Here is a 72,089-nt window from a genome sequence, read left to right as displayed (position 1 = left end):
GTGCTAGATAAGGCAAGGTGAGACAAGGTCAGATGTTTCGGGTTTTGTATGGGTTCACGTAGTCGGGGCGAGTACGATGTTCCAAGGCATCGAGACGATCAAAGGAGCTCCTCATAAGCTGAGAAAGACTTTGAATACTTCGTTCAAAGTTGAGTATCTTCAAGGACAAAGCTTTAGTCGCCTCCAAAGTTAGTGATTGATTGTTTGCCATAGCTTTTCCATGCATAACCAAAGCACCGCCTTGACTCGTGAGAAAGGTAAGACGATCTCCATGTGAGAACACTTCCCCACGGATGGCCTTCAACTCCCTCTCAAAACCCATTAGCCTCTTATCCACCTCATCCATCCAAGAATAAACCCGAGAAGCATCCAAACCCGACTCCAAAGACCGTGATGGTCCAACTTGTGATAAAACCTTAGCCAAGTTGATGGATTGCTCCTCAAACTTCTCCATCAAAGTAGTCATAAAACTTTCCAATTTTGCCTCCATTGGCCCCAAATTCGAATCACTCGGAATCTTCTCAACATCCTTGACATGTAATAACTCGGGTCCATCAACTACATGACCCATAAGCTTAATCAAGCGATCACACATACAATACTTTGCACTTACACCGTAGCTATCTCGTCCCACCACTCATTTCACTTCTAACAATCGAGACACCCACATCCCATATGGAAGGTCGATTGTTGTACTAAATTTCTCCTGGGTAACCTCGAGACTCGTTTGGACTATACGATGTAAAACAAGACTCGCTAAATTCACCTTTTGTCCTTCCAACCATGAGTAAATAATAATAGCCTCATAACTCGAAACCTTGTCTCGTCCTCCTCTTCTCGGCACAACCGTGTTCCAAAGAAAGTTTAAGAGGAACTTAATTTTCGCCGAGAGAGGACGAACAACAATGTTCCCACCATCCGTCCCAACATCCTCAAAATACTTCTTAACCAACAACTCCTTGTCACTAACAACATTGGACCATTCAAGACTCGGATTAATTTCAATTCCGTCATCGGAAACCGAAAAAGCAGAGCAAAAATCCGAAACAAAAACCGTTACATCAACGCCATTAACCAATGCATGCAAGACCCCTTTCTTAATCAACACACTAGCAAAGAATTGAACAACTTCAACCGGATAAATTGGACCCGAAAATTGACTAATGTGACTCAACCCTTGAAAATCAAGAAAATCAATAAAAAACTTAAGGGCGGGAACATTAACCAACCAAGATTTGGGATAATACCTTCCTCTATGTATAGAATACTTCAAGACACGAGAAACAAGGATGCTTTCGTCATGAGTCAACCGGACTCGATTTAACCCTTCTTTTGTTGCGGTTTTCGAAATATCCCGGAGTAAAGTTCGTGCAACACCATTCCTTACAATAACGTCGGGTTCCTCAATATCGTTACCCTCATCAACAACTACCTTATTCTTCCCTTTAAAAAGGCGGCGTCTTTTTCCCTCGGACACCTTGTCGTCCCGACCGTGAAACAGGGGTGTAGATAAGTGTGGTCGAGGTGAAGGAAGGCTAGAAGAATTAAGATCATGAGTTAGTAGTGGTGATGACGGCTTGTGAAAGTGGCGGTTTTGTTGATGTCGAGTTGATAATCTGGTCTTTCCAGGTTGTGAATTCATGGTGATGTTGATGGTTGAGTGAATAAGGTGATGATGAGATTGTGGTAATTTTTTGAGAAGAGAAAAAGTATGCAAGTGGGGTGTGGTAATGATTTACACGGCAAAGGAGAGGGGGTAATTATAAGGCTAGGACTAGGGTTAGGTGATATAAGGCAAGTGGCATCCTAGTTTATGGTAAATAAGAAATAAGGTAAGTGATTAATTTTGGTAAGTGTCAAATAGTGACAAGTATTAAAGTAGTCATAGGAGTTGTTAGGTGATCAAATTTATATGGTAAAAGATAAAATTTGGAACGTAAGACAAATTTTAGGAATTGAATTGTGTGTAGGAAATGTGAGGCGTGAGATATGGAGAGCAATATAGGAGAGTTTGTATGTGATTTGTGATACCCGTCGTTGTGAGTACCAAAAATAAAATTTATAATTTCCTATTAAAACTAACCTAGGCTAGTGGTAACAGAGTCGAACCACAAGGAGGCGAATGTAATTTCTAATTGTCTAATTTAGTCTAAGGTAACGAAAGTGGGGGTTGATTTGATTTGGTCTATACTAATAGCAATAAAAGACAATAAACTAAATAAACAGATAAAACAGATAAAAGAAGGGGTACTAGGATGGTCGGTTCACTATAGTTTCGGCGGCAGCAAAATAAGTCGGTCTAAATCAAACAAATGAGGCGGGAAAAAAAGAGGTCCTCTCGGTCCACTCTTAACAAGTAACATCTCTCGATCTCGCTACAAGTCCCTAATATCACTAATATTGACTCTCGTCCTGAAAAGTGACTTTTAATCTAAACTTTACCTATCTTTCGATCTCAGTATAGTTTAGTCGTTTTAATTGGTGCTCTAACAACTGTCCCTATCTCTCGATCTAACGGGTCAGTCATATATTAAGCATTCAACTAGTCGCATGCATTCGATTCGTCAAATATAACATTTAAAACAATTAAGACGAAGGTAAACCTCACGTGGTTAGTCGATCGACCGGGCAGGGTGGTCGATCGACTGACACGCGATTCAGTCCGTGTTATTCTACGCCGCCTAATCCTACAGTTCCCCTACATCCTAGCACAAGCAATTTAGCTACTCATAACTACAGTGGAAACAACAATAATACTAAGGATTGAAACTACGGAATTCATGCTTAAAACGATTAGGCAAATAAATAACATAAACGAAAAAATTGGCTTTTGGAACCTAACTAGCAATTTCTATACTATCAATGCGATAAAGATAAACTGAAATAGAACAGAAGGAATACCGAAATTGCAGAGAAATTGTAACGGAATGATTAGAAGTACGAACGAAAATCTGATGCAAACCAATATTCCGAACCCTAATTATTTGATATTCTAAAACTTAATGTAAACTTGACAAATTTCTGAATGAATATCTCTGGAAACTAGGTTACGTTATATAGGAAATATACGTAACACTTATTATCAAAACCTAAACATCATGGGCTTCAAGTTCCTTGATCTTTTAATTCTCGTCTGAAGCAGCGACGTGGTCGATCGACCATGATACCTAGTCGATCGACCGAGATGCAGTGTACAGTAGCTTCTGGAACCCGTGGGTTGGTCGATCGACTGAAGGCAGTGGTCGATCGACTGAAGTAGCTGACACTTGACTTCCAATTTCTCGTGTATTTGTCTTTTGGGCCTTGAAATACGCACCATGCTCATTCCTTAAGTGAATACTTCACGTCATATGCAACGCAGGATACCCGGTGACGGATTTAGCTTGATTTCCGCTGAATTCTTCACATTTCTGCAATAATGTACAAAAATACGGAAGTAGACGGAAATAGGGAGAAATGTAGCATAAACTACATGAATGAGCTCTGAAATGCGTGGAAAATAGGATGTAAAACATTATATAAAAGACACGCATCAAACTTCCCCAAACCAAACCCTTGCTTGTCCCCAAGCAAGAACTAGACTCGATCTAATGACCTAATGGAACGAGTTCAATCTCAGAGCGAATCGCAAACTGTAAAGCCTAAACCATTTTAATGCAATAACTAACAATCAATTAGTAATGTGAATCATGCAAACGAGTTATGTAGTCGTTAAAAACTGCTGAACCGTCAACCATAGAGACTTATCAAATTGGACTCTCACGGGTCGCTCATATCACACATAAGCACAAATGAATATATAAGAGGATAGAAAGAATTCAATTTTGTAATGACTCCCACCTAACTACGACCTATAAGAACATGCCTGCAATATAATATGAAAATGATCTCTACAACCGTACATATGCATTCCAACCAAACAAATGACCATGACACATGCCGAGGTATATATATGGATATGTGAGGTATGGGTAAGAAGAGGCAAAACATTTCATGGAAAAGTGGAGGTACAGGTGATCAAGCTAGTACCAATACGGAACCATGCGGCAACATCCACTTCTAGCTCAAACTTCAGTCGAAACGGTGCTAAAGCAAGCACAAAACTCACAATCTCCAAAATAATAGTAATCAACGAACTCCCCATAAGATACTAATGCAACATGGGAGCAAAAATCGCCATAAGATAAAAGCTTGAATTATGCGAATTGATTTTCTTTTTCGGACCCCAGTCGATCGACCAGAATTGGCAGTCAATCGACTGCTTCGAACAGTACATAACTCTTTTTTTTCTTTTTCGAATCATTTTTTCTCTTATTTTTTCCAACATTTCCAATTCTCTTTCTTTCTTTCCTTTCTTTTCATTCTCCCAAAAAACATCTCAATCGAGCAAAAGGCTACCAAAAACGAAGTGACAATCCCAACAACATAGACTACTAGCTTGACAAGGGCAGGCTAAATGTAGGATGTAGTAATGGGACAAAAAGGCTGTTTTTGTCAGTGTGAAGCTTATGGGTAAAATGAGAAAAGGGAAACCTCTACCACATGTGTCAACAAACCACAAACCGAATGCATACAGGTATTAAGCATATTAAGTTCATATTTATGCACATTTATGTAACATGTCTCATAAGGAGTACTACTCACATCCTAAATGAACTGGTCATGGATGACACCAGTTATACGGCTCTAATTCTCAGAATATATAAGTAGCTTGCCAAAATTCTAAGTCAAGTCTCAAGGTCAGCAAGAATGTAACGAAAACTCGTAGACTATGCACTTATACGATTCTACTAATAACATGTCAATTTAGCAAGGCTTAGGCACAAAACATATGCAAATGCAATGTCATCATTGAAATACTACCGTTCCGACTCGAACTATATGCTAAAATAAACGTGCAATTTTTGAAATTTTTGAAAATTTTCAATTTTTTTGAATTTTCTGTAAATATAGGAAATGAAATAAACGATGCAAAACAAAAATGTAAACGTGAATGCAAGCAAATGAACTGCGACGCAAAACCCTTCCCCAAACCAAATCGTACAATGTCCCCATTGTGCAAAATCATGTAATGAAGAAAAGAGAAACGGGAATTTGCGAGCAAATAAGTAAAAACGACATGAAGTGGAAATCGGGAACTCACAAGACTTTAAGCGCAGCAAAGGAAACCTCCCCAAACCAGCGTGTGCTAGGAGGTTTTAGTAGCCAGCAGTGCTACTAATAAGTACCTGAAAAGACAAACAAAGTACCACCCATAAAATCGATAAAACAATAAAGAAGCGATATTTATGTGCAAAGTTACGAAAATGGAAAAAAATCAGAAATGAGTCGGGAAATAAAATAGAGTAGAAAACTCCCTCAATCCCGCAAAACGACCCAACACAGCAGAGGAAAGGTCGTGAACAGGTACAGCAGTGGCAGTGGTCGATCGACCAATGATGTCAGTCGATCGACCAAAGTGAATAGGAACAGAAACTCCTGAAAACCGCGGACCAGTCGATCGACCATAGTTAACAGTCGATCGACTGGAAATACTGTTGTAACTTCAGATTTCTTCGTATTTGCTCAATAACTTGAGCTAATAAGGTCCATATACCTGCTTACACACATAATAACGCGCCCAAAATTGCGCAAAACCCAAAGTATCCGACTAAAGAACTAAAAATCCTAAGAAACAAAAATAAATGCGAAGTCTCGCGCACACAACAAGCACTAAAAAGAGTGTCTAAAAGCAATAAAATGAAGTTTTTGATAAAGCGCGTGATCAACTAATAGTTGATCAAGAACGGCCATGGTATGGCCCACTTCGTCGGCTTCTGGCTACAATAGGTAGGCTTAACGGTGCTCATCTTCTCAGCTGCACCCTTCTTAATTCCAACATCCGTAGAGCTCAATGAATCAACACTTTCATCATCTTCCCACTCAGTGACCTCCTCCAGCTCGTCAGAATCTAAATCGGACTCTCTCACTTTGACCGGCTCGTCATCAACTTCCTCATCAGTTCCATAGCTAAGGCACCAAAGACCGCCTCGTGAAATGATTGGCTCCTTCGCCGCTGGAGTAACTTGCAGCTCTTCCTTCCCCAAACCAGCTCCTGCGATATCAGAAATAGACAAATCTTCCTCCAATTTGCTCCCAATCTGGGGCGGAGGTGTCACAACAGGAATAGGAATAGAGACAGGCATATCAGGAAGTATAAAATAAGATTTCTTTTCAGAAACTGTATTGCAAGTTACAGGCCACATGGAGTCTTTCTTCTTTGCAGGTTAGGCAAAAACAATGGAATGCTTCCCTACTTTAAAGGTCAAGGTTCCCGAACCTACATCTATGACTGCACCAGCAGTGTGCAGAAATGGCCTACCTAGTATGATAGGTATGTGGGCATCTTCGGGCATATCGAGCACCACGAAGTCAACAGGGAAGAAGAACTTCCCTATTTGCACGGGGATGTCCTCTAAGACTCCTATTGGCTGGACCGCAGAGCGATCAGCCATCTGGACTGTCATGTCGGTCACTGCAAACCTAGTCAATTTTAGCTTCCTAGCAAGACTCAAGGGCATTACGCTAATACTAGCTCCTAAGTCACATAATGCCTTCTCAATAGAGAAGGTACCAATGCTACATGGAACGGAGAAGCTACCTGGATCTTCTAGTTTGTGAGGTGCAGTGTGGGTAAAATAAGAACATGTTTCCTTAGTCAATGCGACAGTATGCACAGTTTCAAGTGACCGCTTTTTAGATAAAAGTTGTTTCATGAATTTAGTATAAGCGGGCACTTGGTTTACTAACTCGAGAAAAGGAACTTGTACATTCAAGCTACGAATAACTTTTTCAAATTTATTGAAAGATACCTGTTCCTTCGTCGGCACTAGTCTCTCTGGATAGGGGCTGTAAGAAGTAACTTAGCCCTCTCCTTTAAATCCCGCATGCCGGCATCCGTGGACTTAGGCTGAAAGTCCACCACCTTTTCCTTGTTGAAGCTTGACCCCTCTTTAGACCGTCTCAAATAGGAACCATTGATCGACATTGGGTCGTATTTCGGAGCCGGGACTGACCCATCAGTAGTTGGGTCTTGCCCCAATATTTTCGGGACTGTCGTACCCCGAAACAAGTGATCCCTCAAGTTATCGGGCATCGGAGGACGAAAAGGCTCACTATCAGCAACGATCTCAGTCGATCGACCAGTGATGTCAGTCGATCGACTGACTTATACAGGAACAGTAGCTTCTGGTTGTCGCACTTCAGTTGATCGACCGGGTATGTCAGTCGATCGACTGATATACCTGGTAGACGCCTTTTTCTTTCCACTTTTCGTTCCAGCTTTGTTTTGACTCGGTTCCGGCTTATCTTTTTCAGGGGCACCTCAATCATAGCAGGCCCCTCCAGGGTAGACCCGCTCCTCAAAGTGATGGAATTAAGGGTCTCCTTTTGGTCAGTTTGAGTCGGTAAGTGTCCCGGAGCTCGAATGGTATTCTTGCTAGCCAATTGAGCAATTTGACTTTCTAGCAATTTTATCCCGGCCTCTCTAGCTTGGGACTCCTTTTGCAGCATATTCTTCAACTCCGCAAACTCAGAATTTTGGGATTGTTGTTGCTGTTGAGGGACATACGGAGGTTTTTGGTACTGTTGTTGCTTATGAGGAGGAACATAAGTCTGTTGCTGCTGCTGCTGTGGAGGTTGAGTTGGATTCAGGACATTCTGGCTACTCCACCTCAAATTTGGGTGGACATTCGGCTCAAAGTACGTGTTTGTCTGCCTATAATGTTGAAAGGCAGCACAAGACTCGAAGGGACTAGGACAATTTTCTGAAACATGTCCCTCAGCTCCACATCTCCTACAGACGAAAGGACCGTCTGAAACAGCATTAACATGGTACATCCCTCCTTTTGAAGATCCTCCCAATTCGTATTTGTCAAACCTTGCCGTGAGAGCTTCTAGTGCAGCTACAGAAGAAGATTCAGCAGCTCTCCTTTGATTGCCTCTGGAATTCCCATATTCAGCTTTATGGGTGGCTAAGTCATCGATGATCTTCCACCCCTTGGTCCCTCCCATGTTCTCAGCAAATCGGCCATTGGCTGCAGCATCCAAAATAGCCCTCTGATCGTCATACAGCCCGTTATAGAACTGATTTCAAAGACTCCATTTTTCGAACCCATGGTGCGGTATGGTTCGCACCAGCTTTTTGAAACGGACCCATGCTTCATGAAAGTTCTAATCAGGTCCCTGTTTAAAGCTCGTGATCTGAGCTCTAATGGCATTCGTCTTCGAGGCAGAGAAGTATTTCTTGTAGAATGCCAAGGCCAAAGAATTCCAGTCGGTGATCCCATGAGCGGCTCGATCCAAATCTCTATACCACTCCCTCGCAGCATCACGAAGTGAGAAAATGAACATGGTCTCCTTTATCTGGTCTTGAGTCACGCCAGTCGGCGGGGGTATAGAGCAGCAATAATCGATAAAAATCTCCATATGCTTGGCTGCATCTTCATTTGCAGCTCCCCCGAACTGGTTTCTCTCAACCAAGTTAATATAGGAAGGCTTCGGCTCGAATTTTCTTGCCTCCCCTGGTAGTTCGAATCCTTTGTAGAGATTTGCAGCTGTCGGCTCTGAGTGACTAGCAATAGTTGCTTCTTCGGCCATGACCAGAAAATCTGGAGATGTAACGGTCTCAGCTGATGAATTGGAAACTGGAGAGGAAGGTGGATCCTCCTTAAACAACTCGTTCTCGTAAAAGCTAGAATGAGAACCAGACTCTTCCTCTAGTTGTTGGTCTTGAAATAATCTCCTCTTTGCGCGCAAGGTTCTCTCAATCTCTGGATTGAATGGTAGTAGTTCACCACCCTGTGACCTGCGCATAAGAAGAAACTACAGGAAGAACGTAAGAAGAGTCTAAGGAACAGAAGTCCCATAAACTAAAGAAAGACTAAAATAAAACAACTAAAAATTAGAACAATTGCCTCCCCGGCAACGGCGCCAAAATTTGATACCCGTCGTTGTGAGTACCAAAAATAAAATTTATAATTTCCTATTAAAACTAACCTAGGCTAGTGGTAACACGGTCGAACCACAAGGAGGCGAATGTAATTTCTAATTGTCTAATTTAGTCTAAGGTAAAGAAAGTGGGGGTTGATTTGATTTGGTTTATACTAATAGCAATAAAAGACAGTAAACTAAATAAACAGATAAAACAGATAAAAGAAGGGGTACTAGGATGGTCGGTTCACTATAGTTTCGGCGGCAGCAAAATAAGTCGGTCTAAATCAAACACATGAGGCGGGAAAAAAAGAGGTCCTCTCGGTCCACTCTTAACAAGTAACATCTCTCGATCTCGCTACAAGTCCCTAATATCACTAATACTGACTCTCGTCCTGAAAAGTGACTTATAATCTAAACTTTACCTATCTTTCGATCTCAGCATAGTTTAGTCGTTTTAATTGGTGCTCTAACAACTGTCCCTATCTCTCGATCTAACGGGTCAGTCATATATTAAGCATTCAACTAGTCGCATGCATTCGATTCATCAAATATAACATTTAAAACAATTAAAACGAAGGTAAACCTCACGTGGTTAGTCGATCGACCGGGTAGGGTGGTCGATCGACTGACACGCGATTCAGTTCGTGTTATTCTACGCCGCCTAATCCTACAGTTCCCCTACATCCTAGCACTAGCAATTTAGCTACTCATAACTATAGTGGAAACAACAATAATACTAAGGATTGAAACTACGGAATTCATGCTTAAAACGATTAGGCAAACAAATAACATAAACGATAAAATTTGCTTTTGGAACCTAACTAGCAATTTCTATACTATCAATGCGATAAAGATAAACTGAAATAGAATAGAAGGAATACCGAAATTGCAGAGAAATTGTAACGGAATGATTAGAAGTACGAACGAAAATCCGATGCAAACCAATATTCCGAACCCCAATTATTTGATATTCTAAAACTGAATGTAAACTTGATAAATTTCTGAATGAATATCTTTGGAAACTAGGTTACGTTATATAGGAAATATACGTAACACTTGTTATCAAAACCTAAACATCATGGGCTTCAAGTTCCTTGATCTTTTAATTCTCGTCTGAAGCAGCGACGTGGTCGATCGACCATGATACCTAGTCGATCGACCGAGATGCAGTGTACAGTAGCTTCTGGAACCCGTGGGTTGGTCGATCGACTGAAGGCAGTGGTCGATCGACTGAAGTAGCTGACACTTGACTTCCAATTTCTCGTGTATTTGTCTTTTGGGCCTTGAAATGCGCATCAAGCTCGTTCCTTAAGTGAATACTTCACGTCATATGCAACGCAGGATACCCGGGGACGGATTTAGCTTGATTTCCGCTGAATTCTTCACATTTCTGCAATAATGTACAAAAATACGGAAGTAGACGGAAATAGTGAGAAATGTAGCATAAAATACATGAATGAGCTCTGAAATGCGTGGAAAATAGGATGTAAAACATCATATAAAAGACACGCATCAATTTGGAAAATGAAAGATATGGTGTATCTTGTCTATTTTGATAAAGGATTAAGTTTGTATAACAACTAAATTCTAAATAAGAAATAGAAATTTATGACAAATATATTCCTATAAACGAAATTATTCATGCAACGCAATATATGGACACAGTCATACAATCTTAACTGAAACTAGTCAGTCATAGGGAAATTAAACATATACAGAAGCTTAGGTACCACCAATTAAACCAATTTCCAACCGTAAAGTCTCAAATCGTTCTCTAGCTAACGATTTTGTCAAAATGTCTGCCCATTGTTTTTCCGTACTACAAAATTCAAGTTTTATATTCCCCGTCTCAACATGGTCTCGAATAAAATGGTGTCGTATTTCAATGTGTTTAGTACGTGAATGTTGTGCGGGATTTTTAGAAATTATTATTTCACTAGTATTATCACATAAAATAGGAATACATCCTACGTCAACACCATAATCACGTAATTGTTACTTCAGCCATAACAATTGAGTACATACCAGTCCTGCAGCGATATCTTTGGCTTCAGCAGTTGAGACAGCGACCGAATTTTGTTTCTTTGAACCCCACGCAATAATACACGGTCCGACAAATGTGGCGACACCCGACGTGCTTTTTCTGTCTAGAGAACATCCTGCATAGTCGGCATCGGAATAACCAACTAGATAGAAGTTACACTCCATCGGGTGCCATAAATACAGCTTGGCCGTTCCAATTAAATATCGTAAAATTCGTTTTACGGCCGTCATATGCGATTCTTTTGGAGATGATTGATATCTCGCACAAACGTATACGCTAAACATAATATCGGGTCTACTTGCGGTCAAATATAACAGTGACCCAATCATCCCACGGTAAGTAGTTTCATCAACTGATTTACCGACTTCAACTAATGTCAATTTCTTGTTCTCGACCATTGGAGTAGGCATAGCATGGGAATTTTCCATTCCAAATTTTCGAATTAATTCCTTGATATTCCTTTGTTGATGAATTGTAATGCCTTAATCGGTTTGTTGTATTTGCAGAGGAAGAATTTCAATTCTCCTATCATACTCATCTCAAACTCGGAAGTCATCAACTCAGAGAAATATTTGCATAGGTTTCGGTTGGTCGATCCAAAGATAATGTCATCGACGTATATTTGAACAACCAAAAGGTCAGAACCCTCGGATTTTAGAAATAGAGTTTTATCAACGGATCCTCTACTGAATCTAATGTCAAGTAGAAACTTAGATAATCTGTCGTACCATGCCCTAGGTGCTTGCTTCAATCCATATAGGGCTTTATCTAACTTGAAGACGTGATCTTCAAATTTGCTATTCTTAAATCCGGGGGGTTGTTCAACGAAGACTTCTTCCTGTAAATACCTATTCAGGAATGCTGTCTTGACGTCCATATGGAAGAGCTTCATTCCTTTAAGTGTTGCGAATGCTATCAGAAGTCTAATAGCTCCAAGACGGGCAACAGGTGCGAAAGTCTCGTCATAATCTATTCCTTCTTGTTGATTATAACCTTGGACGACCAATCTTGCTTTGTTTCAGATAATGACTCCGGCATCATCTAGTTTGTTCCTAAAGACCTACCTTGTTCCAATGACAGATCGATCCTTTGGTCTAGGAACTAAATGCCAAACCTTGTTTCGTTCGAATTGTTGTAGCTCTTCTTGCATAGCTACAATCAAATCTGATTCTGCAAGAGCTTCATTGATATTTGTTGGTTCGATCATGGATATAAACAAGTAGAAAGAGCAAAAGTTATTCAAGGATCGTCTAGTTTGAACACCCTTCTTAATATTCATTAGAATATTGTCCATGGGGTGTGAGCTCTTGTATTTCCACTTTGTTGAAGTACTTGGTTCTTCATCGTTATTTGAGCTTGTCCCAACTTCATTTGGATCGGAATTGGAGGAAGTTCCCCTTGAATCCAATCCGGGTATTGTATTAGAGCCGTTTATAACATCGGACTCTACACCTTGATTTGGATCCAATGTTATAGTAACATCACCTATAACATTAGTTTGGGAGTCCTTATTTTGAGTCAATGTTATAGTATCATCAACTATAACTTTGGTTTTCAGCTTTTTATCTTTTAAGGAACGATTAAGTTCATCACTTGTTCCTTCTATCTCATTGTCCTGCAATTCCAATTCCGGGGGATCGTCTCTTGAAAGACAAAAGTCGGGTTCATCCAAGTCTTCTTCCTCATCCTGTAAAGGCTTATCAAACATGTTATCTTCATCAAAAATAACGTGGACACTTTATTCAATACAGAGAGTTCTCTTATTGAAGACTTTGTAAGCCTTGCTATGATCTGAGTATCCTATGAAAATCGCCTCATCACTTCTAGGGTCGAACTTACTTAACCGGTTTTACCGTTATTATGAACAAAACATTTACTCCCAAAGCAACGAAGATGGGAGATATTAGGTTTTCGGCCTTTAAGGAGTTCATAAGGGGTTTTCTTAAGAATAGGTCAGATCATAGCACGATTATGGATGTAGCAAGAAGTACTAATAGCTTCAGCCCAAAAGTTACGAGGTAAACCACTACACAAAAGCATTGTACGAGCCATATCTTCCAAAGTTCTATTCATACGTTCAACGACACCGTTTTGTTGAGGAGTTCTTGGTGCAGAGAAGTTATGCCCTACACCATTAACTCTACAATATTCGATGAAAGCTTGATTGTCAAACTCGATGCCATGATCCGTACGAATAGATACAAGATTTATATTATATTTGTTTTGAACACGTTTCATAAGACAATCAAATTCATCAAACGTTTCATCTTTTGAATGAAGAAAGATAGGCCATACATACCTTGAGTAATCGTCTACAAGAACGAAGACGTACCTTGATCCTCCTCTAATCCTTACCTTCATAGGTCCACATAAATCCATGTGTACTAATTCCAAGACTTGATTTGTGCTTACTACTCTTTTAGGTTTGAATGATGATCTTACTTGTTTGCACCTGGTACATGTATCACACATCTTTTCTTGGTCGAACTTGATTTTAGGTAACCCTTTAACCAAGTCCTACTTCTTGAGTTTGTTCAAGGTTAGTGAGCTAATGTGACCAAACCTTTTATGCCATAGACAAGGATCATCAAGTATAACTTTCATGCATGAGAAGGAGTTAGTGGGCACAGCATTTAAATCTACCATATAGACATTTCTCTTCCTGTGGCCTTCTAGAATAACATTGTTAGTTCCTTCGATTATAATGCGACAACTATTAGTATGGAAAACGACTTTGTTACCTTTGTCACATAGTTGAGATATGCTTAGCAAATTATGTTTTAGACCGTCCACGAGATAAACATCACTGATCGCGTGAGACTTAGAGATTCCGATTTTGCCAATGCCGATTACTTTTCCCTTCTTGTTGTCCCCGAACGTCACTTTTCCTCCGTTGAAGGGCTTGAGTGAAAGAAATAGATTCTTGTCTCCGGTTATGTGTCTTGAACATCTACTGTCAAGATACCATTGATTATTTTCTTTCACTACTTCCTACAGAAGGGATTAGATACAGTTTTTAGGTACCCAAGCTAAGTTGGGTCCCTTATGATTAGTTACTCTATAGACCAAATCTTTTCGAACCCAGACTTGTCTAATAACCGTTTTTCTAATCCTTGGATTATTTTGTTTGGGAGGAGTTCTAGGCTTAGGGTTTTCTCTCGGTCTATGGATATCTCTGGGTCTATCATGACTGTTTCCCTTGTGAACACGTTTACTAGGTTTAGGTCCACAAGGGTTTTATGAAGTGCTTGGTTTCTTGGTGTAGTCGAAGGCCATGTCATAGAACCAACGAAATTTATTGTTCCTTTCTTCGTTAGGTTCATTTATAGGGGCTTCATCATCCTCGACAACTGTGTCAATAGTTTTAGCATGGTCGGCATTTTTTCATATATCATGAGCCTTTTTGACACAATTGTTTTGGATGTGACCCGTATGACCACAGTAATTGCAACTTAGATATTCAGGAAGATCAGTATACTTCCTTTTTCTGAAATCAAAATCTGAAGGTGTTGATTTGCATTTAGAGTGATCTCTACGGCTGTAGCACTAATATCCTAACCCCATCTTCATATTATTGTCAGATTGTTCGGTTAGGAAGTTTAGGACTTTTGCGCTACCTTCCCACTTATCATGGACCTTCCTAGCATGTAGAAGTAGGTCTTTTAGGGTTTTAATTTCCTCTTGACATTTCGTGTGATCTACATCATTATCTTTCTTAAAGTTATCACGAAAGTCTTGGAATCGTTTGTTAAGAAGGAATACAACATCGGAATGTTGTTTCTTAACATTGATCAAGTCGGTCTTAGATTCCTTTAATTGCTTTAAAAGGGAATCTATCTCTTTCTTTTGGTCTAAGATCACTGCTTCATCAGATGTGACCTTAGTTTCCAAAAGTTCTCTGGCTTTTCTAAGTTCTAAAGTTATAGCTTCATTAGCTATAACTTTGGCTTGAAGGTGCTTGATGTTAAGCTTTAGGTCTGAAGTTATAGCTTTATTAGCTATAAATTTGGACTCTAATTCCTTCTTTTCAGCCACAGTAAAATCTAACGTTGTTGCTTTCTCAGCTATAACCTTATATTTTAACTTCTTAGCTTTGGCCTTCAGAGTATGATTCTCTTCTGCAATTTCGAGAATCTGTTCCTTTAGATCTTTTAGCTCCAAGTCCTGTTCGTGACACTTATCGAGAGAGTGTTCAAAGAATTCAATTAAAGCACTTTAAGACAATTTCTTAACGCGTTTTTTAAGCTCAAGATAACTTACCTCTTCATCGTCATCTTTATCTGACTCTCCAAGAAAGTAATAGTTTGAGTGTGAGTTTGTGCTTTCATCATCGCTGTCGTAGATTAGGTCAAGACTAACACTGCTGAGACAAAGGTTAGCTACTTCGTCGTCTTCAGATCCCTCGTCATCTTCAGAGTCAAGGTCTCCCCAACATGAAGCCATCATTACCTGTTTGAATTCTCTCTTTTTCTTCTCGCGTTTTGTCTTGTCCTTGATCTTCTCCCATGTTGGACAATACCTTGATCATGTGATCAGATTCTCCACACTTGAAGCAACCTCTGTTTGCGAAAGATGACTTTGATTATGTAACCTTTTTGTTGGATGACTTGTTGTTGTTGTAGGATGATTTTGTTTGTTTGTTTCGAAATATTTTATTTTTGAAGCGGCGTGCAAACAAAACAGTCTCATCCTCTAATTCAGAGTCAACTTCTTCGCCTTTCAAGGCCATACTCTTATTTCGGCTAGGTTCAGCGTCATCTTTGTTAAGAGTAATTTCATGGGCCATGAGAGCACCGATGAGTTCTTGATAGGATAGGTTTTCAAGATCTCGTGATTCCTCCATTGCAGAGACTTTAGCACGCCACTTCTTAGTCAGGCTCCTAAGAACCTTTCTAGCAATGTCCTCAGTACTGAATTTCCTACCTAGGTTTTCCAGTTCATTTATGATGCTTGAAAACCTTGCGGACATACTATCTAAGGACTCATTAAGCTCCATAATGAATAGCTCATATTTTTGCATAAGAAAATCTATTCGGTGCTTCCTAACAATGGAAGTACCTTCATAAGCTAGTTCAAGCCCATCCCATATCTTCTTGGCCGTAGAGCACGAAGAAAACCGATCAAACTCTGTAGAAGTCATTCCGTTTTGTAGGAGACTTATTGCTTTGGAGTTCTTTTCGGCCTTCTTGTAGTCGGCCTCGACATAGTCCTCTTTTTTATTTTCATAGGTAGTGCCTTCTTCGGATGCTACAAGAATTTTCTGCGGTCCGTTTTGGATAATCCTCCAGCACTCCCAATCGCGACCTTTCACATAGTGAGTCATCATGTTTTTCCACAATCCATAATTCTTCCCATCAAAGACGAGACACTTGAGATATTTGGAATCCATTTATCACGTGATAGGCAGCGGAATATAAAACGATAAGATAAATAAAACCAAGATAGATCAGCCTCTTTGCGGTTAGGCAATCAAGAGCACGAGGCTCTGATACCAATTAAAGAGTCTATCGATCCGAAATACTCAAGAGGGGGGGTGAATTAAGGATTTAAGAACTGTTGAAAGCTTTTTCGATTGTATGAATATAATTGATTATTTAAAGTTTATTGATTAAACTTTAACTAATCAACTAATGAATGTAAAACAAAATAAACAAACAACGAAAGAGAGGAGACACACGGTTTTTGAAGTGGTTCAGTTTCACAAGTCGAAACCTACGTCCACTATTCTCGATTAATAAATTTAGTACCTTTCTACGGATTACAAATTTACTAACCCAACTCGTACAACTAACTCTAGCTGTAACTCAATGAGTACCGTTAAATACTCGAGTGACTAACTTACGCTAATAAGAAAGCACTAATGATTCTTGCAAAGGTTCACGTTTATGAACAAGTAAGAAATCAAATAAGCACTATTATCTTATAACGATAACTTAACAAATGAATATACGAGTTTAAAACACACGACCTTTCAAAAATAACAACACGGTTTTCTGCTTTGAAACACACGATTTTGCTTTGTGAAAATAAGATCAATTTTTATGCTTAAGGTCTCTACATTAAATGTTGCAAAGAGCAAAGTATTTATAGGAAGGAAAGAATAAGGCAACTCGGTTTCTAGAAACCCTAATAGCCGAAAATAGGAGATATGTTAACAAATCATATCTTCTATTATATCTTTCCTAAAAGCCTAAAAGATAATAAAGAATATTCCAAAAGATAGAATATAATCTATTCAATTATTATCTTGCTGTAAATTCTAAGATATGATAAGATTTTCTATACCAAGAATATCTTTTATCATAAACAAATATATTAAGTAAGATATACAAGATATGTAAAGATATAAAATCTTTACCAAATATATCTTAGTCTACACGAGATGTCACGGCTCATATGCCTCGTGACTCGTGCAAACCCTAGCTCAACATATGGGTTAGAATTTAGATTTTAAGAGAGGCTTTGTTGAAACCCTAATTAGTAGCATGGTCCAACTCATAAATTGACCCAAAACGACTACTAGTCAACGTTCAACAAGGAACCGAACTTCGCACTAAACCGGGCTTTATCAAGTAAGTACTTTTATCAAAACATTTAAAATAAACTTTAAACAATTTTCAAAACAATTTTAAAACATTATATGTCGTGTATAGTAAACTCAGCATCTCAATGTTATAGTAAGAGAGCTATAACATTGAGCTCTTTTACTAGTAATGTTATAGCTGCAAAGCTATAACTTTACTAATTCAAGAAACTCATTCTTGGTTATCATTACGAGATAATCACTTATACTATTCTAATCTTCAGGGAGATCTTCGAGTATAGGCTACGTCATCATCCAAGCTTGATTAATCTTTAGACGGACTTTGTCGTCACATAAATCTTGAATGAATCTTCACATCGTTTGATCTTGAATTGAGGCTTGACTATTGTATACTTCCATCACAACTTCCTTTGTTGCTTGTATTAGATAAATCGAATCTAAAAGACTTAGACAAACGATTACGCGCAACAAGTATATAAATTATAAAGCACCTTGACATCATCAAAACATAAACATATATACTATATGGTTCAACATGCTTACTTAGCCAATCTAATCCTAAGAGTACTCCAAACCACTCCAAAGGAAATTCAAAAAGATTTACTGGAAAATTTATTTCATGTACTAAGACCAGCACTTCTTTATACACCTTTGAAAACACAATAGACTCTCTTGAAGGTAAGTACACATCATCATTTGCTAATTTACCCTCCCCCAAACCTAGGGTCGATACACGACTCTTAGATACGAAGGAATATGTGGCTCCCGAGTCAAATAAAATAAAACAAGGATGAGAATTAATAAGAAATATACTGGAGACAACATGTGCATCCTCCTCGACGCTTTTCTTGTCCATGGCAAAGAGCTTGCCACTAGCCTTCGGCTCTTCTTGCACCGTACTTTCCGAGTTGGTTAACCTAGCCCCCGAAGTGTTGCCTCCAATGTAGCTCATCGCCCTCGATGGTGCTCCCCTATTGAAGTTCCACAGTTGGCATTCCTTTAGTTACTCCATGCTCTCGAGTTCCGCTTGCTTGCTCCACTTTTAGAAGGGGTGTGGTAAGAACTTCATTTCCCAAACCTCCGGTTGGGCCCCTTTGGAGTGATAGTACATTCATTTCTCTTGTGGCCAAGGCCACCACAATTATAGCATATCAAACCACCACCTTTACTAGCGGCCCTTCCTCCATAACCGCCCGACTTCCCAAAGCCACTCACTTGAGCCCCCCCCCCCCCCCCAATAAGACTTAGCTTGGTTGAAGGTAAACATCTTTTGTTGGTGTCCCCCGCCTTCACTTTTGGTATTCCTCTTTTCCCCGATCCTTTCCTAGGCATCCTTAGTCATGTTGAGAAGCCTCTCTATATTCCCAGCCCTAGCATACACATCCTTCACGCTAGACAACTCACCTGGTGGAAGTTTCTCCAAGATTTTCATGGTCAACCCTCCTTCAAACTTGAGAGCCAAATGAGATTGGCTAAGGTGAAGGTCTTCCACGTAGGTGGCAAGCTCATTGAAGCAGATGTAGTAATAATGCACCGTCATTGCATCGATCATCATGAATCGATCAAACTCCGCCCAGCGCGTACATCTAACGTGCTCAGGAATGAACTCGTTCCTCATCTCCATCTTGAAGTCGGCCCAAGGAATGGCGGCCTCACCCCTTTCATCATAGTAGTCCCTCATAGCATTCCTTTCCTTATACCACCAACCTATTGCTAGACCCCCAAGGTAGAACGTGGCTTGCTCCACCTTGAGTTCTTCGAGACATCTTACCACCTCAAAAATATTTTCCATTTATTTCACCTAATCACTAAAGAGATTAGGCTCACCCACTCAAAGGTATTTGTGGGTCGGTGGCGTGAGATAGCGGTGCTCACGGCCGAGGCATCCATTGCTGCGTTCCTCTCTCTAGTGACATTCCGAAGAGCCTCGGTGAGAGTTTCAATTTGTGCAATGATCCAGTCCACCTCCTCCGGCGTGGTGATGAAGGAGTCCTTGCACGAGTTCTCGGCATCTTATCTCTTCAATAAGCATAGAAAACGTCAATACATGTCCCACAATAGGAGACAAATGATATTAACCACTATACAGGTCCACTCGATCGGGTATAGGGCTTCACTCGGTCGAGTGCCTCAACTTCCAGGAGGTTCCCAGAATTCCTCAATTTGGCCACTTGGTTGACTGGCTCGCACTCAGTCGAGTGGGTCCTCTACTCGATCGAGTGTTTCAACATCAGGAATTTTTCATGGTCTGGAAAACTATCTGTGGACATGGGCCACAAGCCGGTCCGCGAGCGTGAGCCTGTGGACATAGCCACCTACACGCCAAGCCAATCTGTGGACGTATAGCGGTCTTTTGAAAGCCACGCTCGGCGGCGTAAAGATGCTTTCGACCGAATCGTTTTAGATCGGTCGGTTTCATCTCGGTAAGGGTCTCGAAAAGATTAGAGATGTTCGGAGTCGCCACCAAGCATTTGTGGGATGCTTGGAACCCGTTCGAATCCACTTTATACCTCGATGAAACGATGCACAAAGCAGTGTTTGACATAGGTACTAAAGATAAGGAATCGTCCCTCTTTACCATCCTATCTCTAGAATGACTCTCGTACGCCCTGGATAAGGTCGTCCACTATCCAAAGTTTCCGAGTAAGAGGTGAAGGTACGTATTGGGAAGCCCTTTAATCAGACACCCAATCCCGCCCACGGTAGCGGCCTCTACTGATCGATCTTGGTTGGTTGAATGCAAAAGTTGATTAAACGGTTTAAATGCAAGAATGTGCATCCAATAATTTAAACCTAACATGTGAGAGCTTTCTAAGTCGGTTGATTTAATCCAAGTATCAAGTATAAGATGTCGAGTTGGATTAATGGTTGATTTTCATGCAAGACGGAAATTAAACATCCATTTACCGTATTAGGTTTATGGTGCATAACGTAATCCATTTGTCTTAGTAAGGCGTTTTGCAAATATGATTAGTCGTCTGATCCGTCCTATATCCGGGTTAAGCGGAGTCGGGATCATCCTAGACTAATGCTGGAAGAGGAACAGACCCTGCACCAGGCAGCCATATGAGGCGCGAGCCTGTTGGCGATGCAAGGGGGTCTCCCCTGGTTTTGAAAATAGGAAAAGAAAAGGCCTGTTTAGGCGCGGGTCAGTCAACGGTTTAAGACGCGTTTTGACCATTGAAAAAAAAACTTTTATAAAACGTGTTGAAAAATGGGTATTTGAACCCGTTTTGGTTTGAAAGGGTCGTTTAGACCGTATTTGTTGATTTGAGGAACGAGACTCGAATAATCATCATTATTTTGATGATATTCGGTGTCGGGTTCGACTTGGCAAGATTAACATGAATAGTTTTGAAAATAATTATGAACTAATTGTTTTAAGTTCATTTGAATATAATTAGTCGATACTCATCATCGTACTCGGGTTAAAATCCGACATGGTATGTAGAACCAAGGATGATTTTGTGTTGGTGACTAATACATTTATTTTGAAAATGTAAAGAAATGAGGAAAGGCTTTAAAATACCTTCCGAAATGTAAAGAAATGAAATAAAAGGCTTTAAAATACCTTTTAAATGTAATTAACCAAATATTATCACCGAAACACGGATAAAACCGTCATGGTATTAAGAACCAAGGGTGAAAAATGTTTTATGGTTAAAAACTTGTAAAAATAAATAAAATAGAATAAAAAAAGGTTTGAAAATATTTGAAATGGTAAAAATCGATTACAAATATGAAAATGAATTAATGAGGAAAGACGAGAACAAACACGGTTGAGTCTGACCTGGACACCCCATTGAGGCGCGAGCCTCTGTGCAGAACAAGGGGCTTCTGTCTCAGGTCAAAACTCAGTTTTTGCTCGTCTACCCTATGTTTTGGATCGTGTTATGCATGATTTAGCATGTTATAGTCATGAAATAAGTAAAGACATGATAAAAGAAGAATTTTTACACCCTCATACTTACATGCTTGGTTATGGCGAGAAACCGACGTAAGTGTAACAAGTCGTTTGGTCGGAAAAGACTCGGTTTAAAACTGTTTTAGTAATTAAAAAGAGTGTTTTATTAAGATTAGTGATGGTGTAGTGGTCGTTCAAGTGATTTAATGCACGATGACGGTACCAAATAATGTGTAAGGCTTCTATTTACGATCGGTAGGTCGTAAATACGCGTCGGATTGTGACTTAGGAAGTCGAGTCGAGAATTTTAAGGGAGAAAAGAGGGGGCGGACACTCACGTAAGTTCTCAAATGGGGGCATTTGAGGAGTATTTATAGGAAAATGAGTGGTTGTGTGAGTTTTGAGCGACGTGGCCACATGGGCTGCTCAAAGAGGCGCGAGCCACGTCGCGGGTCTTCGAGTTGTCCTGTCACTTTCACACAAATGCAATCATGATTTGTTCTATCCTAGGATTTGTAGTCACATGTTTGGTACTTGACCATTCATGAATCCGGGAAATCTTAGTATAGAAGGCTTTGAATGATTTGTTTTTGGTGGTTGACTCGGTTTGACTCGTTGTTGGAGTCGGGATTTGAATTTTTGAGTCGGTTTTTGGTCTGGTGTCGGTTTTGACTCTAGTTAGTGTCATTGCGACCCCGTCGTCATGCATTAAACACTCCAGGTACTTTTAAAAAGTTTTGAAATGTTTTATTTTTGAAATCATTTAAAGGTTTCCGACGTAAAGTTGTACACGAACTGTCGATCAAACGCCGCGATTCCAAAGCATGTTATAGTCCGATAATCATCGGGTGTTTGTTGGAGTCTCAACAGATACTGGGTATCTACAGAGCCTCCACTTTGACTGAGGCTTGGATAGGGCGAAAGTCAAAGTAGAGCCCCCAGGTCAATCGAAGATTACAACCCGGAGACCCAAGCGACGTCGAGGCTGCTCGAAAGGATTCGGGCCAAGGACCTGCCGTTGAGAAGGGCGACGCCAAGGCGACTCGAGGGTACGAGCCAAGGACCTATCGTCGGGAACAGTTTAGAGCCTGTCGACTATCCGTGCGGGTCGTTTAAAGATCGTTAGACTACGTACAAAGGCCCGCCAGCCATAAGAAGGAGTAATACCTGAGGCATCTTCGGATACGTCCTCGCACGTTTGCGGACAAAGGCTCGCCAGCCATGGTGCGTATATGAGGAGGGCTCGCCAGCCGCGATGCGTAGTAAGGCTCGCCAACCATTTGGCGTATATGAGGAGGGCTCGCCAGCCGCGATGCGTAGTAAGGCTCGCCAGCCATAGGGCGGATATGAGGAGGGCTCGCCAGCCGCGATGCGTAGTAAGGCTCACCAGCCATGGTGCGTATATGAGGAGGGCTCGCCAGCCGCGATGCATAGTAAGGCTCGCCAGCCATGGGGCGTATATGAGGAGGGCTCGCCACCCGTGATGCGTAGTAAGGCTCGCCAGCCATGGTGCGTATATGAGGAGGGTTTGCCAACCGCGATGCGTAGTAAGGATCGCCAGCCATGGTGCGTATATGAGGAGGGCTCGCCAGCCGCGATGCGTTGTAAGACTCGCCAGCCATGGTACGTATATGAGGAGGGCTCGCCAATCGCGATGCGTAGTAAGGCTCGCGAGCCATGGTGCGTATATGAGGAGGGCTCGCCAGCCGCGATGCATTGTAAGGCTCGCGAGCCATGGTGCGTATATGAGGAGGGCTCGCCAGCCGCGATGCGTTGTAAGGCTTGCCAGCCATGGTGCGTATATGAGGAGGGCTCGCCAGCCGCGATGCGTAGTAAGGCTCGCAAGCCATGGTGCGTATATGAAGAGGGCTCGCTAGCAGCGATGCGTCGTACGGATCGCCAGCCATGGTGCGTATATGAGGAGGGCTCGCCAGGCGCGATGCAAATTAAGGCTCGCCAGCCATGGGGCGTATATGAGGAGGGCTCGCCAGCCGCGATGCGTAGTAAGGCTTGCCAACCATGGTGCGGTCGGTTGATCGACCGTGAGAATAGCCGCGTCGGACGGGATTGTTTTGAAAGTAGCGGACTCATGATGCCGCCGTAGAAATAGTGAATTTGAATTTTCACTACTGTTGTTTTTGAAATAAACGGGTTCCGCAAGGAAGCCCCCTGTTGATATTTTGAAGGGATAGTGAATTTTGAATTTCCACTACTCGTTTTTGAATTTGAAATGGCGGTTTTAGCCGCCGTTTGTTTGAATTTTGAAGGAAATAGCGAGTTTTAAATTTCGCTATTACGTCTGAAGTGACGGTTTATGTGTCGCCGTTGACATGTGAAGGAAATAGTGAATTTCGAATCTTCACTATTACTTTTTGAAGTGACGGTTTATGTTGCCGCCGTTGACATGTGTGTTGAAAATAGTGAAATTTAATTTCAACTATTATTTTGAAAATGACGGTTTTAATTGCCGTCGTTTGAAATTCGAAGAAATAGTGAATTTTGAGTTTTCACTATTATTTTGAAAATGACGGTTTTAATCGCCGTCGTTGAAATTTGAAGAAATAGTGAATTTTGAATTTTCACTATTATTTCTGAAATTGACGGTTTTAATTGCCGTCGTTGAAAATTTGAAGAAATAGTGAATTTGAATTTTCACTATTATTTTGAAAATGATGGTTTAATTGCCTTCGTTGAAAATTGAAGAAATAGTGAATTTGGATTTTCACTATTATTTTGAAAATGACGGTTTTAGTTGCCATCGTTGAAAATTGAAGAAATAGTGAATTTGAATTTTCACTATTATTTTTGTATTTGAAAATGGCGGTTTTGATCGCCGTTTGCCTGAATTTGAAAGGAAAATAGTGAATTTTGATTACACTATTTGTTTTTGTATGTGAAAAATGACGGTCTTTAATGTCGTCATTGAAAATTTGAAGTTTGTTATGGGAAATTGGGCCAAAGCCCAAAATTTTGCTGAAAGGGCAGGGGGCACCCTATTGAGGCGCGAGCAACCTGGCGAGTTAAGGGAGCTTCCCTATTTTTCTGTAAAAGACGCGATAATGGTTCGCATACCATTCTCACTTCGTCTTCAACCTTTCGAAAAAACCAAACAAAAACCGCCATTGTTGGTCTCATAGCTTGCTTTTGTTCGTGCCATTATCGACAATGTCATCTCAAGTTATGTATTTCCTCTTGAATCCATTCGAATTTGTTGATCTTTTTTATAGATTGAATTAGGGCGAAATTTTTACCCTAGAAAAACTGATTTGGACGTTTTTGATTGAGCCCATTTTGAGTGAAATTGATGATTGCATTAGGTTAGAAACCTTTTTAAGAGTATAGGGGTGCTTTTAATTTGCATTTTGGTCCCCGTTCCAGCTCCTTATGCTCGAAAAACGTGAGTGAGGTGAAGGAACCATCTCATTTCACAATGCCAATTTTATTTGCTTGGGTAGTGGGTCCCAGTAGGTTGCATTGTAGTCGGGTAAGACCGTATTTGCCATTATGGACCTTTGTTGGGTATTGTGGGCAAAATTGGAATTTTTGCCTTTTGTGACGGTCTTATGTCTGACAGAATAAGCATCTGTTTGGGCTTGAATTGAGTCAGTTTGCCTTGAAATGGACCTTATTGGTAGTTTAGGTCGCTTTGAGACGTTGTAAAATCACGTTGCCTCATTGTGGTCGTATTTTGAAATTTTGACCGGTTTGCGCTCAAATTGGCGTAGAAATTGCCTTTTTGAGTGGTAGGAAAATACCCCATTGTATCGGGAATGTATTTAGGTTTGTTGGCGGACATTGTGTGGGTCTTGAGGTGCCGCTTTTGTTGTGGTTGTTTTGACTCGTCTTTTGCTTTAAAAGAAGGGCGAGTCGTTTTCGTGCGTTTTTTTTGTAAATTGTTTTTTTGTTTGGTTGGATTTGGGCGGGATTGCCCTTGTTCTGCTTTGCATGTTTCTTTTTTTTGGATTTGTCCAATTTACGCCGTCGTAATGCCAAAATTTCGGCTGACGTTCTTTGTTTGTTCTTTTGATTGCAAGGTACCATTTGGGACCTATGGGGGCCGTTGTGGAGGCCTTGGAAGAGGAGAATGATCCAGGAGGAGCAGAAGTGACCGGGGAGGTTGCTGGAGCCGAGGTGGTGGTAGAGGATGCTTCCGTAGAGGAGGGGAGGTGGTTGTCACAGCCGGCTTGTCCTTTGCGTTGTGGCTCATAGACAGGACAGCTGATGATTGGAGGTCAACACCGGGGTGGTGCGTCGCATCATGGTCCTTGGCCTCCTTATCATCCAAAGTCTTCCAGACACTGTCTTCTTTTTTGTCGTGGAGCAGGAACGAGGTATTACCGTCATGGTAACCACCTCTGCTTCCGTTGTTGCTCCTCTGTTTCCCGTGTTGCTCCTTTTCTTTTCTGAGCGAAAGGATAGGGAGTGCTTAGTTCAGTAGGTGGCGGGTAGCCCCCAGTTTGTTGTCTTAGGCCAGTGTCTATATGATAGATGTCTGTTTTAGGCCAGTGTCTGTATGATAGATGTCTGTTTTAGGCCAGTGTCTGTATGATAGATGTCTGTACTAGTTCCTGTTTGCATGGTCAGTCGTTTGTACCAAACGTGTGTCGATGTATTTTGCGTGAGCTGGTTTGTATATATGTGTTTTTGGATTGTGGTTCATTTTGTGATTTTTTTGTTCTTTTGTATTGTGTTTCGGAGGAGCGCTGTCGGCTATCGATTCTCCTTTTTGCTTCGCACTAGTTTCTGCATCGTTAGTGTAGAAAATAGGCAACAGGTAGCACGCAAGCACGTAACAAGCATTTGAAAAAAGAGTTAACCACGGTGATTCGTAGTTAAAATTGAATTTTGGAACTTGAAAAGAATTTTGAAAATTCCGCGACAAGTCGTCACGTTTGGAATTCAAAAGGAATTGATTTGAAAATTGAGCAATCAACTCGTGTCTTGAATTAAATTGCATCGAAATTATTGATTTGTGACTCGATAAAAGAATTCAAACTCAAACCGTCAGGGATGAATTTTTAGAAAACAATTTTACGAGTATATTTGATTCGATTTTTGTTTGGTCAAGACTCAAATTTGTGAGTGCTTGAATTTTTGAGGAAAACTGATGTCGTGTTATCAATTTTCGATTTTTATTTTTGCTGGGAAATCTGCGAAAAAGCGAAAAAAATTCGGAATTTCGGTTGACATGGAAACGATGCGTCGCGGAATCGGGGCGACTAGCCCTTCCCCCTTTTAAAAAAGAAAGAAAAATCCGTATGTTTAAAGCTGCGTCATGGAAACCGTGTCGGATTTCGTAAAACACGAAAGCAAGGAAATGTGAGTGTGAGGAAACATAAAATGTCTTGGACCATCCCGAAGAGGCGCGGGCATTCCGGCAGGAAGTCTGAGGTGTCAGGAGAAAACACAACTTGAAAGGGACAATTCAAGGCGAGAATCCTGGGAAGGGGCCTAAAGAGGCGCGAGCTATTGGGCGATAGAAGTCGGCTCTCCTTTTTTTCTGAAAAACGCGCTGATTGTTTTGTATAAATAGTGATGTTTGTGCTTCATTGTTTCATCATACGAAACACAAAAACATCTCTACAAAACCTCTTCTTCTTCCACAAAAATATTTCATGGATGCTTTTGAGAATGCGTTGTGACAATGGTGCCGGGATTTGTTGCCTCCCGAAAAGTATCAACTCATTTGCATGGGAGTTGGTCAATTGTTGGTGCTTCATCAAGTCGAGGTGCAATCCTCATTACTCGAAGCATGGTCTCGGTTTTTGGATTCGAAACACCATGTTTTCGTTTTCCAGAAAGGTAAAAATTGTCCACTAGCCGAAGAAGTTGGAGCCATTGGTGGGTGGCCGGGTTGTGTTCCGGTGCTTCCTCCGACTCGGTTATGCTACAAGGAGAAATTCCGTTCAATGATGGGTTTGTCGACAAGTCAAGTCAACTTCTTTCGTGCTCCACATGGTGTGGATATGGTGGCTCTTATCAACATCTTCTCAAACCGATTGGATGCCAATGTTTCGGAGGTGGCTAGGAGAAGGGCTCTTGCCTTTTGCCTTGTCCATGTATACCTCTTTGTTGATGCTTTGAAGAAGGAGGGGCCGAAATGCTATGGTAGCATGACCCTTGTAGATGTGGTTGAGCAAATGGAGCATGGTAGAGACCCATCATGGTTGGTGCTTGGCGAGATCATCCAAGCTTTGGACAAGGAAGGCTCTTGTGGAGAAGCTCCTTCATTCGGATCCCCAAGGATCCTCCAAGTGTGGCTATTGGAGAGGCTAAGGTATGTAGAGCCTCCGGTTGATTCTTCTTCTTATTCCTTCCGTCGCCTTACCATGAGGAAGAAATTTTACTCGGATAGCTTTGCTTCCACCGAGGCTTATTGGACGGCGAGATTGTCGGAGGAGGGCGGTCCTCACATCCGTTGGGCGGTGCCGTGGTGGCACTTGAGGTCCTTCACGGGGTTGCCCGCTTCGGGTGCTAGTCCTCGTTCTTTGATGGTGGTGGGTTTGAAGGTTGCTTCCTTCATTTATCCCGAAAGGCTCATGAGGCAAATAAGGCATCAACAAAAGGTGCCCGCTCAAGATACCCTTGTCCAAGAGAATGTTTTCCGGAACTCCGAGCTTGTGGAGGTCTTTGAAAGATGGTGGGCCACTCGGCCGCTTTGGGAGGTACCAGACCCCATTTCCACGACATGGGTGATTCCCGCTTATGTCAAGTGGTCAAGAGCTTCGTCTTTGGAAGAGAGGTCCAAATTCCATAAGGACGAGGTTGTCGACTTGAAGTATCGAGAGGTTGGCAAGGCCAACCGTGCCTTCTTTGAGGAGTACGTTGATGGGGTTAGCCCCGATGTGATGAGGCCACCAAAGAGGAGAAGCTCGGGTCCCAAGAATATGGTGGGCCGTACATGGGCTCGTTTCGGGCCAAACATAGGGTCTTACACTAGACCGGAGGCCGTTGCCATTGTAGATCCGTTGAGGATCCGTTCCGAGGAGGAAATCCATGCTAGGCGGGCCAACAAGAAGAACAAGGGGAAGATGTACCCCGAGGGAAAAGGCAAGGGTAGAATGGAAGAGTGAAGACCTCCATTACCCACTTTATTATTATGTTGTATTAGTGTTGTGAGTTTTTATTATGTTGTACTAGCTATGTTTTGTGTGTTTTGTGCTAGTTTTATTATGTGAGGTGTTTTAGTTGACACCTTAGCTTTGACAAGTTGTAGACTCGTCAAGCTTTATTTGTTGTTGAAATTGTAACCCCTCCCATTATTAATTAAATAAGAGGATTGCTCGTGTCGAAAATTGTGAACGCTTGTTTCTTCCATCCATTTTGTAAAGGCAACTCGGTTTGAATCGTCCTAAACATTTGCACTTGGGAAAGTGGGATTTTTGTGGGAAGGGAGAAAGGCTTCTTTTGTATTTTGTGGAAAAGGGAAATGTTTTTCTCTTTTTTTGATGGGGATGTTTTTTTTTTTTTGTATGTGGGTTTTTTGTTTTGATTATGAGGATGGTTGTATCCTTCTTGCGTAAGAAAGGACTGCTTACGTATCCACCTGAAGAGGCGAAATCAAACCATGATCGTAGTTCAGGGTGTTTTGTAAATTTGATTGGGTTTTGTGGTTGTATCCCTCAGGTATAAGAGGGACTGCCTACGTATCCACCTGAAGAGGTGAAATCAAACAATGCTCGTAGTTCAGGGATTTTTGTAAATTTGATTGGATTTTGTGGTTGTATCCCTCAGGTATAAGAGGGACTGCCTACGTATCCACCTGAAGAGGTGAAATCAAACCATGCTCGTAGTTCAGGGTGTTTGTTTGTTTTAGTGCAAATGGATGTTGCCTTTGATAGATCAAAGGACATTCGAAACGGGCAAGGTGCCGCAACTTAGACTCGATAAAACATGCAATTTCAAATCAGAACGCGTTTGAGGAACTTGACTTGAAAAGGGTTGAGATGGTTGCTAGTTGTAGAACTAGGCTCAGGTTGTTGGTTGCTATGGTTCAAGGGAAGTATTTCTGGAGTTGGTCTAGGTTGGTCGGGTTTGTAAAATCCTCCCCATCTAGGTCACTCAGTCTCACTGCGCCCCCCGAAAGTATTTTCTTGACCAGGTATGGCCCGGCCCAGTTGGGTTTGAATTTTCCCCTCGGATCGACGGATAATGGTGCTCGGACCGACTTGAGGACCAAGTCGCCCTCCTTGATGTTCCTGGGTTTGACTTTCTTGTTGTATGCCCGTTGTATACGTCGTTGGTATAGGTGGACGTTGTGCAAGGCGTTGAGCCGCCGCTCGTCCAGAAAAGTGAGTTGCTCGTACCTTCAACGGGTCCATTCCGCCTCAGGGACTTGACTCTCCAGTAGGATGCGTAGAGAAGGGACCTCTAACTCTACCGGTTGAACCGCCTCCATACCGTATGCAAGGTAGAAGGGTGTGGCGCATGTTGGTGTTCGAATGGAGGTTTGGTATCCCCAGAGTGCGAATGGGAGTTTGCTCGGCCAATCGCGGTAGTTGTCTTGCATTTTCTTGATAATGGTGACAAGAGTTTTGTTAGCTGCCTCCACCGCTCCGTTGGTTTGGGGACGGTAGGAGGATGATCGATGTCGTTTGATCTTGTATTTGTCCAGCAAGGCCTGAGTTTCCGCCCATAAGGGAGAGCCTTGATCGCTGATGATTTCATGAGGTACCCCATATCTGCAGATGATGTTGTTTTGGATGAACTTGGCCACTTGTTTGGCGGTTAAGATTGCATATGACTGTGCTTCCACCCATTTAGTGAAGTAGTCGATGGCGACGAGGACGAAGCAATGCCCCTTAGTGCCTATCGGGTTGACTTTCCCGATGATGTCGATGCCCCAGGTTGAGAAAGGCCAGGTGATGTAATGGTGTATAAAAGGGATGGTGGTATGTGTTGTATGTTGGCGAAGATTTGGCAATTGTGGCAATGTTTGACGTAGTTACGACAATCGGCTTCCATGGTGGTCCAATAGTAGCCAAGCCGCATGATTTTCCGAGTAAGCATCATTGCGCTCATGTGAGGGCCACATTCTTCGTTGGCTTAGTGATGGTCAATGCAAAGGAGGAGAATTCCTTGGGGTGTTGTTTTGTATAATTGGTCTTGGTTTATCACGAATTGTGATGCAAGCAAACAGATGGCTCTTTGTCCTCTTTGATCAGAGTTGGGTGGGAATTCGTTTTTGGTTTTGTAGTTGAGGATGGCTTGGTACCAAGGTTCATCATGGCTTTCCTCGTCGTCGTTGATGGCACAAATGTGAGCTGGCTCGCTCCTTCTCTCGACACATAGGGGCATCGATGTCATGTCGTCAGGTATATTGACGAGTGCGGCAAGTTTTGCCAGGGCATCAGCAAATTGATTTTCCTCTCGTGGCAAGTGGAAGTAGTCGATTTGGTCGAAGAACTCGGCCTCTTGATTGATTTTCGCTCGGTAGGGAGCTAAGCTGTCAGTTCGGATTTTCCATGATCCGGACACCTGATTGATGATGAGCGAGGAATCGTCGTGGACCCTCAGTCTCTTGATGCCAAGTGTGATGGCTGCTTGTAGGCCGATGAGGCATGCTTCATATTCAGCAGCATTGTTGGTGACGGCGAAGTCTAGTTTGACTGAGATCGGAACATGTTCTCCCTCTGGTGATATTAAAAGGATTCCTACCCCGAAGCCTATCAGGTTAGATGCACCATCGAAGTATAGGTCCCATGAGTCGAAGTCAGCACAAAGGATGTCCTCGTCAGGAAGTCACCATGTGTCGGTCGTTGGATCCTCGTTGACGGGATTCTCTGCTAGGAAATCGACGACTGCTCTTCCTTTGATAACCTTGAGGGGTACAAAATTGAGGTCGAACTTAGACAGCATGAGTGTCCACCTAGACAGCCTTCCGTTTAGTACGGGTTTTTCGAAGATATATTTGACTGGGTCCATCTTGGAGTAGATGTGGACCGTGTAGCTGAGCATGTAATGCCGCAGCTTCTTTGTTGACCATACTAGGGCAAGGCATGTCTTCTCCAGTTGGGTGTACCTTGTCCCGTACTCAATGAACTTTTTGCTGATGTAGTAGATGGCTCGTTCTTCGCCGTCGACCGTTAGTGCTAGCATTGCTCTCATGGCTGTGTCGGTAACAGTCAGGTATAAGGATAAAGGGATCCCAGGTTGAGGTGGCATGAGGACAAGAGGTTTGGATAGTATTTCCTTTATCCTGTCGAAGGCCTTTTGGCAGTCGTCGTCCCAATTGGTGTGATCGGAGGCGCGAAGTTTCTTGAATATTGGTTCACAAATCATGGTGAGCTTGGCAATGAAGCGGCTGATGTATTGAACCTGACCGAGAAATCCCCGAATCTCCTTCTCGTTCTTAGGCCGTGGCATTTGTTGAAGGGCTTTGATTTTGGTTGGATCAATCTCAATGCCTCTTTTGCTGATGACATGTCCCAGGAGTTTTCCAGAGGTAACCCCGAATGCACACTTCTGAGGATTTAGTCTCATGTTATATTTCCGCAGACGAGCGAAGAATTTTCGAAGGGCGATGATGTGGCCGTCCCGTTCTCTTGATTTGACAATTATGTCATCGACATATACCTCTACCTCCTTGTGCATCATATCATGTAGGAGAGTGGTAGCGGTTCTTTGATAGGTTGCTCCAGCATTGATGAGGCCGAAAGGCATGACCGTGTAGCAATATGTACCCCACTGCGTAGTGAATGCAGTCTTGTGCATGTCTTCCTCATCCATTTTAATCTGGTTGTACCCAGCGTACCCGTCCATGAATGATAGGAGGGCGTGTTCGGCAGTGTTCTCCACCAGAATGTCAACATGTGGTAAAGGGAAGTCGTCCTTTGGACTCACCTTGTTCAGATCCCTGAAGTCGACGCAAACCCGAATTCTCCCGTCTTTCTTCGGTACAGGAACTATGTTGGCCACCCAGTCAGAGTACTCAGACACTTTGATGAAACCAGCCTTGAACTGTTTGTCTACTTCTTCCTTGATTTTCAGGGCCCATTCAGGATGCATTCGGCGCAGCTTTTGCTTCACGGGTTTGGCTCCGGGCTTAATGGGTATCCGGTGTTCAGCAATTTCCCTGTCAATCCCAGGCATATCTCTGTAGGACCAGGCGAACACATCCTTGTATTCGTGGAGGAGGTTAATGAACTGTTGTCTTTCCGAGGGGTCAAGGGTTGTCCATATCCTAAGTTCTTGAGGTGTGTTATCGGTTCCTCCGTTAATAGGTTCGGTCTCCTCAATGACGAGGGTTCTGGTTTCCCGTTTGTCAAGTTCTTTGGCTAGGTGAGGTGGGTAATCACTCAAGTCAAATTCCTCATAGTCATTTAGAATTGCACTGTAGTTAAATTAAGACGAGTCATAAGTAAACTCAGCGTTCATTAAGTTGACACGAGCGAAAAGCTCGGAGAGGACAGACATCTCATGGTCAGTTAGAGGCGACACAGCAGAGGAGGTGGCCCCTGGAACAGGCTCCAGGTTGTCACCTTTCACGGGAGTGGCGATGACCCTAGTAGACTCAGCCTCTGAATCAGCCACGACTTTGTGATAAAACAGCGGGAAGGGGACATTGACTGGGACATCAGGAGTGTTAGGAGCTATGACAGAATCTGACTCCGACTCAGGCTCAGATTCAGACTCTTATTCACTTCCCTCTTTGAACATTGGGCCTTTTCCAGTTGTGATCTTGAGAACGTGGCCTCGGCGATCGGTCCACTTGACGGTTTTCCTATAGCCCTGTGTAGCTTTCTCCGGGTCAGTATTTGAGATCAAGGCGGTTAGGTCAAATTGATTGTCCTTCAGAGCGATGTTGATAATGTCCTGATAGTCGAGGCGCTTGATGTTGTCCCCTCCAAAGAGGAGAGTGACAGCTTGTCCGTCGAGGCATGAGGACGGCTTAGACTCCGTTGATGCAGCTTCGGTATCGTTAGGGATGAAGTAGCAGTCCTGGAAGACTTCCACACCCGGGTACTTGACCTTGGCCACAGAGTCATAGATCGGCTCCGGAAAGCCATGGTAGAGTTCGGACTCTCCCTCGGGGACAAAGTATCCATTGAGGGTCAGATGATAGGGACGGAGGATAACCCCGTGCTTCTTGCGCTTTCAAACTAGGAGGTTCATTTCCTGGACATCTTCATCGGTAGGCTCGTATCCTAGCCCGAAGGGGATGTTGGGGACCTTAGCATGTTTCAATGGAGGCAAGGTGCTTTTCAGTGGATTGAGAGGTAGACCCGGGAAGTAACCCTGGCGCATCAGAATGCGGTTGACTGTGAGGTTGGCAAACGGATCACAATCAGAAGGTGTTGACTCGTCAGTTATGGCGTTCACAGCTTGGAACCCCCATATTTCATTATCGTCCTCCTCAATGGCTTGGGAGGTTATTCCCTTTCTCATGACAGCTTTGATCGGGGAAGCAGGAATTGTGATTGTTTTCCTGTTGAAGGGGACCCTGATCTTCTGGTGGAGAGTTGAGGTAACTGCCTTGACGGTGTGAATCCAGGGACGTCCCAGGAGCATGTTGAAAGAGGCGTCGATGTCGACTACCTAAAAACTGGTTTGCCTTTCCAGTGGTCCGGTTGCGACGGTTAGAGTGATAAGCCCTGCGACCTTACAACGAGTGCCGTCATAAGCGCGTACTCCTTGATTTGTCGGGACCAAATCGGCTTCCTTAATGCCCAGTTTGTGAGCCGTCTTGAGGGAAATGACATTCACTGCGGATCCGTCATCCACAAGGACCATGGGCACATTCTTCTTGAGACATTGTACGATAATGTACAGGGCAAGAATATTATTGGCTCCGAAGGGAGGGATATCTTCGTCAGAGAAGACGACCGGGTTGTTCAAGTCAGGGGCGTCCCTTGTCATATGTGCCACTATTTCTTCAGGGAAGAGGTAGAGGGCACAGTTAATTTTCTCAAGGCTTGTAGCAAAGTCTGCCGATGCTCAAAGGATGTAGCAATCAGTTGCCAAATTAAGATTTCGGCTTTTGCCTTCTGGAGCTGTTTGAGGATCGAATTCTCGGGAGCCTTTGGTTGGGTGTCCATGTCCGGGACAATTTGGTCATTCGTTGTTGGAGCGACCGTTGGATTGTTCGGGTTCTAATAGGGTGATACTGTCGTTTCGTACCAAAAATAAAATACCTAAGTACTACCAACAGAAGTCAGCGGTAAGTAGGGTCGATCTCCACAGGGAGGCGGTGTACTATCTATTTGTCTATTTATCCGTCTAAATGTCACAATTGGGGGTTTCGATTGATTTAACTAAACTAGAGATTAAGGCGAGGGAAATGAATAAGAGAATTAACAGTAAGAGAAAGGGAGTATGCTAGGAGTCGGTCTACCGTGGCAGCTATCAGATCTTATACTATCGGGAATACTAAAGCGATTAGACTATTGATAAGAAGAGCTATGGTCGTCACCTTTCGGTCCTTAAACCGCCCTAGAGCGTAAACAGCTTAACTTTCGCCCTCACTGCAATACCCTATTGTAATTAAGCAAGCCTTCCCTTCCAATCTTTCGATCTAGGTCGGGGTTAACTAAATTTATGGTCTCCTGCATGCATTCATTTGACCGGATAACAATTAAATTGCCTAATACAATTCCTATCGCAAGACTAATCTATATAAGTCAGTTAAAACATTGCTACCACGGCTTCCCTAATCCTAACATACTACGGGGAATTAGCTACTCATGATAAAATAAGCAATGACAATAATTAAAGAAGAAATAAGCATTAAAAGAGAATAAGGGAAGAAATTACTGAATTAAGTGATCCGGAAAAGAAAGAGCAAAGTAACAGTGTAAAAGTGACAGTGTATTAAGAGTAATTAGAGAGGCGAAGCCCCCTAATTATGTCGACCTAACTCCTATTTATAAGACAATAGGAGTATAATTAAACCTAATGATGGAATTAAAGCAAAAAGCCCAGCCCGTCAGCAAAATCCACTCGATCGAGAAACTAAATCACTCGATCGAGCAAAGGCATAAAAGGAACTGGTCGATCGAAAGGAAAAATAGTCGATCGAGTACTTATTCATCCTAAAACCACTCGATCGAGAAGAAGTGGCTCTCGATCGAGCAAATGGGCTCTCGATCGAATAGAATTAGTTCTCGATCGAATAGAATTAGTTCTCGATCGAGCACTTCTCAGCGCGTAATTCCTGCTTCGCGCACTGAACTTCAAACGGCTGCCATTTCTTCGTTACTTGGACAAATAGGGCGTGGTTGGTGGCGTTGGAAAGCTAAGAGGATAAGCTTTCACCTCCAACTTGAATCACCTTAATAGCTGTTTCAGAACTCGAGATATGGCTCTTACAAGCAGGAACTAGCAAATTGAAGCACTCTCTTGGCTCGCCTAACTTCCTTACTCCAATGCGCATCTCAAAATAGCTTCATTCCCGCTCCAAATTCACTCTTCCTCCAAATGCATGCTAAAAGGATGGTAAAAGGCTTGATTTCACTACTTTTGGGTTCATTCCTGCAAATAAGACAAAACAAACCAAAGTAGCATATTCGGGGCATTTCGTAGCATAAAACCATGATAAAAGCATAGAAATACGTGCATAAAATAGGCTAATAAGACTATATAAAATGCACGTATCAAATCTCCCCAAACCAAACCTTTACTCGTCCCCGAGTAAACTAAAATGCAACTAAAGGAACGGAAAAAGATAACTCAGAGCCAGCTACAAATGCCCACTTAAGTCAATTTAATGCAAGCAAACTAACACTTATAGCAGAACAGTCAAATGCAAACGAGTTATAGGATGTCTATAATAAAGCTGAACCGTCGACCTTGCAAGACCTTTAACAATGGACTCTCACGGGTCACTCTTTCTCTCATGAAGCAAATGGTGAACATATATATGTAAGAGAGAAAGAAAAATAGTCGCTCACCTAAACTACGACCCACATAAACATGCATGCAACTAATATGATAGACAATTCTAACTACCGTACACACATTCCAACCAAACAAGGTCCTGTCACAGCCGAGGGCTTACAAAGATATGGTAAAGTGAGGCAATGGGTAGGAAAAGGCAAAACATTTATGGGAATGTGGTGGTATAGGTGATCAAGCTAGTACCTAAACAGAACCATATATCAACATCCATTCTTATCCAATTATGAATTAAACACATGCCCTTCATTCGGCACAAATCTCACCAAACCAAACCAAACATACTCCTCAAATAATGTAAGATAGAACATAGGAGCAGAAACCGTCAACAAACTGCATTTTTTTTTCTTTTTTTTTTTCTTTTTCTTTCTTTCTATTTTTTCGGTTTCTTCTTTTTCACGTCTTTTCCTGTTTTTTTTCATTTTTTCATTTCTTTTTTTCTTTTCATCATCACGTTTTTTTCTTTTTCGAATTCGTTTTCCTCCTCCTTCCTTCCTACCAACTCCAAATCAATAGAATATGAGCCAAACTTGGTACAATAGACAATATACCGCAGAACAATCTAAACTAGCTTGACAAGGCAGGCTAAATTTGGATGTAGCTAAAGGTCAACTGGCAAATTTGGCTAATGTGGAGTTTATGGGTAAAAATGAAAGAAAAGGGGAAATGTAAGCACCTCCCTGCATGTGACACCAACCACTAACCCGAATGTATGTAGGCAAAAAGCAATTGAATTTCATATTTGTGCAAATTAATGAACATGCTATGCAAGGAGTAACTACTCACACTCCTACATGAAACTGGTCACAAATGACACCAGTTTATACGGCTCTAAATCTTAGAATTTATAAGTAGGTTGCCAAAATTACAGGTCAAGTCTATTCGTTCAGCTAAATTCAACATTAACTCGTAGATATGCAATAAGACAATGCTAATAAGATAATAGTTAAATGCAAGGCTTAAGCAAAAAGACAATTGCAGTGCAATTTCATCATTGAAATCTACCGTTCCGACTCAACCTATATGCTAAAATAAACGTGAAATTTTTTTTGAATTTTTAACAAAAATTTTTTTTTTAATTTTTATGGGATTTTTGGATTTAACGAAAATAAACAACAATGCAAACATAAAATTAAACGTGATAACTGAAATGCAATAAAAACAATATGCAGACACAGATATGGATGCATAACCTCCCCAAACCAAACCGTACAATGCCCCCATTGTACCAAAACATGGAAAGGAAATGCAAACTGAAGGAGAAAGAGAGTAAAAGCGGAAAAACTCACAAAATGCGCGAATAAAGGGACCTCCCCAAACCGACCATGAAATGGGAGGTTGCTAAGGGCCCGGAAAACCGTCTCAGGAAGCTAATCCAAGTCAAAAGCGTGGAAGGGCATCCAAAAACTGCTCGATCGAGGAGAATAGCAGTCGATTGAGTAGTTCTCTATCTGCAGGTGGTCGATCGAGTAAATATTTCACTCGATCGAGTGAATCCATCAGCTAAAGTGCTCGATCGAGTAGAAAAACTACTCGATCGAGTGATCCTCGGTGTAATTCCTGCAAAACGCAATAAAAACAGCCCGCAACTAACAAAGACAAGCTTAACTGAGACCGTCTATGGTATAAAAACCATTTATTACAACTGAAGTAAAATAAAAATGCAAAATAAAATCGCCGGGTTGCCTCCCGGGTAGCGCTAGCTTCAGTCAGGTCCCAGCTCGACCTTCTTTTCCTTGAGCCTCTATAATTAATTACAATCAAAACAGCTCAAAGCGCGCAGCATTAGATCGTACATCTGCGCATGTGCTACACAACAGCATAAGTAGCACCAAAGTGGATTACAGAAATAGGAAATAAAATTAAACAACTGTTTAAGTCTAACAAATTTCCTATGCGAGCTCCTAAATTTATCCACAAAATATAGGAGCGCGGGAGCAATAGACGATAAAGTGGGGCTCCATTTCAGATTAATGGATTTATAATGATAAGGATGGTGAAAATTCGTTAAGTTGTAAGACCTACTAGGAAGGGGCAAAGCATTAGAATGCAAAGCATAAGTCAAACGAGGCAATTTACTATTTAAACAAACAATAATTAAATTATCGTTCACTACCTCAGGTTGATCGCTCTCAATGACGGAATCGTAGATAAAAGAATTTATTACCTCATCCGCGCTAGGAGTGATTACCGACTCAGCTACCTCCTTGTCACCCTCCTCAGTAGATTTCATCCCGTAAATCTCAGCCTCAAGTGCATCTAACTCGGCTTTGAATAAGGGGGATTCACCGTAACCGTTATCATCGTCAAAATCGTCATCTAAATCGAACCCATATGACGAATCAAAGCTCCCAATGGCCAACTCAGTCGATCGAGCAGAATAGTCACTCGATCGACCAACTTCCTCCTGAATTCCACTCGATCGAGTAATGATATCACTCGATCGAGCAGTGTCTCCTGGAAAATCACTCGATCGGCCAATAATTGTCACTCGATCGAGTGATTCCTCCTGTACAGCGCTGAAATCCTCGTGTGGGGCAGTGAAATATGATAGAAACTCGTCATCCGAGTCATAAAAGTCTTCCTCAGCATTGGGTAACACGGTATCCTCAAGGGAAGAACCGCTCTCAGCAAGGTATACTTCTTTTTCTTGTATCTCAGCTGCTAACTGAGCAACTACAGACTCGAGCTCAAGGATTTGAGCATCCGCACGTCTATCACTCTCTTGCCTCACTCGATCATAATTCTGCACTTGAGACGCAAGTATCTCCATTAAAGACCTCGGTTCGCAACCTCTTCTTCTTGTATCTCACCGCTAACCGAGCAATGTCGATTTCGAGCTTTTCAAGTCGCGAAGAAGTGCGTCTATCATGATCTTGCCTCTCTCGGTCACGATCTTGCAATTGAGATGCAAGTGTCTGCAATAAGGATTTCAGCTCCGCAATCTCTTCTTCTTGTATATCAGGAGGATCTTGTTGCGGCGACCATTGATAGGGTGGATGTGGTGGCACAACTACACCGCATTGTGCTCGTGAGAACCACATCTCCGTAGCGAGATCACCGACTGTTCCATATAATGGGACATCGGTGATGGGTCAAAGGTACTCAAGCCTTCTCTTTGATCGTCTTTCACCTAGAACTGTCTAGGTAGTACCCGTAAGGCCTATCAAAACAAAGACTCAAGAAAAAGATTAAAACGGCCTCAAGGGAAAAATCCCTTGAGGCTAAAAAAACATGATAAAATTAAACAAATAAATAAATAGATTGCCTCCCGGAACGGCGCCAAAATTTGATACTGTCGTTTCGTACCAAAAATAAAATACCTAAGTACTACCAACAGAAGTCAGCGGTAAGTAGGGTCGATCTCCACAGGGAGGCGGTGTACTATCTATTTGTCTATTTATCCGTCTAAATGTCACAATTGGGGGTTTCGATTGATTTAACTAAACTAGAGATTAAGGCGAGGGAAATGAATAAGAGAATTAACAAGAAGAGAAGGGAGTATGCTAAGAGTCGGTCTACCGTGGCAGCTATCAGATCTTATACTATCGGGAATACTAAAGCGATTAGACTATTGATAAGAAGAGCTATGGTCGTCACCTTTCGGTCCTTAAACCGCCCTAGAGCGTAAACAGCTTAACTTTCGCCCTCACTGCAATACCCTATTGTAATTAAGCAAGCCTTCCCTTCCAATCTTTCGATCTAGGTCGGGGTTAACTAAATTTATGGTCTCCTGCATGCATTCATTTGACCGGATAACAATTAAATTGCCTAATACAATTCCTATCGCAAGACTAATCTATATAAGTCAGTTAAAACATTGCTACCACGGCTTCCCTAATCCTAACATACTACGGGGAATTAGCTACTCATGATAAAATAAGCAATGACAATAATTAAAGAAGAAATAAGCATTAAAAGAGAATAAGGGAAGAAATTACTGAATTAAGTGATCCGGAAAAGAAAGAGCAAAGTAACAGTGTAAAAGTGACAGTGTATTAAGAGTAATTAGAGAGGCGAAGCCCCCTAATTATGTCGACCTAACTCCTATTTATAAGACAATAGGAGTATAATTAAACCTAATGATGGAATTAAAGCAAAAAGCCCAGCCCGTCAGCAAAATCCACTCGATAGAGAAACTAAATCACTCGATCGAGCAAAGGCATAAAAGGAACTGGTCGATCGAAAGGAAAAATAGTCGATCGAGTACTTATTCATCCTAAAACCACTCGATCGAGAAGAAGTGGCTCTCGATCGAGCAAATGGGCTCTCGATCGAATAGAATTAGTTCTCGATCGAATAGAATTAGTTCTCGATCGAGCACTTCTCAGCGCGTAATTCCTGCTTCGCGCACTGAACTTCAAACGGCTGCCATTTCTTCGTTACTTGGACAAATAGGGCGTGGTTGGTGGCGTTGGAAAGCTAAGAGGATAAGCTTTCACCTCCAACTTGAATCACCTTAATAGCTGTTGTAGAACTCGAGATATGGCTCTTACAAGCAGGAACTAGCAAATTGAAGCACTCTCTTGGCTCGCCTAACTTCCTTACTCCAATGCGCATCTCAAAATAGCTTCATTCCCGCTCCAAATTCACTCTTCCTCCAAATTCATGCTAAAAGGATGGTAAAAGGCTTGATTTCACTACTTTTGGGTTCATTCCTGCAAATAAGACAAAACAAACCAAAGTAGCATATTCGGGGCATTTCGTAGCATAAAACCATGATAAAAGCATAGAAATACGTGCATAAAATAGGCTAATAAGACTATATAAAATGCACGTATCATAGGGGTCTCCGGATCGGGTAAGGTGGCCGATCTCTTTCGCCTGCGTCCCTGGGACGATATAGACATCCTCAACATCATCTCTCCAGATTCCATTAATTTTCGTATTCCGAGGGTACCTTGGAGAGGTATTCCTCGGTGGGCAGTTTTTGTGAGGGACATTTTTGTGGGGGTGATTCTTGTGAGGGTAGTTATTATGGGGGTGATTATTATGAGGGTGATTATCGTGAGGTGCATGCCAGAATGGTCGCGGGAGCAATCCATCCTGGTGAGGGTAGTTTTGGGCGCTCGAGGGACTCTCCCTCGGGCGTGGTGGTGGAGGATTAAAGATAAGTCGACAATAGGCATCGTCAAGTTGGGTGATCCTTTCAGAGAGACTAGCTATGGCTTCCTCAACCTGTTGGAACATGGTGAGCATAGTGGCGGCACTGAACACAAATACCCCATCCGAGGCATCCTTCTCCAGGGCCTTCACCTCGTCATCAACTGACAGGATGAGGTGTGAGCAGTCCAGAGTTGGCTCATCGTCGGAGATGGCGTGGATTCCCAAAGGGTTGGTTTTGTTGTTCGGCTTAGTTGGCGGGGGTAAATGCAATTCCCCTTTCTCGATCATGTCTTGGATGATGTGTTTGAGTTTGAAGCAGGTTTCTGTGTCATGCCCTTTCCCTTGGTGGTACTGACAGTAGGCATTAGGGTTCCAGAAGCGGGATTTCTTAGCATCGGCCGGATCCGGGGTGGGTCCGATTGGTTGTAACTTCCCTTGGTCCATGAGCCTCTACAGAGCGCTTGCATAAGTTGACCCTATATTGGTGAACACTCTCTGGGGGCGCTCAGCTATCTTAGTGGTTGGTTCAACGAGGTTGACCACATCGATCTTGTTCGTCTGGCCATAAGGGCGAGATCCGGTTGAGGTGGATCCCTGGTAGCCTCTGTTAGTGGTTTTGGCTAGGACACCCTTGCGGAGGTTGTCTTCAATGCGTGTCCCAAGGATCTGCAGGTCCTGGAACGTCTTGATGTTTTGGTACCTCAGTAGATTGGCATACACTGGGCGGAGATTGTTGACAAACTTTTCCACCAAGGTCAACTCGCTCGGCTTGCTGACCAGCTGAGTACTTACCCTCCTCCAACGGGTTAAGAACTCGGTGAACCCCTCCTTGTCGTTCTGGGTTAGGACCTCAAGACTACGGGTATTGTCCTAGATTTCAACATTGTCGGCATATTGCTTGGCAAATTCAACTGCGACCTCATCCCAAGTAGTAAGGTTCTTCAGATCAAGGGAGTAGTACCATTGGCGAGGGATCGGTTCCAAAGAGGACGGAAAGATCCGGGTGAAAAGTTCTTGCTTGACCACTTTTATGGCCATGTAGTCTTTTGATGTGACCATAATTAGAGCATATTTAGCCCACGAATTAGCCTTGTTCCCATGATTTTTAGTGCATATTTGGGTCATTTATTGTCTTTAGTTCCTTGTTTTGCATATTCTTTGAGGTTTTGTGTCCTTGGTAGGAAAGGAGTGCAAACCTTGCATTTTCATGGCAAAATGAGACTAAATTGATTGAATTCAATCACCAAGCATCAAGGAGAGACAAGATTAGAAGGCCTTTGTACATATTATAGTAGATGGGCAATGATGAGGGAAGATCCTTGCATCCCCAAGGAAATCCCCAAGGATTTTATGAAGAAAAGGGAAGAAAAGAAGAAGAAACAAGACTGAGGAACAATCCGTGCGGATTGTCCTGAATCCGCCCGTCCCCAGCACCACAATCCGTGCGTCTTCCTTCAAAGACGCCCGGCAAAGAAGCTACGGAAGACGTGCGTCTTCTCCCAAAGACGCCCGGGCAGAGACTCACAAATCCGGCCGTCCCGTGCCTAAGACACACGGATTCCAGTCCAGCACAAATCCGTTTCTTCAAGCTTCAAAGAAAGATGGCCTTCCTTCGAAAAATACCGGCGTTTCCCTGCTCAAATCTAAAAAGTGTAATTACTAGTTTAGCCTTAGTTAACCCTAATGCATCCACCCAATTTCCACTATAAATACCTCATTAGTCTAATTAAAAGAGCATGTTCTTCTTAGCAATCTTTAGTGTAGTTAATATCAATCAAATCTCTCTTTAGTTTTGTAATCAACAATTAATCAAGTTTTAATACAAGTTTTATTTCCTTAATCTCTCTTTTGTTCATCCTTTATTTTGGGTAATTGAAGATTATTTGGGTTATTATTGGGAGATTGACAACCTCTCAATCAAGCATCAAGTACTTCTTTTATTCTTGCTTTATTATTGGAATCATTAGTAGGTATAATTCTCTTAATCCCTTTTTTAATTATTGTTAATTACTTTCATTTATTCATCATGTTTAACTTTGTTGGTATGATTGACAACCTTGCTAGCATGATCAACATGATAATGAGTGAGTAGTCACCTAGCTAGGGTTAATGGGTAATTAGGGGAAACCAACATGGGGAATGATTCATGCTTAAATTAATATGCTTTCATGATTTATTTGCTTGCTTGTTTTGATCTCAACTCATGCACATGTTATGTTTGATGAAATGCGAGCCTATGAATCCCTGCATTTTTTACCCATCACCTATCTTTTCAATGAGACTTGTAAGACATAAACCAACTCGAGTCTCATTAGACCATGCATGTTGTTGAGTAGGGAAGATTAAGTCGACTTGTAGGTGTTGTACAATCTAATCGATTCGGCTCCGGGACCCAAACTTTCCTAAGATTGTAAGATATAACCCAACTCAATCCATCACAACAATAATTGCTTGCTTATAATTTGAGAACATATTTGTATGATCAATTCCCATGATTCCCCTATGACCCCATGACACCCTAGTGCTTTTTATCAATTGTTTACAACCCTTTTAATTCATCTTGCTTGTTTACTTTCATTGCTATTTAGTTTAGTGACCTTCTACATCAACCCAAATTGTGACACCCCTAAGACACCACTAGTTGCAATAGATATCTCATCTCAATTCCCGTCCCTTGCGATCCGACCTTTACTTGCCTCTTTATTAATTGTAGAGTTGTTTGTGAAGTTATAAATTGTGTTTGATTGGATGTGTGATGACCAACTCTTTGTCCATATCAAAAATGGCGCCGTTGCCGGGGACTGTGTTAACTTGATTTAGATTTTCTTTTATTGTTATTAGTTGTGTCTTTCTTTGCCTTGGGGAAGTAAAACTCCTCAAGGTTTGTTCTAATTGTTTTCGAGTTGTTTGATATTTTGCATGTCTAGAAGGTCACAAGGTGATTTGTTACCTTTTGATCGTGAAATTGAAAGAACTTTGACAACCAATAGAAGACTTGCTAGGAGGAATTTGAGAGGTATTGGTGAGGTTGTAGATATTCAACCAACTATTGAGTTCATCAACCCTTTTGCAAGAGAAGGTGAGGAGAACCCAACATAAAATACAACACAAAATCAACCCACAATGCCTAAGTTTTCATCACATTCCGTACCCACCGAGGAGAACCTACCCAATGGTACTCCCACACCACAACATCTAACTGGAAATTTTATTGCTAAATCCGCATTTATCCAATTAGTCGAAAGAAGCCAATTTGGGGGGATGCCTAGTAAAGACCCTCATTCTCATATGGAAACCTTTTGTGACTATTGTGATGCGATTTCTCAAACCGGTGTAACTCAAGACCAAATTCGATGGGTCTTATTTCCTTTTTCTCTAATTGGTACCGCGAAACAATGGTTGAAAGGCCTTGATAAGGCTACTCTCGGAATTGATTCTTGGAAGAAGTTGGCTCTAGATTTCTACAAAAAGTTCTATCCACCGGAAAAGACTAACATGCTAAGAGCTCAAATTACGGGTTTTAAGCAAAGGGATGAAGAATCTTTGTATGAAGCTTGGGAACGGTTCAAAGGAATTTGTCGCTCATGCCCTCATCATGGACTTAGTGAGTGGTTCTTGGTACAACAATTTTGGAACTGTCTATATGAAGATTCAAGGAACATTCTCAACATGGGATCAAATGGAATGTTCACCGAAGTTGATGACAATCAAACTTGGAACAAAATTGAGGAAATGGCGGTCCATAACTCACAATATAGTAGACCTCGCAAGGCTACTAGAGGAGGAAAGCATGAAGTGGACTCCGTTACTCAATTGGGTGCTCAACTTAGTGCTCACATTGATACCATAAATTTGAAGTTTGAAAAAGCTATGGCTAGACTTGAAGAAGCCTCAAAATCACCAAAGCATCATGTTAATGCCATGACGGCATCTTCATCAATCCCAAGTGGGATATGTGAGAATTGTGGAACTTTGGGACATGACCAAAGTGAATATAGGGGAACAAATGAACAAGTAAATGCTTTCCAAGCATACAAGAGTGGTACCCCTTATTCCAACTATTACAATGAAAACACCAAATTCCATCCAAATCTCTCATACAAAAGCCAAAATGTTCAAAACCCTCAAACAACATACACCCCACCACCCATGAGAAACCAAAATCAAAGACCCTTTTACAACCAAAACCAAGGTTACCAAAATCAAACTCCATACAATCAACAAAATGACCAAGGTTTTGATGTTCAAAAAGCGGTCCTCCAAATGCAAAAGAATCAACAAGAATTTTTCACTCAAATGCAAAAAGATAGTCAAGCAAAGGAAACCACCATCAACAACATTCTAGCTCACACCAAAATGTTGGAAACCCAATTGACTCAACTAGCATCTTCAAGCTCACAAAGACAAAAGGGGCAATTACCACCTCAAATTAATCCCCCAAGATTTGAAACGGTGAGTGTCATTCACTTGAGAAGTGGTACAAGGTATGAAGCACCGAAGAAGCAAGTTAAGGATGAAGTTGTGGAAGCTAGTGATAAAGAAGAAATTGTGCAAAACTCCAAAGATGGAGAACCATCAAAAGAAGAGATTTCAAAGAAAAATGAAGACAAGGCAAGGAGAAGGAGCCCATTGTGATTAGACTTCCTTTTCCAAGTCGTCAAGCCAAGCCCAAATTTGATGACCAACTTGGAAATTTTATGGAAATTGTGAAGAATTTAGAAGTCTCAATTCCTTTCACGGAATTAATCAATCACGTGCCGGCCTATGCAAAATACATGAAAGACATCCTCACAAAGAAGAAGTCAATCCGGAAACTTGAGACTATCGCCTTCACTAAGGTGAGTAGTGCAATACTTCAAGGGAGTTCACCTCCAAAACTAAAGGATCCGGGAAGCTTCTCAATACCGTGTACCATTGGTGACAGCACGATCAACAAAGCCTTATGTGATCTAGGGGCTAGTGTGAGTGTTATGCCGTACTCGGTGAGTAAAAGGTTGGGGATGGGAGAGCTTAAATGCACCAATATCACACTCCAAATGGCCGATAGATCGACAAGACACCATTAGGGATATGGGAAGATGTTCCCGTACGAATTGGGAAGTTTTTCATCCCGGTGGACTTTGTCATTGTTGACATGGAAGAAGACTCCAACATTCCAATCATCCTAGGAATACCTTTCTTACACACCGCGGGTGCGGTGATTGATGTGAAACATGGAGAGCTCACTCTAGAATTGGGAGATGAGAGTATAACTTTTAATCTTGACAAGACCATGAGAGCTCCCCGTTTGCATGAACCTTGTTTCATGATTGATCATTATAGCCGGAAGGATGATAGGAAGAAGTCGAAACTCCAATGGAAGAAGAAAATTGAAGATGCTCCATTCAAAGAGCAAGAGAATTGTAACAAGGAGAGCTTGCAAAGCTCATCAAAGTCAAGCAAAGAAGAAGAGGATGGCCTCATTGGCCAAGACAAGAAATTGGGAGAGTTGTCTCTATCAACTCAAGAGATCTTTAGTGATCAAGTGGTTGAAGTTTGTGGTCTTTGGGACGACGAGTTTGAAGGGATTTTTAATCCCTACATTGGCAATGCTATCTATCAAGACCGACAACAAGGGCAAAGGTCTATTGAAGATCTTTATCACGATAATGAACAAGCTTTTGATTACTTTTTCAAGGTGTTGAGCAACATCAACAACACCTTCAACATGCCCCCTTGACATCTCATCAAGAATGAGAGTTTGGTGGAGTCCTCCCTAAACCACCATTTGTAAATATTTCTAACTCCCTAACTCACATTTCAATTCTTGTATTGCATTTTTTGTCATTATTTTTGGATTTTTATACTTTGATCAAGATAATTGTCATGTTTGAGAGAAGTGAGGGAGGGACTAATGATTTCAATTAATGTGTAGTGCTTTAGCTTAGTGTGGGGATAGCAATTGCCTAGGCTATTCATGCCTTAGTAGTGCCCCCACAATGGAGAACACGAGATTTTGAAGAATGGAAAAATGACAAGGGATAAGCAAAGTACATGGATGGAACTGAATCCGGGTAAAAGGGGTAGAAACCCAGCGGATTCAAGAGAATCCGCCCGTCTTCAGGCAATCCGGGAATATTGGGCAGAAGACGCCCGTCCTTCTGAGCTGAATTATTGAAATTTCTGACTATCATCAAATCCGGGCGTCCTGCAACAGAATCCGCCCGTCTTCAGAATTCGCCCGTCTTCACTGAAAGACGCCCGTCTTTTTGGCTGAGAAAACAAGAAAAATCCCTGTAAAGGAATCCGCCCGTCTTCACTGAAAGACGCCCGTCCCGCATTTGCAAATCCGACCGTCTTTGTTCAAATCCGCCCGTCTTTAGGCGAGAATTTCCCAACCCAGAACAGGAAGAATCCGGCCGTCCCGATGGAAAGCCGTCCGTCTTCCCCCTGTAATTCAAATTTTTCAGGTTTATTATAAACCCCCTCCCACATTCATTTCTTCATTTCCTCATTCAAAACACTACTCATAAACCCCAAAACTCCAAAACCCTCATCCTCTCCATCACAAAAACAAGATTCCTCAACAACATTCACTAAAATCAAATCAAAACATCCTTTTAACAACAAATTAATCACTCCTCTTTCAATAAAATCAAAACCAAGCACAAATTCTTCAACCTTTGAGTCGATTTTTGAATTCATAAAGGCAAAGTCTTTCACCTTTAAATCGATTTGGGTACACTACAAATTGAAGATTTTTCACTCTTTTCTTGGTTTAATCATCAATGGCAAGGACAAAGGGAGCAACAAAAGCAACAAAGGCAAAGGCACCAAAGGCAAAGACACTCTCATCAAGACAAAAGAGTCTTCAAGCAAAGAAAGCATTGGCTATGGTGGTAGCTAGCCCAAACTTGGAAGTGCAACAACAACAACCTCCCATGGAAGCAACAACATCTACTACTCCGAAAATTGCTCAACTTTCGAATTATCCGGAGGTAATTTTCATTTCCAAATCCCATAGGGACACTTTTGCCAAGTTTGCTAGAAAATAATTTCTATCCACCAAGTTTATTTGTGAAGATGCCTTAGATAAGTTGGGTGTCCTTGAGCAAACTAGAGCCTTCTTTAAAGCCATGGGGTTGGAGAAATTGTTTGAATCAAAAGAATTGACATACCCCTCCCTTACCTTAGAATTTTTGAGTTCTTTGAAAGTTAATAAGGTTGAGACTATGGAAAGCATCGAGTTTCGCCTAGCTAATGTGAGTAGGCGCATCTCCTTTGAGGAAATGGGTAAAGCTTTGGGTCTTAGTGATTCACCGAGTTATTTTAAGAATGTTGTCAAGTATGACCCCGACCCTCTTTGCGAGGCGATTTCAGGAAGGAAATTTGAGAACTTTCATGCTAGTCGTGCTCTATTAGTCCACCATCCGGGCATTAGAGTGTGGCACAAGGTCATAGGGAACACCATCATTGCAAGAAAAGACACCAACCATTTCACCAAACACGATTTTGTTCTTCTTGAGTCGGCCTTGAACATTGGAAGGGAATTCACCAAGCCTTTCAACTCTCTAAGGCTTTTGGTGGATAGATGGCTAAACATTGATTGTGGGAAGCAAGGCACTACCGTTATTGTGAATGGCGGTCTAGTCACTATTCTAGCTAAATACTTTGATCCGAACTTCAACAAATATAACAAGTATGTAGCAAAGAAGGGTGGTCATCTCATTGATATTGAAACTATGATGAACAAGTACAAGTGGGTCTCTCATAACCCTCTTGACACCAAGTATGGATGGCTCACTAATGAGGCTAGATCTTTTACTTTGCCTTCGAAAATTTGTCGTTTAAGTGTCCACCGGACCAACTATCTCCTTCCCCTTTCAAAATAGGCCGAGTATATTATCCGACAACAAAAGGGTGAAATTGAAATGTCCTCCTCTTCCATTGTCACACCACCCTATCCTTTCAAATACCAAGAGTTCAAACCCGAAGGAGTCAAAGCAAGCAAGGATTATGTGACTCTTCTTATGCAAGAGATACACAAGCAAGCATTCAAGGACCGGGAAGATGCTTATTTAGCCCAATATCCACCCCTCCTACACTTAGCTAGGCAAGGACTACTAGACCTTCATGTCCTTTGCCTAGTTGGGCGGATAGAGAAGTCTTCTTTCCGAGTGCATCTAAGGGTGAGCTTCCGGGTGACAATGAGGTTGTTGATGATGAAGATGTTGATGATAACATTGATGAAGAAGCTAGTGAAGAAGGAGAAGAGGATGATGAGCAAGGTGAAGAAGCAAGTGAAGAGGAAAGTGGCGATGAGTCCACTTCTAATGAGGAAAGTGATGATAGTGATGATATGATGGAAGATTAGCAAGCTTTGGAGGCTCCTACCCTCTCGAGGTTTGTTCTACTTCTTTCTTTGTTTTAATTATTTTTCTTGATCATTGTTGGAGTAGTCCTAGCACCATAGAGGACTAACACCTCGGCCCCATTGAGGTGTTCTCATTTTATTGTTCCCACCTTTCAAAATCCAAAATGACAAATTAATTTCATGCATTGCATAGTGTGTGCATGAACTACACCCAACCTTAGGACATTAGCAATAATGTCTAGCTCGGTTTGGGGAAGTACATGCATACACAACGGGAGGTAATCTAAATTATCCTCTCCGTCATAAACAAAAAAACCATGCATCATGTAGTGTAGATTAGTGTAGCTTGCATTTAGTGTAGAAATCATGCATCATGTTTGCATAATTTCCCATCATTTTGGCCATTGAGGACAATGCCCATATTAGTGTGGGGATGGGGAATTCTAACTTAACTTCTTATTTAAAAATCCAAAAAAATTGAAAAATTTCGAAAAACCATAAAAATTTAAAAATTTGAAAAAGCCAAAAACAAGTTTATTTCCTTTGTAGTGTAGTCTTGTATATATTCTTGTATATATTGTGTTTGTTCTATCCTTGTTCACATTGATCGACTATGCCACATCCGAGACATGAGGATATTGAAGACCGCATGGTATGATCTTTCCAATCTCATTTTTCCTCTTTATGTTAATGATTATGTGGCTTTATTTTGATTGATGCGGTATAACAATGTGAACTTAGGACTTGCATTTAGTCTATATGTCATATTAGTCGGTAGAATCACTTGCATTAGGATGTATATAATAGTTGCATCATGGCATATAGTTGCATTTAGATAAAATGTTTTGAAAAGTGCCTAATTGGGAACTTTGACAAGAGCAACTAAGCCATTATAAATACTTTTTCAACTTAAGACTTTGCCTACTAAAATGGTTGTAAAACACCCTAGATTGTGTCATACTAGTGTCTTTTGACCCATGACCCAAAGCCTAGTCAAGGGTTTGCATGTGAGTCACCTATCCAACCCCGTTATGCGATGTGGACTTGGTTAACTTGTCTAGGTGACCTTGATTGACCTTGTGGTAAGGCAACCCAAAAATACTTTCTATCAATAAGTTTGAAGTGCTCATTTCGAAGATTTTGTTATGTGGAAATAATTTATTGCTAAGGAAATCTCAAATGTTATGAAACGTTAAAATGTTGAGAATTTTAGTTGTTTTGATGGAGGCGTACCACTTCGATGTGCTTTGGAGAGGGATCCATTGAATTGGGCCCCCACACGGTTGTGAATTCGACCGCCCAGAGACAGAGTGACTATCACCCCGAAAAGCTATTGTCTAGAGGTTAACCGGTTGCCTAATAAGCGATTGGCGAAAGCAAAGGACACTAGCCCGGAAGGGACAAACCCCATCTTAAATTTTTGAAATGTGAAAGTTGAATGAGGTCAATTTTTTAATACTAGTCATATCCACCCTTGTTTACAACGATTTGAGCATTTAATTCCCAAAAAGCCTTTTTGTCAAGCCACTTTGTCGAGCTTGGGACGATCCTTGACCTTTACTTTTGTAGAGAATTCGAGACTTGTCATGTCATATGCTACTAGCATCATAGGGATCATCATTCGATAACCATCCGATCGCTCTTGATGAAAGCATTTGGAAATTGAGGACGAAAGTAGTCTAGTTTAACACCATTTGGAAGTGATTTAGTGCCATCCTCTTAGCCTTAGTAATTTGTTGAACTAGTATTTGTGAAGGATTATATGCTCTTAAATTTGTTCCTCTTTAGTTGACTCCGCCACTTGATGAGGAAGTGGCTATTCTTTTTGTAGATGCATCCATTATTTGATTTTGTGTGCTTAATGTTTGGATGTGTCGCCATTTTGGCAAGACCCACCTTGCCTTGCAAGAAGGCATCCTACCTCATGGTTGTCTTGTTGTGAGTTGAAGGGGCAGAGTGAGACCCGCTAATTGTCTCATATCGGCTATGTTATTAGGTTAGTTTAAATAATGGTCCTAGTCTTTGTCACCTCTTTACTCGGGACGAGCAAAGGTTCGGTTTGGGGATATTTGATGTGACCAGAATTAGAGCATATTTAGCCCCCGAATTAGCCTTGTTCCCATGCTTTTTAGTGCATATTTGGGTCATTTATTGTCTTTAGTTCCTTGTTTTGCATATTCTTTGAGGTTTTGTGTCCTTGGTAGGAAAGGAGTGCAAACCTTGCATTTTCATGGCAAAATGAGACTAAATTGATTGAATTCAATGACCAAGCATCAAGGAGAGACAAGATTAGAAGGCCTTTGTACACATTATAGTAGATGGGCAATGATGAGGGAAGATCCTTGCATCCCCAAGGAAATCCCCAAGGATTTTATGAAGAAAAGGGAAGAAAAGAAGAAGAAACAAGACTGAGGAACAATCCGTGCGGATTGTCCCGAATCCGCCCGTCCCAAGACACACAATCCGTGCGTCTTCCTTCAAAGACGCCCGGCAAGAAATGGCTACCGAAGACGTGCGTCTTCTCCCAAAGACGCCCGGGCAGAGACTCACAAATCCGTCCGTCCCGTGCCTAAGTTGCACGGATTCCAGTCCAACACAAATCCGTTTCTTCAAGCTTCAAAGAAAGATGTCCTTCCTTCGAAAAATACCGGCGTTTCCCTGCTCAAATCTAAAAAGTGTAATTACTAGTTTAGCCTTAGTTAACCCTAATGCATCCACCTAATTTCCACTATAAATACCCCATTAGTCTAATTAGAAGAGCATGTTCTTCTTAGCAATCTTTAGTGTAGTTAATATCAATCAAATCTCTCTTTAGTTTTGTAATCAACAATTAATCAAGTTTTAAGACAAGTTTTATTTCCTTAATCTCTCTTTTGTTCATCCTTTATTTTGGGTAATTGAAGATTATTTGGGTTATTATTGGGAGATTGACAACCTCTCAATCAAGCATCAAGTACTTCTTTTATTCTTGCTTTATTATTGGAATCATTAGTAGGTATAATTCTCTTAATCCCTTTTTTAATTATTGTTAATTACTTTCATTTATTCATCATGTTTAACTTTGTTGGTATGATTGACAACCTTGCTAGCATGATCAACATGATAATGAGTGAGTAGTCACCTAGCTAGGGTTAATGGGTAATTAGGGGAAACCAACATGGGGAATGATTCATGCTTAAATTAATATGCTTTCATGATTTATTTGCTTGCTTGTTTTGATCTCAACTCATGCACATGTTATGTTTGATGAAATGCGAGCCTATGAATCCTTGCATTTTTTACCCATCACCTATCTTTTCAATGAGACTTGTAAGACATAAACCAATGATACCCGTCGTCTAGTACCAAAATTAAATTTATAATTCCAAACTAAAACTATAGCTAGTGATAGTAAGGGTCGAACCACAGAGAGACAAGGTTGATTTTGTTTGCTATTTTCAGTCTATAAAAGTAACAATTAAATGGGGGTTTGAAATTGGTTGGCTAAAACTAATGGCAATGAAATTAAAAGTAAACTAAAGAAACTGGATTAAATCAAATATAAAAGAAATGCTAAGACGGTCGGTTCACTATAGCTGCGATGGCGCATAATCCTAGGTAAGTCTGAAATAAAGTCGTGTAGATGGGTAAATAACAAGTCCTCACGGTCCAAGTTAACCAGTAGCTCCTTTCGGCCTATGCTACTAGCCCCTAAGTCTCACTAATGCTAGCTCTCGCACTAAAAAGTGATTCTTAAAGCCTAAATTACCTGTCTTTCGATCTTAGCAATTTAGTTGTTCTAATTCATCAATTATTTCCCTCCCCCATCTCTAGATCTTAATGGGTTGGTCAATACTGAGCATCTAACAGGTTCCCTCTCGGTCTCGCTGTCAAATATTGCTATTAATAAATTAAAAACGATGCTAATCATACACGCGTCAGTCGATCGACCACTATAGGCAGTCGATCGACCAACTAGCACAGTCGATCGACCAGAGAAGCCAGTCGATCGACCAATGCCCTAATTCAGGTCGCCTAATTCTACGCCATCTACGCTATAGATCCCTTACATCCTAGCACAAGGGATTTAGCTACTCATGTCTATGACGAAAATAACAATAAGATTAAAGCATAAAACTACTGAATTCATGATTGGAATAATTGAATAAATAAATAACATAAAATGATAAATTCGGCTTCGGGAAACTAATCTACCAATTCTAAACTAAGAACAAAAAGAGTAATGAAACTGAAATAAGAACAAGAGAATACCAAATGGAATTTGCAGAACAAAGATCCAAAACCGAATGCAAAACTAACTTGTATTGAAGGAAATAATTGTAAACTAAAGAACCCTAGAATTTTTATGATGAAAACTGGATGCTACCAACTGAAACCTAAGCTACGCTATATAGGTATACAACGTAGTTCTTATTTCCTAAAACCTAATTACGATGGGCTTCTAAATTCTCGTTCTATTAATTCACGCATCAGCTCGTAGAGTGGTCGATCGAGCACTAGACCCAGTCGATCGACCAAGTATAGCTGAACAGTAGCTTCTGATACTCGTGGTCTGGTCGATCGACCAAAAGTACCAGTCGATCGACCAAGGGTGCTGTACAGTAATACATTCTGACGAATTCTGCAGCGCGCACCGATCTTAAAACAGCTGCCATTTCTTTGTTACTTGGTCAAATCAGGCGTTCTACGCGGCGTTGGAAAGCTAAGAGGATAAGCTTTCACCTCCAATTAGAATCACTCGATTATCTGCTCTAGAACTCGAGATATAGCCATCTGAAGCAGCCTGCAATGTCGTGAGGTGCTTCTTTGCTTGTTAAACTCGTACGCACCCATGCTTTTGCTATCTTCAGGCCTTGAAATGCATTCTAAACTTCATGTCCGAGTCAAACATTCATGTCCTTCCTAAGCTTAGCTTCCGGGGTCAAGATTTGGTTCATTTTCTACTCATTTCCGCAATAATCTGCAATATTACATAAAAACACGAGAGTAGACAGAAATAGGGGAAATAGTAGAATAAACTACATATAATAGACATAAAATGCGTGGAAATAAAGATGTAAAACATCATATTATAGACACGCATCAAACTTCCCCAAACCAAACCTTTGCTTGTCCCCAAGCGAACTAAATGCAAAACTAAATCTAGATAGAAAGGAGCAAAACATGGACAAACTGAAAACCGTCTACTTAAACCAATTTAATGCATATGAATCAACTACTAAAAGCGCAATGTCAAGCAAACGAATTTATGCGTATTTCAAAAGGATGTTGAACTTTCGACCTTGCAAGACTTTCAAAATTGGACTCTCACGGGTCGCTCAATCACACAATACAGCACAAGGTGAGTAAATGTAAAAGATAGAAAGAAGTAAATTTTGTAGTGACACTCACCTAACTACGACCTATAAGAACATGCCTGCATTCTAACATGAAAATGATCTCTACAACCGTACATATGCATTCCAACCAACAAATGACCATGACACATGCCGAGATATAAATATGGGATATGTGAGGTAATGGGTAAGAAGGGGCTAAAACGATTTGGATATGTGGAGTGAAAAGACCGAGCTAGCAACAACGGGATCCAAATAATGCGCACTTCCCAACTTCAAACTCAACTAATCGATCGGAACGGTGCTAACTGAAGCACAAATCTCACAACCTCCGAGATATGTCAACTCCCCAAAAGATATAAATAATACATGGGAGTAAAAACCACCAAATCATAATAGTTGAAACATGTGATTTTCGAATTTTCTTTTTTCTCTCGGGCTGCAGTCGATCGACTAAGATGGCCAGTCGATCGACCACCCTCAACAGTACAACACGCATTTCTCTTTTTTTTTTTCTTTTTCTAATCATTTTTTTTTTCTTTTTTTTTTTCTTTCCAAACCTTTTTCTTTCCTTTCCTTCCACCATTTCACCAACATCTCGATAAAGAGTAATATAACCAACCCGCAATAAACACGTTCCCAAAGACTAATATTACTAGCTTGACAAAGGCAGGCTAAATATAGGATGTAGTTAAGGGACAAAAGGCTAAATTTGGCTATGAGGGGTTCATGGGCAAAATAAGAAAAGGGAAATCTCTACCACATGTGTCAACAAACCACAAACCGAATGCATACAGGTATTAAGTAGATCAAGTTCATGTTTATGCAAATTAATGTAACATGTCTTATAAGGAGTGCTACTCACATTCCTACATGAAATCGGTCATGAATGTCACCGATTTATAGGCTCTAATCCTTAGAAAGATTTTTGTAGTTTGCCAAAATTTTCAAGTCAAGTCTACTAGTTCAACAAATTTTGAAACGAAATTCGATATATTGCGAAAACTTTTGCTAAAAGAAGTGATAAAGTGCAAGGCTTAAGCAAATGACAACTATCAGCAATGAAATACTCCAATCAGACTCAACCTAAAATGCAAAAGAAACGTGAATTTTCGTGAATTTTTTTTTTATTTTATGACATTTTTCAATTTTTATGAATTTTTGTATATATAAGAAATAAATACAGTGCAAACAGAAATGAATAAACGTGAATGCAAAACAAATGCAAATGCAGACTCAAGTGTGCATTACCCTCCCCAAACCAATTCGGACAATGTCCTCATTGGACCAACTACTACCTAACAGCAAGCAACAGCAGCAGAATGTAAGAGGGCGGTAAAAATGCAAACTAAACTTAAAGGAGATAAAATAAAATGGAGTAGGAAACTCACAAGATATAACTTCCCAAACCAGGACATGAAACGGGGAGATAAAAGCAACCGTGATACAAAGAGGGGATCACGAGCATACATCGTCGCGGCAACAATGCGGGGGGCCACAACGAGAATAGAAGTACTAGCAGTGAATCGCGTCAATCTAACTCTGCAACAACTTGAGTTCTTATAAATAATCAAACAATAAGGCAAACCTCCCCAAACCAATTCCCGACAAAAGGGAATTGCAATAAATCAATTAGAAATAGGGAGAAAGAACTCAAATAAATTACCAACAAAACATAATTAAACCAAAATAAAAGCAGCGGAAGTTGGTTTAATTAAAACTTGAAAAATATTTAGGTAAACAAATTGGTAGTTTTAATTGCAAAAAATTGTAAAACTCAGGTAAAGGATGTAGCATGTAAAAATTAAAAACAAAGGAAATAAGGAGGAGAAATAAACGAGAGAGAAAAGGAGAAAAACTCCTCTATCTCGAATTGCACAGCGGCAAGAACTCGATCAAGAATCAGCAGGGCTCGATCGTGACAACCTCCATGGAACGATTTCCTATCCTCTATCAACTCCATATTACCTGAAAATTTCACAAATATGCAAAATACAAAAATACCAATACCAAAACTTGTCCATAGTCAACGCAAATAAACTAAACTAAAACTAAACGTCCTAATAAAAGCAGTAAATAGTTCAACAAAAACCCAAAATTACAAAATAATTACAGCCGAATAGCACTACGGCTCAATAACAAGCTACCCCAAAGCAGGGCACTTGACCAAAAGAAGTCATTTCAGCAGTATGGACCGCTACTCTAGGCTTCCAGACAACTGGCCTGATCGGAGGAAGGGTATCTGGTGTCGCAAAATCAATGACACGCTTCTTCACTTTGCCCGCCTCTCTCTCTCATTTGCTCAAATTCCGTCTCACTAGTATCACCAGGATCTCCTATGCCCTCTCTCGCCATGACCTGCAAAGAATGAATTAACGACATGGTCCTCCAATTTGCTCCCAAGCTGGGGCGGAGGTGTCAATACAGCAGAATATAACTCAGTAATAGCACTAGGAGGATCCGTAATAGGATCTATAGAGGATATGGCGTCACAAGGTTTGACTTGCATTGGTGCCTTATGAACGCCGGTCTGGAAAAGGGTCAAATTTTTATCCCCTACCTGCACAGTCATGGTCCTATCCCCGAAATTTATCACTGCACCAACAGTGCGCAGGAATGGTCGTCCTAAAATGATAGGAGTGTGTCGGTCTTCGGGAATATCCAAAACCAAAAAGTCAACGGGAATAAAGAATTTCCCTATCTGCACAGGTATGTCCTCTAAAATACCTATTGGCCGTGATTGGGTACGGTTGGCCATCTGCACGGTAATATCAGTAATGCGAAATTTAGTGAAACCAAGTCTCCCAGCAAGAGACAACGGCATAACACTGACACTAGCCCCTGTATCACATAGGGCGTTATCAACTATATGGGTCCCAATACAGCAAGATATAGAAAAACTACCCGGGTCAAATCGTTTATGAGGTAGCTTATTTTGAAGATGGGCGGTGCCGTTGCGGCAGTGAAAGCTACTACACGAAGATCCTCTATATGTCGTTTACGGGATAAAATATCTTTCATAAATTTCATATAGGAAGGTACCTGGGTAATTAAATCAATGAAAGGAACAGTTACCTCAAGACCCTTGACGACCTCCAAAAACTTGTCGAATTGACGCTCCAACTTTGCATTCTCTAAACGCTCCGGATATGGGACTGCAACACTGGCCATAGGATCAGCAACCTTTGGCTTCCGTAAATTTAAAACCTCCGTCAAATCATTAATAAGTATAGAATCATGAAAACTAGTTGACGGATTTGCGTCCTGTACTGGAGATCCAGTCGATCGACCATTGGGCTCGGTCGATCGACCAATATGGCTGGGCGTGAACAGTTCCTGGATAGAAACATCTTCGTCAGGAACCTCAGTCGATCGACTGACTGTGTTGGTCGATCGACCACATGCGCTGGGTTCAATTAGTTTCTGGTCAGAAACTCTTTTATCTGACACTTCAGTCGATCGACTGACAATGTTGGTCGATCGACTAGAAGTACTGGCAATTGAGCTCGTTTTTTCGCCAGAAACTAAACTAGCTTCTTTATCATTTCCCGAGTCTTCTTCTAGCTTGTCGGGACTTTCATAAGAGAGGCCACTTCTGAGATTAATGGCATTGATTGTCTCAATTGGCCCTTCACATTTGCTTGAAGAATTAGCGACTTGCTTAGCCTCTATATTCTCCAATTGCTTCACAAAATTCTTTGAGGACTCAATTCCAGCTGCTTCCATATTCGCCACTTGAATCAAAAGAGTTTGGACCGTTTCTCTCAACTTCGCGGTCTCATCTGAATTATGGATAGGAATTTCAACTCTTTCCTTGGAAGATTCAGAGGCCTCGAGCTTCTCGAGACGGGCAGTAATAGAAGTAATAAGTGTCACAACGGCACTCATTTCATCACTTTGTTTTGGCGAATTTCCACGCGAACTACCAAACTCAGCTCTATGGACTGCCATCTCCTCAATAGTGTTCCAACCTTTATTCTGACCGGTATTGTTTTGGAACCTACCATTCGCAGCTGCGTCCAGGATAACCTTGTAATCATCATACAAGGAATTGTAGAATAAGTTGCAAAGATACCACTGCTGGAAACCATGGTGAGGGACAGCTCGGACCAAACTTTTGAAACGTCCCCATGCTTCACAAAAACCCTCGTCGGCTCCTTGCTGGAAACTTGTGATTTTACTTCTCAAGGCGTTAGTCTTCGAAAGTGGGAAGTACTTCTTGTAGAAGGCTAATGCTAGAGATGTCCAGTCCGTTATTCCAGCTGCTACCCTATCAAGGTAGCGGTACCAATCTCGCGCCGAATCCTTCAAGGAGTACAAGAACATAAATCCCTTCACTTCATCTTGAGTTACCCCAGCCGGTATAGGTATGGAACAGCAATAGTCTGTGAAAGTTTCCATATGCTTCAAGGGGTCTTCATCTGGCAGACCCGCGAACTGATTTCGCTCCACTAAATCAATATAAGAGGAACGAAACTCGAAACTACCGGTAGTAGGGGTAGGTAACTGGCGCCCCTTTGGCTGAAAATTATCATATATTGTAGCCATAATTTCCAAAGTGAGAGTACTCAAGTCTTCCTCTCAAAAACCTGTCTTCTAACTGTGCAAAAGCAAAACTAGAAGCAAAGGTAAGCAACGGCCTCAAGGAACCAAAGTTCCTTGAGACAAGAAAAATAAACTAAAATAAGGCAAACAAAATTACATCGTCTCCCCGGCAACGGCGCCAAAATTTGATACCCGTCGTCTAGTACCAAAATTAAATTTATAATTCCAAACTAAAACTATAGCTAGTGATAGTAAGGGTCGAACTACAGAGAGACAAGGTTGATTTTGTTTGCTATTTTCAGTCTATAAAAGTAACAATTAAATGGGGGTTTGAAATTGGTTGGCTAAAACTAATGGCAATGAAATTAAAAGTAAACTAAAGAAACTGGATTAAATCAAATATAAAAGAAATGCTAAGACGGTCGGTTCACTATAGCTGCGATGGCGCATAATCCTAGGTAAGTCTGAAATAAAGTCGTGTAGATGGGTAAATAACAAGTCCTCACGGTCCAAGTTAACCAGTAGCTCCTTTCGGCCTATGCTACTAGCCCCTAAGTCTCACTAATGCTAGCTCTCGCACTGAAAAGTGATTCTTAAAGCCTAAATTACCTGTCTTTCGATCTTAGCAATTTAGTTGTTCTAATTCATCAATTATTTCTCTCCCCCATCTCTAGATCTTAATGGGTTGGTCAATACTGAGCATCTAACAGGTTCCCTCTCGGTCTCGCTGTCAAATATTGCTATTAATAAATTAAAAACGATGCTAATCATACACGTCGGTCGATCGACCACTATAGGCGCATCGATCGACCAACCACAAGCACTGATCGATCGACCGAGAAAGCCATCGATCGACCAATGCCCTAATTCAGGTCGCCTAATTCTACGCCATCTACGCTATAGATCCCCTACATCCTAGCACAAGGGATTTAGCTACTCATGTCTATGACGAAAATAACAATAAGATTAAAGCATAAAACTACTGAATTCATGATTGGAATAATTGAACAAATAAATAACATAAAATGATAAATTCGGCTTCGGGAAACTAATCTACCAATTCTAAACTAAGAACAAAAAGAGTAATGAAACTGAAATTAGAACAAGAGAATACCGAATGGAATTTGCAGAACAAAGATCCAAAACCGAATGCAAAACTAACTTGTATTGAAGGAAATAATTGTAAACTAAAGAACCCTAGAATTTTTATGATGAAAACTGGATGCTACCAACTGAAACCTAAGCTACGCTATATAGGTATACAATGTAGTTCTTATTTCCTAAAACCTAATTACGATGGGCTTCTAAATTCTCGTTCTATTAATTCACGCATCAGCTCGTGGAGTGGTCGATCGACCACTAGACCCAGTCGATCGACCAAGTATAGCTGAACAGTAGCTTCTGATACTCGTGGTCTGGTCGTTCGACCAAAAGTACCAGTCGATCGACCAAGGGTGTTGTACAGTAATACATTCTGACGAATTCTGCAGCGCGCACCGATCTTAAAACAGCTGCCATTTCTTTGTTACTTGGTCAAATCAGGCGTTCTACGCGGCGTTGGAAAGCTAAGAGGATAAGCTTTCACCTCCAATTGGAATCACTCGATTATCTGCTCTAGAACTCGAGATATAGCCATCTGAAGCAGCCTGCAATGTCGTGAGGTGCTTCTTTGCTTGTTAAACTCGTACGCACCCATGCTTTTGCTATCTTCAGGCCTTGAAATGCATTCTAAACTTTAAGTCCGAGTCAAACATTCATGTCCTTCCTAAGCTTAGCTTCCGGGGTCAAGATTTGGTTCATTTTCTACTCATTTCCGTAATAATCTGCAATATTACATAAAAACACGAGAGTAGACAGAAATAGGGGAAATAGTAGAATAAACTACATATAATAGACATAAAATGCGTGGAAATAAAGATGTAAAACATCATATTATAGACACGCATCAACCAACTCGAGTCTCATTAGACCATGCATGTTGTTGAGTAGGGAAGATTAAGTCGACTTGTAGGTGTTGTACAATCTAATCGATTCGGCTCCGGGACCCAAACTTTCCTAGGATTGTAAGGTATAACCCAACTCAATCCATCACAACAATAATTGCTTGCTTATAATTTGAGAACATGTTTGTATGATCAATTCCCATGATTCCCCTATGACCCCATGACACCCTAGTGCTTTTTATCAATTGTTTACAACCCTTTTAATTCATCTTGCTTGTTTATTTTCATTGCTATTTAGTTTAGTGACCTTCTACATCAACCCAAATTGTGACACCCCTAAGACACCAATAGTTTCAATAGAAATCTCATCTCAATTCCCGTCCCTTGGGATCCGACCTTTACTTGCCTCTTTACTAATTGTAGAGTTGTTTGTGAAGTTATAAATTGTGTTTGATTGGATGTGTGACGACCAACTCTTTGTCCATATCATCTTTGAAGGCACGGATATGATTGAGTGGGTCTTCCACTCCTTTGAACTTGGGCACATCAGTCAGGGTAAAGTTGTCGGGTAGCTGATCCCCAACAGGTTCGAACCTTCGGTTGTTCTCAAGATGGATATTGTTACCCCGGGCTAGGAGATGTTCTTCCAAGAGCTTTAGCCTCTTCTCAGTTTCAGTCAGAGGTGGAGTGTTATGTTCTCCAGTTTCTTTATTTTCCAGGGTGTTAATACGGGTCTCGACACGATCCAGGGTGACCTTAAGAGTAGTGAGTAGGCTGGCTAGCTGAGCAGTTGTGACATCTTAGTTGTTATCATTGTTGTTGCTGTTGACAGACAAAGTTGAAGACGGGGTCATGGCTCTGAGGCAGAAAAATGGCTCACATTACAACTCAATCCGACATGGTTCAAAGACTGAACGCAGACAACACGAAGGATGAGACAAAGAGCAGACTCAACAAGACGAGGATGACTGTGTGTGGTACCTCGGTGCTGACTCGATTTATTACGTGACGGTGTTGACCGAACTTTTGATACGCGTCCAATGTAGTGGCGGGACACCGTTGGACAAGTCTCGTGGTGAGACGACTCATAACTAAAGACCCATAAGTACGTTTGCTTCGACTCGATAGACACGAGGCGGAATTGGAATGGTGGACTGAAGTTTTCGAAAATAGAAATTTTCAAAAAGATTCATTTGTCGCTTTATGGACGGCTTCCGAAGATAGGGATCTCCGCAAGTTGGTCAGTTGAAAGGGTTGTCTTAAGTTTATTTGCAAAAGACGGTTTTGAGTTTGAGTCGGCTCGGAAAACAATGTACTGTTTTCCAAGACGGTTTTTGAAATTCAAAATTGTATGTTTTGAAAATCGGGTTTGAAATGTTTGAAGAGGTCTCTGGGACGGTGTATGGTCCTCGGGATCTCGCAAGTGTCTCGAGAAAAGGGTGTGTGCTTTTCTCGGGTTTTGAAAGAGCCATTGTCGGCGCGAGACGGGTTAAAATCCATGTCTAGACGCGGCGATTATAACGGTGTAAAAAGGTGATTTGAAATAGTTGTAGAAAACCGAATTTGAAAATCGTCATTATGACGGCCTAGAAAGGCGTGTTGAAATGGTTATAAAAACCGGGTTCAAAATCATCATTACGACGGCCTAGAAAGGCGTGTTGAAATGGTTATAAAAATCCGGGTTTGAAAATCGTCATTACGACGTCCTAGAAAGGTGTGTTGAAATGGTTATAAAAACCGGGTTTGAAAATCGTCATTACGACGGCCTAGAAAGGCGTGTTGAAATGGTTATAAAAAACCGGGTTTGAAAATCGTCATTACGACGGCCTAGAAAGGCGTGTTGAAATGGTTATAAAAAACCGGGTTTGAAAATCGTCATTACGACGGCCTAGAAAGGCGTGTTGAAATGGTTATAAAAACCGGGTTTGAAAATCATCATTACGACGGCCTAGAAAGGCGTGTTGAAATGCAACGGTCGGCGAAAGACCGAGGTTTGAAATGGCCATTATAACGGCGCAAAAAGGTATTTTTGAAAGTTTGAAAATGACACGGAAGGACTTATGATCAAGTAGCACATAAGCACTCACAGTTTCATTATATTATGCGTAATGCTGACACGGGTTTTGGCTTAAAAGGGTGGGTTACACACCAAGCAATCAAACCCCGATTTGCGAGAGGGATACCAATCCAAACAAAATGTGTAAGGAGGGTGCCCTAGCCTCGTGCTCGAAGGTGATGAAAGCTCTTTGACGAAACAGAAATATGTATCATCAATGGTATGCTTGACTCAATCGAGATTCGAAACGCAGGGATGAGAAAACTCACGCTGACGAGACGAGCCAATTGGTCGAAAAGGGTTAGGTTATGGGCCCGGACAAAAAACCTGACCGTGCCCGTAATATCAATTAATGCATTCCAACCAAGACCTCAATCGAGTCTCACCATCTAGGGATCATAAAGACGTAAGTGTCCTAGTTCTCCCCAGCGGAGTCGCCAATCTGTGGACATAGCCACCTACACGCCAAGTCAATCTGTGGACGTATAGCGGTCTTTTGAAAGCCACGCTCGGCGGCGTAAAGATGATTTCGACCGGATCGTTTTAGATCGGTCGGTTTCGTCTCGGTAAGGGTCTCGAAACAATTAGAGATGTTCGGAGTCGCCACCAAGCATTTGTGGGATGCTTGGAACCCGTTCGAATCCACTTTATAGCTCGATCAAACGAAGCACAAAGCAGTGTTTGACATAGGTACTAAAGATAAGGAATCGTCCCTCTTTAGTATCATATCACTAGAATGACTCTCGTACGCTCTGGATAAGGTCGTCCACTATCCAAAGTTTCTGAGTAAGAGGTGAAGGTATGTATTGGGAAGCCCTTTAATCAGACTCCCAATCCCGCCCGCGGTAGCGGCCTCTTCTGATCGATCTTGGTTGGTTGAATGCAAAAGTTGATAAAACGGTTTAAATGCATGAATGCGCATCCAATAATTTAAACCTAACATGTGAGAGCTTTCTAAGTCGGTTTATTTAATCCAAGTATCAAGTATAAGATGTCGAGTTGGATTAATGGTTGATTTGCATGCAAGACGGAAATTAAACATCCATTTACCGTATTAGGTTTATGGTGCATAACGTGATCCATTTGTCTTAGTAAGGCATTTTGCAAATATGATTAGTCGTCTGATCCGTCCTATATCCGGGTTAACCGGAGTCGGGATAGTCCTAGACTAATGCTGGAAGGGGAACAGAACCTACACCAGGCAGCCATATGAGGCGCGAGCCTGTTGGCGATGCAAGGGGGTCTCCCCTGGTTTTGAAAATAGGAAAAGAAAAGGCTTGTTTAGGCGCGGGTCAGTCAACGGTTTAAGACGCGTTCTGACCATTGAAAAAAAAACTTTTATAAAACGTGTTGAAAAATGGGTATTTGAACCCGTTTTGGTTTGAAAGGGTCGTTTAGACCGTATTTGTTGATTTGAGGAACGAGACTCGAATAATCATCATTATTTTGATGATATTCGGTGTCAGGTTCGACTTGGCAAGCTTGATATGAATAGTTTTGAAAATAATTATGAACTAATTGTTTTAAGTTCATTTGAATATAATTAGTCGATACTCATCATCGTACTCGGGTTAAAATCCGACATGGTATGTAGAACCAAGGATGACTTTGTGTTGGTGACTAATACATTTATTTTGAAAATGTAAAGAAATGAAGAAAGGCTTTAAAATACATTCCGAAATGTAAAGAAATGAAATAAAAGGCTTTAAAATACCTTTTAAATGTAATTAACCAAATATTATCACCGAAACACGGATTAAACCGTCATGGTATTAAGAACCAAGGCTGAAAAATATTTTATGGTTAAAAATTTGTAAAAATAAATAAAATAGAATAAAAAAAGGTTTGAAAATATTTGAAATGGTAAAATCCGATTACAAATATGAAAATTAATTAATGAGGAAAGACGAGAACAAACACGGTTGAGTCTGACCTGGACATCCCATTGAGGTGCGAGCCTTTGTGCAGAACAAGAGGCTTCTGTCTCAGGCCAAAACTCAGTTTTGGCTCGTCTACCCTATGTTTTGGATCGTGTTATGCATGATTTAGCATGTTATAGTCATGAAATAAGTAAAGACATGATAAAAGAAGGATTTTTACACCCTCATACTTACATGCTTGGTTATGGCGAGAAACCGACGTAAGTGTAACAACTCGTTTGGTCGGAAAATACTCGGTTTAAAACCGTTTTAGTAAGTAAAAAGAGTGTTTTATTAAGATTAGTGATGGTGTAGTGGTCGAAGTGGTCGGTCAAGTGATTTAATGCACGATGACGGTACCAAGCAATGTGTAAGGCTTGTATTTACGATCGGTAGGTCGTAAATACGCGTCGGATTGTGACTTAGGAAGTCGAGTCGAGAATTTTAAGGTAGAAAAGAGGGGGCGGACACTCGCGTAAATTCTCAAATGGGGGCATTTGAGGTGTATTTATAGGAAAATGAGTGGTTGTGTGAGTTTTGAGCGACGTGGCCACCTGGGCTGCTCAAATAGGGGCGAGCCACGTTGCGGGTCTTCGAGTTGTCCTGTCACTTTCACACAAATGCAATCATGATTTGTTCTATCCTTGGATTTGTAGTCACATGTTTGGTACTTGACCATTCATGAGTCCGGGAAATCATAGTATAAAAGGCTTTGAATGATTTGTTTTTAGTGGTTGACTCGGCTTGACTCGTTATTGGAGTCGGGATTTGAATTTTTGAGTCGATTTTTGGTCCGGTGTCGGTTTTGACTTTAGTTATTGACATTGCGACCCCGTCGTCATGCATTAAACAATCCAAGTACTTTTGAAAAGTTTTAAAATGTTTTATTTTTGAAATCATTTTAAGTTTTCCGACGTAAAGTTGTACACAAACTTTCGATCAAACGCCGCGATTCCAAAGCATGTTATAGTCCGATAATCATCAGGTGTTTATTAGAGTCTCAGCAGATACTGGGTATCTACATAGCCGCCTACCGGTCCGTAGTCACGGGCCACCTGCACGCCAAGCTAAACTGTGGACGTACAGCGGTCTTTTGAAAGCCACGCTCGGCGGCGTAAAAATGCTTTCGACCGGATCGCTTTAGATCAGTCGGTTTCGTCTCGGCAAGGGTCTCGAAACGATACAGAGATTTTCGGAGTCGGCACCAAGCATTTGTGGGATGCTTGGAACCCGTTCGAATCCACTTTATACCTAGGTCAATCAAGGCAAAAAACAGTGTTTGACATAGGTACTAAAGATAAGGACTCGTCCCCCTTTTAGCATTCTATGCCTAAAATGACTCTCGTACGCCCTGGATAAGGCCATCCACTATCTAAAGGTTCTGAGTAAGGGGTGAGGGTACATATTGGGAAGCCCTTTAATCAGACACCCAATCCTGCCCGCGTTAGCGGCCTCTACTGATCGATCATGGTTGTTTAAGTGCAAGAGTTGATAAAACGGTTTAAATGCATGAATGCGCATACAAAAGTCTTAACCTAACTTGTGAAGATTTCCTAAGTCGGTTTGTTAATCCAAATATCAAGTCATTGATATCGAGTTGGATTTAGATTGATTTACATGTGAAAACGGAAATTAAACATCCATTTACCAAATTCGGGTTATGATGCTTAACACGATCCATTTATTTGAAAAAGAGTGTCAAATGACAAAGTGTAAAAATGTAAGTTTGTCAATGTGATCCGCCATGTATTCGGATTAACCGTAATCGGGATCGTCCTAGACAAATGCTAAAATGAAACAGAACAGTGCCAGGCAGCCCCATTGGGGCGCGAACCTATTGGCGTGGGAAAGGGCTCTGCCCAGGTTTTAAAATATGAAAATAGACGGCCTCTTGGGGCACGAGTCAGACGACGACCCAAGGGGCCTCTCCTAGTTGTTAAAAAGGTTGTTTAAAACCGTATTTGTGATTAAATGATGTGCAAGTATTGTTTGCATGACTCGGAATAATTACTATTATGTTAGTAATATTCGTTGTCGGATTTGCAAGTTTGAAATGCATAGTTTACAAATAAAAATGTAAAATGTTTGATTTGAACTAATTATGTTAAGTTCAATTATTTGTGACTAGTCAAGTTTGTCATCGTACTCGGATTAAACCGACATGGTATAAAGAACCAAGGATGATTATTAATTATGACCTAATATGTTTGCAAATGTAAATAAATGAGAAAGATGGTAAATAAAAGAAAAGGGTGTTAAAATACCCATTAATTTGTAATTAACCAATAATATCACCGAGTCACGGAATAAACCGTCATGGTATAAAAAACCAAGGATGATTTTTGTAATGGTCAAAATATGTTTTATCATAAAAATAAATTAAAATGGTAAATAAAAGAAAAGAATTTCCTTTAAAATGTAACTAACTAATTAATATCACCGAGTCACGGATTTAACCGTCGTGGTATATGGAACCAAGGGTGATTATGATTTATGGTTAAAACATTTGTCATAAAAATGAATTAAAATGGTAAAAACCGTAAAAAGAAATAAGTAAAAAATAAAAGAAAGTGTTGGAGGAAAGACGAACTCAAACACATTTGAGTCTGACCTGGGCACCCACAAGAGGCGCGAGCTTCCCTGCATATCAAGGAGCTTTTGTCTCAGGCCAAAACTCGGTTTTGGCTCGTCTAACCTATGTTTGAATCGTGTTATGCATTGTTCATGCTCATAAACTCATAAAAACAGTAGAGACATGAAATAAGTGAGGTATTTACACCCTCAAATTTAAGTGTATTGATGTTTGCAAGGTAGACGACTTTAGAGACGATTTTCTCGTTGTGACTACTCGCGATCAAAGAAGTTTAAAAGAGTGCCTTAAAAAAGGATTTAGTTTTGAAAATATGTTGAAAATATGTTGTTGAAAAACATGTTGATTGATGAATTGAGTTGGTCGAATGGGTTGGTCGAATTCACGGCGACGGTACCAAACAAAATGTGTAAGGCTTGTGTTTACGATCGGTAGGTCGTAAACACGTGTCGAGTTTGTGACTTAGGAAGTCGGGTCTAGAATTTTAAGGGAGAAGGAGGGGGCGGACTGTGGTGTGTGATGGTGTGTATTTATAGAGAAATGTGGGGTGGTAGGTCGGTTGAGTTTGCTTAGAGGCTAAGCAGACACCCCAAAGAGGCGCGAGCCACCTAGTGACTGAAAGGGGTGTATTGTCCCTTTCAATTTGGACGTGGCCTTTGCTCTATCTATTGTCTGGTTGGTTTGATTTGTGGTAATCAAATGAGATGTTGTGTAACAATATGGGCACCTACTAAGATGATTTTTGGTGTTACTTGAGGTAGGTGTTTTGTGTGCTTGACTCGGGTTTGACCCGTGTGAGTCGGGATTTGAATTTGGAGTCAGTTTTTGGCCTGATGTCGGTTTTGACTCTAATTAGGGTCATTTTAATGCAAATGGCAAGATAAAACCATTCATGGAATTATTTTTGACATTCGAGATTTGGGTTGACTTAGGTTGACTCGTGTTGCGGGTTTTTGAGTTGGTTTTGGGTTCGGAGACGGTTTTAACTCTAAATAGTGTTATTTTAATGCAAATGAAGTTAGAAAACCATTTATAAAATCATTTTTCATATCTGAGTAGTGCATTAAACCGTCTCATGTATAGCTAATCCACGCACGCATATCAAAAACACGTTATAGTCCGATCATCGTCGGGTGGTTTTTGGAAGGTGCAGATACTGGGTATCTACAGAGCCCCCACTTTGACTGAGGCTTGGACAGGGCGAAATTCAAAGTATAGCCTCCAGGTCAATCGAAGATTACAACCTAAAGACCATTGCGACGTCGAGGCGACTTAAAAGGGTTTGAGCCAAGGACCTGCCGTCGGGAAGGGCGACGTCGAGGCGACTCGGGAATTCGAGTCAAGGACCTGCCGTCGGGAACATTTTAGAGTCTGTCGACTTCCGATTCGGGTCGTTTAAAGTCCATTAGACTACGTATAAAGGCTCGCCAGCCATAAGAAAGAATCATACCTGAGGCATGAAGGAAATGTAGATTCATATACATACTAACATACTCTTATATGTCAAAAATAATTTGTCATAAAATTAAATACGGATTTTATGCATGCAAACAATATAACAAAGGGAAGAAATCATATTCTTACAATGGGTATTTCGGTTTATATGGGCACAAAAGAGATCTCCTTCTCTTTTGTTCTTGAGCTCTCCAAATGGAAGAACAAGGATTCAAATGTAGAATCCCTCCCAAAAGCATATACCCAAGGAATACATCTTAATAACCAATATTATTTAGATCTAGTAATAATATTAGTTTTTGCTATAAAATTGATACAAAATAAATTGTATTTTTGGCTCTTGAATCACTCGGTCAAGAGGGAGTATATGTGAGATTTTATTTCTCTATAAAATTCATATATTGTAGAGATACACCACTTTCTTACACTAGAAAATGTTATGTGTAAAAATGATGAATGAATGAATTGAAAAGAAAAAGCTCTTTTTCTTTTCTTGTATGGTTGGCCGAAAATTGGCTTGGGTAGGATGCCCAATACTTTTTGTTTTTGCTCTTCTCAAAAGCATAGGTGGGCATGGCTAGAGATTTGACTTTAATAATTATGTTTTCTCTTATTAAAATAATCAACATAATTATTCCACTAATACTCCTAATTTTCGGTTTATACAAGATAAAATGGAAGGTCCATATATTTTGTCATTTGTCAAGTGTGACATATGTGACATGTTACTTGACATCTGAATTTGTAATGTATTTTTAACACATTAAAAATCAACATACTCATAAAATATGTCATTTACAAAATCGACTAGTAATTCGTAATTACTTGTACCAAAAATGTTTCTAAATTATAAACTACAACATTCTGTATTTATAATAATTTATTCATTCTGTTTCAATTGTTTCTGTAAACAATAATTTCATCTAAGTAATAAAACAATTCGATTACTTAGACCGTGTCTCATTTAATCATATTTACAATGAGATACGTAAATTATACTCACAAAATTATCCGTCAATTTTAAGCAATTTAATTAACTCGTATCGGTATACGATTAATTAAATAATCAATTAAGAGTATTTCCCTATAGGCATGACCTAAGGGGATCAACTGATCACCACCGTCGCACGACTGTAATGTCAAACTCTAGTCAGCCAATCATTACCGATATGTGTGGACCAGTTGACTTGTAAAAAAAATTACATCCCACATGTATTCTTAAAATGAGATTTAATAATGATATTTAAATCATGTGATCGCACTATTGTGGAGGACACATTTCCCAACAATCTCCCACTTGTCCTCGAGAAGTGTGCGTCACCAATTCTCTTGTCCTATTACTATCTCCCACTCAATGCAAGGTGTCTTTCAGGTCGTACTTGCAAGTGATCATATCGAGAGTGGTTTCCTCGATCTGGAGAATAACTGATTGACCGGATTTATCTATCATAGATACCTTCCGAGCGTGGCCACGCATTTCCGATTCATTACTCCTGAGTGGCCCCGAGATATTGTTTTAACCCGACAAGGGGATGGACAATTCTATCGCACTCATTCCTTCGACTAGCCACAGCCATCATAACCCAAAATATGCCCATTTGACCCCATTTACGAAGGTCGTAGTAACACAAATCAAAGTTAATCAAATCGTGCCATCTTAGGCGAATAGTCTTTAGTCAAAGAATCGACTCATTAGAATACTATAGTAGCTCTCGCCACGACCAGGCTATATAAATTTGCCGAACTCTATAAGCGGTCACTGCCCGACAAAGTGTTCCTAACAGTCTGCCTATGTGATCGACTAGTCATCTCACATGACTGTATGGCACTTGAACTTGCCATCAATCGCATCACACTCTAGTCACTTCGAGACGTCACCTCATATAAGTGACTATGGGCGAATACAATGCTAATCCGTGTTCACTTTAACGGGGTTCAATTGTCTCTACAACCCGTTTGGATGTAACAAAGTATAATAAAAGAGTTTTAAAGTAAAACTCGAACGACAAATGCGATTATCACATATGAATAGTCAATGCTTGATTACTATTTCATGTTCTATAATCTAATTTGATCTTGTACGTAGTTGTTCATTTCAATTCAATTGAAATGACATGACTCATCATGTTTAGCCTTTGAGAAGGCTTTGGTTAGTAGGTTTTATCAATTTCTTGTACCTTACTCAACCTCACTACATACTCGTTTTCCTTTTGTAATGTATACATTTGCATTACAAAACTTTCTGAGTACATGTCGAGATCCAATCAAGACATAGGCCTTCTATCCTTAGAATAGCTCCCACTGTTTTCGCAGTGTGCGGGACTCTTCCTTCTTGCACATCCCATGATTGCAAGTGTACTCAATTTCCGTTATAAATATCTCTCATTGTTCTTTATTGCCTAGAACGATTCTAGAAAATCTACTTCTTA

At 41.1% G+C, this 72,089-nt stretch overlaps 2 non-coding genes across 2 annotated transcripts; one reads left to right on the top strand and one right to left on the bottom strand.

Annotated features, from left to right (window-relative positions):
- Positions 1–44,958: 44,958 nt before the first annotated feature.
- LOC141650592 (small nucleolar RNA R71) lies at positions 44,959–45,065 on the bottom strand. The gene has a single exon (XR_012546616.1). It is a non-coding gene; the product is annotated as a small nucleolar RNA R71 (small nucleolar RNA).
- Positions 45,066–59,236: 14,171 nt separating this feature from the next.
- LOC141650181 (small nucleolar RNA R71) lies at positions 59,237–59,343 on the top strand. The gene has a single exon (XR_012546230.1). It is a non-coding gene; the product is annotated as a small nucleolar RNA R71 (small nucleolar RNA).
- The last annotated feature ends 12,746 nt before the right edge of the window (positions 59,344–72,089 follow it).

Source organism: Silene latifolia, chromosome 3, assembly GCF_048544455.1.
Source record: "Silene latifolia isolate original U9 population chromosome 3, ASM4854445v1, whole genome shotgun sequence".
NCBI lineage: Eukaryota > Viridiplantae > Streptophyta > Magnoliopsida > Caryophyllales > Caryophyllaceae > Silene > Silene latifolia.
This window is presented reverse-complemented; position numbering and strand designations above follow the sequence as displayed.